Raw genomic sequence first — 72089 nt, forward strand, 5'->3', positions numbered from 1 at the left:
CTGTAGGCAGATTTTTCTGTCCCTAATGACAGTTCTCAAGTCAGGACATGGAAACTAATATAACTTAAATTAACCCATTTCTGATCCTCTATCTGTTGCCACTTGACTCATGGAATTTACCTGTTCTCCTGCATGTCTTGCTTCCTGTCCGTCTGGTTGGTGACTCCACCTTTCTTCTTCTCAGTGTCTTCTGTGTCTGACTGTGACTATACCTTCTGCCTATCTAGTGGTTGTTTAGCTTTTTATGCAGTCAATAAGAAGGTGCCTTGGAAAAGACACATTACATAGTGTACAAAAAGATTATTCCACAACACTTGCACAGAGGGGCAGAAACTGCCCAAAGTGACAGCAGCTTCCCTGACCTGGGACTGCTTTCTAGAATATTCTTCTCTAATTATCTTTTCACATCCAATAGAGGCATCTTCTTTTCACATTTTGGTTTTGTATATACAAACCAGTTTGAGGGTGTAGATGGCACAATGATTAAAGGCACTGACAACCTGAGTTTGAGTTCCCAGGCCCCACCCACATAATGGAAGGAGAGAACCAAGTCATATGCACTGTGGTTCATGGACCAACATACAAAACGACTTAAATTGTAACAAATTAGTTTTTAAAAAAATTGTATGGTTAGCCTGTACCTACCTCAGCACCCAGAAGGCAGAGGCATGTAGATGTCTGTGAGTTGGAGGCCTGCCTGGTCTAAATAAGCCAGTTCCAGGACAGCCAGAGCTGTACAATGAGACCCTGTCTCAAAAATCCAACGTAGCAAAACCCACCAATTCGACAACCAACTGTTTGCCTCTCAGGCTGTCCAGCCCTGACCCCACCAGAACACCCTCCCTGCTTCGTGGTACTTGCTTTCACTGTGCCACCTGGCGTGTCTCTAAGACAGCCAACCCTCCACACCCTGCCCCTGCCCCCAGGTGACACTCCTCATTATCCACTCAGGAGCTGCTTCCCAGGGCTCCCTCTCTGTGCCCTTACCCTGGACTGCTATGGCCATGGCTATCCCTGATACACCACAGAAGCAGCTAATGGCCAAGGATGAGTGTTGCTTTGTCTACTGCCTGGATATCAGGCTGAGCAGAGAAGATGCCCTGAAGTGGTTGGGGAAGTCTTCATGGAATTCATGGCAGGGAACTTTTAGTGACCCGCAGCTGCTGACACCAAAACCTCACAGCACAGCCACATCCTGCCAGAGCCTATGGTTCTCTCCATGCTGTAAGGACTATCATGACTCATCACTCTCTACTGTGGTGGGAATTCATGAAACAGTGGCAGCAGACTACCCCTGGTAAACAGGGGGGTCTCCCTGGTCCACATTTATCATGCAGGGTGGAGGTTCTATGGGGCCCTCAGAATCATCTTATGCTGTAAGACCTGGCATGCTCCTGTCCTCACCCATGGAGTTTGGGACAATAGGGTGGGTGTTCAACCTTGCAGAAGAAATTGGGGGGGGTCTCACATGGCCTCATGAGTGTCAACTCTGTATCATGCAATGTTTGCATTACCACACACTCATGTGGTCCCTGAGAATGAGTCAGAAGGTGGAGGTGCCCTCAAGATGTGATGATAGCCGGAGCAGGAAGTTGATGTTAGGCTGTGCTACACAGCAAGACCTGTTCCCCCCAATTCAATTGTGATAAATACACATTTAACTATCACCTACTTGTTAAAGGAACCCTTCAGTGTCATCAAAACATTCATATTCACCTGGGTGGTGGTGGTGAAAGCCTTTAATCCTAGTACTCAGGAGACAGAGTCAGGCGGATCTCTGAGTTCTAGGCCAACCTGGTCAATATCATGAGTTACAGTTCAGCCAATGCTACAGAGAGGGAAGAAAAACATTCATATTGGGCTGGAGAGATGGAGCCGTGATTAAGAGCACTGACTGATCTTCCAGAGGACCCAGTTTCAACACTCAGCGTGCACATGGCAGCTAACAACTGTCAATAACTACAAGACCCACTCACAGTCATACACGCAGGCAAAATACAAAAACACATAAATTAAATGTAAATAAATTATTTTTTAAAATTATTCATATTGAGGGGATAGAGAGAAAGCTCAGTGGTTAAGAGCAATGGCTGCTCTTGCAGAGGAGCCAGGTTTCCAGAACCTACATGGAGTCTCATATACATTTAATGCCATTTCCAGGGGATCCAACTTTCTCTTCTGCTTTCTATGGATACTAAGGAAACATGATGTCCACATTCAGGCTCTCTCTCTCCCCCGCTTCCTCTCTCTCTCTCTCTCTCTCTCTCTCTCTCTCTCTCTCTCTGTTCATAGTGGGCCAGAAATGTGGTTTGTCAGGTAAAGGTGTTTGCCAAAGAAGCTAGTACTTAAGTTCAATGTCCAGTATCCACGTAGTGGAATCAGAACCAACTGACTCCCACAAGTCCTCTGACCTCCACACTCATATTTGTTCGCACACACTCCACACACAAAACAATGTAACATTAACTTAAAAGCTCAAGCTATCTTGGACTGCATGCTGAGTTCTAGTCCAGTCTAATATATGTATGGACATATATGTCTAACCATCACTATGATCTCTCTTCAGAGTTCTTCCAACTTGTACAAACACCCCCAACTCCTCGTCAGCTATTACCCACAGTCTGTTGCAGAATATTTATTTATACTGTGTGAAAATGTGTCACCGTGGCTGGTTTAATATAGAGCTGAATGGCCAATAGCTAGCCTGGAAGAGGTTAGGTGAGACTTCTGGGGACAGAGAGGGAAGAGGAAAGATGAGGTTGCTAGCCATAGGTGGATAAAATAGCATAAGCAGTTTAGAAAGATGTGGCAACTAGAAACATGACTGTTGTGATCTAGCTGCCCTCACTCCCCCTGACTGACAGCAGAACTTCCTTGTGGTCTGTAATTGACAAGGATGTTTGTGTTCTTTCTGGCTGGTGATTTGCCACAGAAGCAGTAGAGGTATAAAAGGCTTTAGCTGGGGCAAAATAAATGTTGCTGTTCTTCCACCTGAAAAGAAGCCTCCTTGTCTCAATCCTGGCACCCCCTGCCAGGCTTGGCATCCAGGCTGCACTGGCTGCAGCAAAGCGGAGGCTCCACGGAGATCTGGAAAGTGGGGATTTGTGAACGGGATTGCTCCATCCACCAGCTAAATCAATGAGTGCATTGGGGAAGGTAAGGTGGTTTTTTTTTTTCTTCATCCCCAGAGATACTCAGAGGGACATCTTCCAAAAGACTAGCAAGTATAAAGAAGAGGCGGGAGGGTGAACTGAAGGCCTCAAAAAGCAACTGAAACTCTTAAAGCAACAAGGCATGGAAGTAACAATGAAGACAGCCATAGATTTTCTACAAACAATAGCTCAAGTTAGCCCCTGGTTTATTATGGGAGGGGGTTTAAATGTTCCAGACTAGAACAAGCCAAGTCAGACTAAAAGGAGTATGTGTTTTTTCATCCCCAGAGATGCCCAAATTCCCTAAAAGATTGTTAAAGTGGGGCCCCTTCAGTGGTTCTGGAGCAGGTGCAGTAAGCCTGCTTCCCTGAGTTTTGCTCCCCTCCATGCAGCAGTTTGGATCCAGAGAGCGCACGTCTGGGACCAGAAGGCAGCTGGAGCAGAGCTCTCATAGGTGGCTGTGGTGAAAGTCATGATGCCATGACCCAGTCAGTGCCCGGCCTGGGGATGCTGCAGCAGTGTCAGGAGTATCAACAAATATGACAACAAGTGCTGGATTATAGAAGATTGGCAGAAGCAATATACCTTGGAATATTGCTACCTCTGCCACTGCAGATACTGCTGCTATTATTGCTCTTTAGATTGTGAACCAGCTGGCTGAAAGAGTCAGCAATGCTTTGGACATTCAAAATGACAAGTGGCTCTGGTTCAGGAGTAAGTGGACTATCTTTAGACTTTCAACAGTTAGTCATATTGTGTGCATTACTCCTGGCACTGTATTGCAGGCTTCTGCTACTGTTATGGAACACAAACTCAAACATCATATGAGAGGGGTCTGTTAATTTTATCACCCAGTTAGTGCATGCTAGATGATTGCAGCACTGGTCTGGCTCATTGGTGCTGTCAGTCCTGGGGATACTTGGTGTAGGGCTGTGTCTGGGTAGCCACGGATGGGCAATACTTTAGGGGCAGGATGCCACCTAAGACAGGGACTACTAGAGGGCTATTCCCCAGGTATTATAAAATAAAATGGGGGGAGTTATTGTGATCCAGCTGCCCTCACTCCCCCTGACTGACAGCAGAACTTCCTTGTAGTCTGTAATTGACAAGGATCTTTGTGTTCTTTCTGGCCACTGGGTTAGCGTAGAGGTATAAAAGGTTGCTGGGCAAAATAAAGGTTGCTGTTCTTCCACCTGAAAAAAAGCCTCCATGTCTCAATCCCGGCACCCCCTGCCAGTCTTGGCATCCAGGCTGCACTGGCTGCACCACATGACAGAGTGTAGATTAAAGTAAATGGGTTAAGTTATAAGAGCTAGAGGGATAAGCCTAAGATAAGGCTAAGCTTTCATAATAATAAGTCTCAGGGTCATTGTTTGGGAGCTGGTGTATGTAAAAAGACTTGCTACAACTGTCCTACTGTTTGTCTTCACCAATGACCTTGGTGTCTCCAGTATCTCATACATAAGAAATCCCACAGTCTCTGTGATGGGCTTATCTCACTCAATATGAAGGCATTAATGTGTTCATCTATGCGGTAGATGTGCCTGAATGTCCTTTCTTGATTAGGGCTGGAACCTGGGACCATCCTGTACCTGAGTTGGCATGGTGATACTCATAGGCATCCCTGCTCCTTCCCTTCCATGTCACAAAGCTATTCCCATAGACACTGTTGATGGGCACCTCTCCTCTCCATCCACTCCTCCTCAACTCCCACCCCAGTCACAAGCATTGAGGTCCAGACATCTTAGTGTGTATGTGGCTCTGGCCTCAACTCCAGACACGGAAGCCTTGATTGAGTGTAAATGGCTCACAGTTTTGACACATAATTACCAAACCTCCAGGCCCTGGCTGTCCCCATGAAGTCTGTTTCTCTCACATACTGTGGGCTGCTCATTCCAGGCCTTGGTTTCTTTTCCCCATGAAGGGACTAAGCCTGAGGACCTGCTGACACACATCCTGCTAGATTAGGGCTTGCGAAGCAGGAAATAGCCATGTAAGTCTCATCATCCATCTCAAATTGGAATTATGTTTCCAAATTTTGGCTACCAGTTCTGGATTCTACTGTTCCCAGAATCCAGTACACACTCTGAGGCTAGCCCTGCCACACAAGGACAGAGTGATGAAGGGTCCTTGAAGGCAGAATTTTTTTTTACATTGTAACCTGACTATGTAACCTAGGGTGTTTAGCATGTGATGTGGCCCTGAGCTATATCCCCTCAGATGTGTATGTATACTTGCCGTTCTGAACCTCTGTTTCTTTCTCTTTTTTTTGGTCTTCTCCACACCTCTTTCCAGAAAGCTTTCTGTGTGTGCATGTATAGGAGAGGTCTATGTTATGTCTTCCTCTAGCACTCTCTACCTTATTTTTGAGACAGAATCCCTCTCTGAATCTGGAGCTCATTGATGGGCTATACACACTGAACAGGGAGCCCCAAGGACCGTCCTGTCTCCACTTGCCAGCTGGGGTTTCCAGATGTGCCCTGTCATGCTCAGCTTTTATACTTACGTGCTGGGGACTTGAACTCAGATTTCTATGCTTGCACAGTTTCTTCTCCATAGGAACCCTCTCTCCACCATTTTTTTTCTTTTTTTTTTTTTGAGGGGGTTCAAGACAGGCTTCTCTGTTTAACAGCCCTGGTTGTTCTGTAACTAGTTCTTTTAGACCAGACTTGCCTTGAATTTACAAAGATCTACCTGTCTCTGCCTTCCAAGTGCTGGGATTAAAGGCATGTGCCTCCACTGCTTGGTTCTCCCTACCATTTTTTTGTGGGTTGTATATCACTACATAGCCCTGACTGTTCTAGGAATTGTAGTCCTCCTTCCTCAGTCTCCAAGTGCTTTGGTGACAGGCACTACCTCTTCTGAACAGTGGGTCTTCACTGAGCAGTGCCTGTGAAAACTCCCTAGTGTCTAGGATTCCAAGGCAGCTCACAGGCCTTCTGCCTCCTGGCCACCTCACTCAGAAGTCACATTTGGAGTTTTGAGGGCCAGTGACCAGTGCTCCAAGGATCCCCTGTTGTGGGATATTTTACTTCTTTGGCTTTTTTGGGGGGGCAGCTTCTAAATAAATCACACCCAGAAGAGGATTATTTTTAGTTATGAATGCCCAGGTTTAGTTTGGCTTGTGTCTAGTCATTTTTTAAAAATCTTATGTTACCCCATAACCTTTTGCCACTGGGCTTTTCTTTTTATCTATTTCTGTATACCTTTCATTCCTTCTTTCCCCATGGCTTGTTGTGTAGCTGGATGGCTGGCTTGTTCTCCTTTCACCTTTTATACTTTCCGCCTGAAAGCCCTGCCTTATCTTGCTTCTGTCTTGGTATTGGCCATTCAGCTCTTTATTAGACCATCAGGTGTTTCATGTAAAACAACAACAATAACAAAAATCTACCAGTCACAGAGAAGTAGTGGGTGGCTTCAGAAAGGGCTAAGAGCCCATGGCAGGGTGATGTGGAGGGCTGGACCCTGCCCAAACAGGGTTTTTTTCTTTTTACTAGGCAGCAGGAGATGGCCTCTTGGTTCACAAATGTTTCCTGGGCTGGGAGGTGCTAGGGGTAGGAGTAGAGCTGAAGCCAGGATACTCTTCTCCATTGTTGTCCCCAATGTTGTGAGGCATCTTGGGGAGACAGAAAGACCTGGGTAGGATACTCAGACCTCCCAAGCACACACAGGAACCTCCCATACACTCCAGGGTGAGCAAGCTGACCCTAGTGGATCTGTGGGTGTGGGATCTCTGCTGTAGGGTTATCTCTTCAAGGTATAGCCTTCTCTTTGTCAAAGTTCCAGAAGCCGGGGTAGCATTGACAGGACAGGAAGTCCCAGGCTGCAGCTCAGAATGAGGTCTAATGAAGGCAGCATGTTCTGGCTACTATTGTGTCCACTGATGCAGGGATAGAAGGCACCCAGACCACCAGTGTCTAGGATAATGGGAAGAGTACCAGGCAAGGCCATGGTGAGTGACTGTTCCTTGAAGGGGTGAATCTGAAATGAAGCTATATCTGGGCAGGCTTACAACCTTAGGTCCCTAAACCCTGAGCCTTTGGGGGCCTGGGAATATCTTTCCATTTACCAGTCCAGGATTCTTGAATGCTGGAGTGGGCATACTGAGTCCCCCACAGTGTCTGAAACTCAAAAAGTCACCCTCCCAGAATCATGTGTCCCCAAAGGCAGGGTATGTGGAGGCCCATGAAGTGGCTCTGCTCCATCCTGACAAAAGGTCAGAGAGTTCAAGCATATTTTTGCTCCTTCAAGGTCAAACAACAGGATGTTTGGCCTCAGGTAAAGTTGTTCTATATGTTGCCCAAATAACAGGATGTTTTGTCTAAGGTGTTGCTAATGGATGTTTTGCTCCAAATAGCAAGATGTTTGACCTAGGGCATTGCTGTTAGATGTTTTGAATATTAATAAAGTAATCAGTCTTATTTGTTCTTTATATAATGATTAAAAAACAAACAAACAGTCTTTTGCCTACCCCTTTGGCTTGGGGTATAAAAGGGCTATGAAAAAATAAGAGGCAGATTCAGTATTCATTGGAATGATCTCCTGACTCTGTCTTCAGTCTTTTGTCCGTTTCTTTCCTCAATCCACATTGGACTTTTCAGGAACATATGGACGAGTCGGCTGGCCCAAGACAAATGGCGCTGGATGTTGCTGGGGTTTGAGAACAGGAGTAAAGTGATGGACACCACAAATTAAAAGTGAGTGCTCAGATAAAAATAAAGGACGGTGTGGTGAGTGGCTCAAGAGTAAAGCTGTAAATATAGAGCAAAGGCTTTTATATTCTTGTTGCATTTTTATGTATGGGTTGTATGTTTTGTTCATATAACCAGAGATGTCATTGTAAATATATCTGCATTTATAAATAATATTTCTGTCATTGACCTTGTGTGTTGGCTACAGTGTAAATGTTTTTGATATGCCCAAATTATATATGTCTATGGTTATTGTATGGGCAGCAACTTCTCAAGGTCACAGATGTTTTATAACTTGCTATGGTGAGGTCTACAAACTCTGTTTAAAGCTCTAAGACTGTTTGTTGCATAGCTTATGTAGAGAAGGACAGGGACAAAGAGACTGATCTGCTTTTGGGGATGACTGTTAGAGCGCGCATGAGCCCTGCCCCCTGGGATACCAGTTGTGCTGATGGACAAACAAACCTCACCCATAGTTCCAGCTCCCACCTCCGTGCTGGCAGTCTGCCTAAGGTGGACACGGTGGTGAGACCAGAGCAGGAGCCAAAGCCCAGGACTGAAGCAGAGTGACCCTAGTGGGGCACAGCCAGTATCCAGGATCCAGGTCTGGTGGGGGATTTTGCATGTAGAGTGGGCCAGTTCTACCTGCCCTGCACATGTGTTTACTCCTCAGTGGGTCTTTGCTTAGCCCCTCAACACACATGTGACAGTGTCCCAAGGAGCCTGAGCAAGCAGCAGGTCTATGTGGAGCAGGAGCCAAGGGGAACATGGCATCTCAGAGAGGGTTTCACCCCAACATCACTGGTGTGGAGGCTGAGAATCTCCTTCTAACCAGAGGAGTTGATGGCAGCTTTTTGACAAGGCCTAGTGAGAGTAACCCTGGAGATTTTACTGTGTCTGTTAGAAGAAATGGAGCGGTCTATCACATCAAGGTTCAGAACACTGGGGACTACTATGACCTCTATGGTGGGAAGAAGTTTGCCACCTTGGCAGAACTACTCCAGTACTACATGGAACATCACGAGCAGCTAAAAGAAAAGAATGGAGATGTTGTTGAGCTCAAGTACCCACTGAATTGTGCAGACCCAACCTCTGAAAGGTGGTTCCATGGTCCCTTGTCTGGTAAAGAAGCAGAGAAACTGCTAATGGAGAAGGGTAAGCATGGCAGCTTTCTTGTTCGAGGGAGCCAGAGATACCCTGGAGACTTTGTTCTCTCTGTCGTCACAGGTGATGACAAATGGAAGAGCAATGATGGCAAGTCCAAAGTGAGCCACGTTATGATCCGATGTCAGGAACGGAAATATGATGTTGGTGGAGGAGAGTATTTTGACTCTTTGAGAGACCTGGTGGAGCACTACAAGAAGAACCCCATTGTGGCGACACTTGGCATAGTCCTGCAGCTCAAGCAGCCTCTCAACACAACTCGTATTAATGCTGCTGAAATTGAAAGCAGGGTTCGAGAGCTAAGCAAGGTAGCTGAGACCACAGGAATGGTCAAACAGGGCTTTTGGGAAGAATTTGAGACACTACAGAAACAGGAATACAAATTTCTCTATAGCCAAAAAGAAGGTCGGAGACAAGAAAATAAAAACAAAAATAGATACAAAAACATCTTGCCATTCGATCACACTAGGGTTGTCCTGCACGATGGCGATCCCAATGAGCCCATTTCTGATTACATCAATGCAAACATCATCATGCCTGAATTTGAAGCCAAGTGCCACAATTCAAAACCCAAAAAGAGCTACATTGCCACTCAAGGCTGCCTGCAGAACACGGTGAATGATTTCTGGAGGATGGTGTTCCAGGAGAACTCTCGAGTCATCAGCATGACCACAAAGGAGGTGGAGAGAGGGAAGAGCAAATGTGTGAAGTACTGGCCTGATGAGTATGCACTCAAAGACTATGGGGTCATACGTGTTAGGAACATCAAAGAAAGTGCTGCTCCTAACTACACCTTAAGAGAACTCAAGCTCTCCAAGGTTGGACAAGGAAATACGGAGAGAACTGTCTGGCATTACCACTTTCAGACATGGCCCGACCATGGTGTGCCCAGTGACCCTGGAGGTGTGCTGGACTTCCTGCAGGAGGTCCACCACAAGCAGGAGAGCATCATGGATGCAGGCCCTGTTGTAGTTCACTGCAATACTGGAATTGGCAGGACGGGAACATTCATTGTGATTGATATCCTTATTGACATCATTAGAGAGAAAGGTGTTGATCATGACATCGATGTTTCTAAAACCATTCAGATGGTGCGGTCCCAGAGGCCAGGAATGGTCCAGAAAGAGGCACAGTACCGGTTCATCTACATGGCTGTCCAGCATTACATCCAGAGGCTGCAGCACAGGATCAAGGAGGAACATAAAAGCAAAAGGAAAGGACACAAATATATCAACAGTAAGAATTTCCTGGTGAACCAGATAACCAGTGACCAGAACCTCATGCCACATTGCACTCAAACACCATTCAGTGCAGAAGTAAGGGAGGTTCTGGGCTTGGAACATAGATCATTACCATGTCCCACGAGCATCAGAAGTTTCCCAAGAACCCTGGATGACTCTAAGAAGGATGATAATGACGACAGTGGGCATAGCTCCCAGAGGAGGGACAGTATCTCCAACAGGGTTTTCTATAAAGAGTTCCAGGCACTGGAAAGACGTGTTGACTGTGTGGAGCACTCCATAGGCAGCATCATGTCCAAGATTGATGCTGTGGTTGTCAAGCTTAAGACCATGGAAAATGTATATAAACAGTCGAGGTAGATGTTAGGTACTATTCTGTTTTGGCAGTTATATTCTCCATTTGCAGGAGAAATCATCCATCTACAAATTGAGTTAGCCCTAAGATAATCCCCTGGCCACTCATGACCAGCATAATTGAGGTGAGCTGAGTTAACTTTTAAATGATGGGATGTACGTGGCTTTTGACATACGGGTTTTACATTGTCCCATAGCCTTCCCTGCTATGTGAAAGTGGCAATATCGGGAATGCAGAGCTTTGGTAAACACTATCCACAAGTACCAGAGAGAGACAGTGGACTGAATACAAACACTAGTTTAACTCAAGAAACCCTGTTAATGGACATTGTAAAGAAAAGCAATTATCTAAGTTTCATCTCAAAATTTTAAAAATTCCTTTGTTATTGCCTAATTCTTGTTGCTTCTTACTATAAGGAGGAGTTCAGATACCAGGTTTTGCCACAGTCTTACAAGTCCATCTCTGGCTGTGCTCTCAAGGAGATTTATTTACTTATTTTTTTCATTTTTATTTTTTCCTGGAATAAAGTTTGCTTCTGGTTTACTAGACTTCAGTGGTTTTTTTGTACAACCCCCTGTGGACCTAACATTTTGGTGACCCATACAGGGAAGCACAAACTTGGTTCTGGGGGGAGGCACCCCAGTCTCTGGTCTCTGGTAAACTTTATTATTACTGTTTTTACCAATTGATAGGTTTCTGGTTTTATCTTGTATCTGGTGTCTGGACAATCCAGGGATTCAAGAAGATCTAGTAGACATGCTTCTAATCTCAGAGCCTAAGGGAAATGGGGGATGCTCCAATTCCTCCTCTGGCCATTGGGTCCTTTGTTTATGACTCTTTAGGACTGATAAGGGCTCATTGTGACCCAACATGCAGCAATGTCTTGTCAATTCTGTTTAATTGTCATATCATGTTAACAATTGTCTACTGTCAGGCTCATGTGGTGACTGTTAGTAAATTCTTTTTTTTTTGGGGGGGGGGAGATTTTTGAGACAGGGTTTCTCCGTAGCTTTTAGTTCCTGTCCTGGAACTAGCTCTTGTAGACCAGGCTGGCCTCGAACTCACAGAGATCCGCCTGCCTCTGCCTCCCGAGTGCTGGGATTAAAGGCTTGCACCACCACCGCCCGGCGACTGTTAGTAAATTCATGTCTACCCTGGGCTAAGGTACTGTAGTCCCAGGCTGGCTTGTCAAGGATAAGTCAGGAGGACAGAGGCAAGTAGAGGCACCTGCAAGGCCAGGTACCAATATGGCCACTATCAGCCACTTGTCCCAGAAAATAACTGGTTTTGGTTTCACAAAATGACACGTGTTCCAAAGCTGCACAGCGGGAAGCACGAGAGTGGAGCGGCAGTGGGACCAGAGCCATCAGGAAAGCAGGAGCTGGTGCAGAGGCCATAGAGGGGTGCTGCATACTGGCTTGCTTTCTCTGTGATGATTCTGGTTTCTGTCAAGTTCACATAAAACTAGTCAGTATACCCCTAGTAAAGTTTGTCTGGTTGACTGCTGAGATCTTGCTTTCCCCACCTTTTTATTCTTTAAATCAGCAGAAGAAAAAATATTCATTCCTGTAACTGTCTAGCCTGTCCCAGCATAGACCAGCAAGACCCAACTACATCACAGCCTCACCCATGGCCCCTCTTTTCCCACCACTCTACAGACCCTCCCTTGTCCCCTTTTCCTCACCTCCTAGGCCCAGCACTTCAGTCTCTGATGGAGACTGTCCTGGGAAGAACAGAACCCCCTCCTCTGGGAGACCATCTGGCCCCATTATGCTTAACCCCAGGATGGTCCCCGGGCTCTGGACTGCCCCAGCTCTACAGACATGGCCTGCTGCTCCCCTTCACCTGTACCTCACTTCCCAGCTCTGCTTCATATAAGCACTAAAAGATCTCTGCCACCTTTGTCTGTTCTCCTTTGCTCCTTGTCTGCCCTTCAGATGCTCTGCTGCACCCTCTGATCACAGCAGGACCCCAACATGTCCCTTCTCCTGAACCCAGAAACCCACAGCAGCCCAGGTCATGGGGCCACAAGCAGCTTGGGCTAAAAACTCGGGGCTCCTTCCTCCTTAAATGGTCAATTCAGGCTGAGACAGACTGGCCTGCTCCTGGGTCTTTCTGCCCCTAGGCCTCAGTGTCTCTGAGCATTCCTGGGCCCTGTTCCTCACTGCAAACCAGCAGCAGCTGCTGCCTTCCTAGCCTTTCCTCTTCAGTCACAGCTGCCCCATTGGAGCAGCTTGGGTATCACTGGGTTTCTGGTGTACCATGTGGCTTTCCTCCCAGGACTAGGGATGTCTGTATGCTTGGCTTGTGGCTGTAGCTGGACACGGAGGTAGCACCTGACTGTGTTGCACAGGCTGACTTCACACTGTTCAGGAGAAGCTTCTGCCCCTCAATTGCTGGGATGACATGTGTGCTGCCATGCTGGCTAGAAAATAGGTTCAGTCAAAGATGGGGATGTGAGGTCCTGGGACTTCAACAGCAGGGATGACAAAGTTGAGTGCCAAGACATCTTGGACAATGTCTCCACGAAGACTCTGTCACCCTCAGGACATGGCTATGTTAATAAAACTAGGCAGTAAACAAACCTGTCAGAGGTTACAAACAAGAGCTGGGACCACTCAGTGGCAAGGTGCTCACTTGGCATTGTGAGGGCCCAAGATCTATCCCTGCCATCAGAAAACAAACATCTGCTTGTGATGGCTTAGCATATGTGAGGGCCTGGGCTCCATCCTCAGGACTAAACCCCAACACCACAAAATGATCACTGTCAACATTGTGTTACTGAGTACAATTTTCATGACCCTTATCGTGTAAGGAAAGAAGCAACTCTCCCAAGTTGTCTTTGACCCCTACATGCTCCTACCCCCTCCACACACACAGAAAGTGTAGTTAAGAAAAACAAGAAGCAGGGCAGTTGCTGGTGCACCCCTTTTAAAGCACATGGGAGGCAGAGGCAGGTGAATCTCTGAGTTTGAGGCCAGCCCAGTCTACAGAGCGAGTTCTGGGACACCCAGTGCTGCACAGAAATCCTATTTCACAAACAAAACAAAACAAATTGGGTCTGAGGAGCACTTGCTGCTCTTCCAGGATATCTGAGTTTGTTTCCCAGGATCCACACTGGGAGGCTCACCAGGTTTCCTGGTGGAAATTCTATATGTGTCCCTGTGCCGCTGGCACCTGTCCACCATAGGGACTGCAGCTTTCTATGCAGATCTGACCTCCAGAGCAGCACCTTCAAGGGGCTTGTCCTGCATCTACTCAAAGGTGAGTTTTTAAGGGCCCTACCTGCCAGGAGGGAGTACCACTTAGAATAGAGACTGGAGGAGGGTGTTCTTTGCATAGAGAGTGCAAGGTAAGGCCAGAGGTCCTACTTAGTATCTCTGGCCGAGGGGTGATTTGAGTGTACATGGCTTCAAAACGTCCCTCTAATGCCCAGCGGGTCCGAGTGTACCCAAGCCTGGAGTACTACACAGCAGAAAAACATAATGACATTTTGAATTTTGGAGAAAAATGGATGGAGCTAGAAAACATTATTTTGAGTGAGGTAACAGACCCAGAAAGACAATTATCGCATGTACTCTCTCATAGGTGGTTTTTAAACATAAAGCAAAGAAAACCAGCCTGCAAACCACAACCCCAGAGAACTTAGACAACAATGAAGACTCTAAGAGAGACTTGCATAGATATAATCTACATGGGAAGTATAAAGTATAAAAAGACAAGATCTCCTGAGTAAATTGGGAGCATGGGGACCTTGGAGGAGGGCTGAAGGGAGGAGAAGTGAGGCAGGGAAGGGAGCAGAGAAAATGTAGAGCTCAATAAAAAATCAGTAAAATAAATAAAAAATAACTGGGGCAGAATTGGGGAAACAGAGGTCAAGGCTTGGAATGAGGGGAGTCTATTATGTTTCCTGTGAAGAGGGGGCTGACTCCAGCCAAACACAGAAAGCAATGACAAGGATTAACCCATGATGACAAGAGCAGAGACCCCATAGCTCTGCTCTTTGGGACACTTGCTGTGGCTCCTGCTTTTGTTTGTCTCAACTGACTTTTCCAGTCAACTACCAGGAGACAGTCCTTATTTATTCCTATCTTCTTAAACTTAACGCAGCTCATATCTGTTGTTATCGTTAATCAAGAATGGTGTGTGGTGGGGTGGATGTGTTGGTCTCTCAGTTTGCAGAGAGATGCTTCAGTTTTGTAAGTAGAGCTATGGGTTATAAAGCGGAGTAACCCGCATTAATAGTTAATCCTTAAGTTGCTGAGAAAGCTGCTGACAGTCCGCTCTCATTCTCCTAGGCTTACAACTTTATATTTCTTTACTTCTATGTTCTTATTTTTGGAATCTACATTTTTATATTTTTATTCTTGGATTATATGTTATATATGTTCAAGCTACACTCAATTTCTCAGACCAATTCCTGTTGCCTATGAGTCAAGACATGAGAATGCTCAGCTCCTTCTCTAGCACCATATATGCCTGCATGCTTCCTAGGTTCCCCCCATGATGATAAGGAACTAAATCTCTGTGAGCTATCACAATTAAAGACTTGCCATGGTCTTTGTGTTTGTTCACAGCAATGGAAACCCAGAACTAAGACAACAAGCAAGAGGACAAAAAATGGAAATTTGGAAAATGTTTGTCATTTAAAAGGTATTTTCATGGGGTGCCAATTGGCGTGTCTGCTGAAAAATAATATAAAGGAACCTTGTAGTAATAGGAATATCTTTTTCATAATCTTATCAAGATTCACACCTGGTTCTCTGGTTGGATGTAATTTGGCCTTAAAAGGAGGATACCACGATAGAACATCCCCATTGTCTCAGTGTGTGTGTGCACCCCTCGCAGACCTGAGTTCCTTGCTCGTGCTCTCTCTCCTTCTGCTCCTGATTTGGACCTTGAGATTTCAGTTCGGTGCTCCAATGTGGGTCTCTGTCTCAGTCTCCTTTTATCGCCTGATGAAGGTTAATATTCAGGAGGATGCCTGTATGTTTTTCTTTGGGTTCACCTCCTTATTTAGCTTCTCTATGATCACAAATTATAGGCTCAATGTCCTTTATTTATGGCTAGAAACCAAATATGAGTGAGTACATCCCATGTTCCTCTTTTTGGGTCTGGCTTACCTCACTCAGGATAGTGTTTTCTATTTCCATCCATTTGTATGCAAAATTCAAGAGATCCTTGTTTTTTACTGCTGAGTAGTACTCTAATATGTATATATTCCATACTTTCTTCATCCATTCTTTCATTGAAGGGCATCTAGGTTGTTTCCAGGTTCTGGCTATTACAAACAATGTTGCTATGAACATAGTTGAGCATATACTTTTGTTGTATGATAGGGCCTCTCTGGGATATATTCCCAAGAGTGGTATTGCTGGGTCCAGGGGAAGGTTGATCCCGAATTTCCTGAGAAACCGCCAAGCTGGCCTGGGTCCTAAAAAGCATGGGATAAAACCGGACTTGTTGAACATAGCGGACAATGAGGACTACTGAGAACTCAAGAACAATGGCAATGGGTTTTTGATCCTACTGTACGTACTGGCTTTGGGGGAGCCTAGGCAGTTTGGATGCTCACCTTACTAGACCTGGATGGAGGTGGGTGGTCCTTGGACTTCCTACAGGGCAGGGAACCCTGATTGCTCTTAGGGCTGATGAGGGAGGGGGACTTGATCGAGGGAGGGGGAAAGAAATGGGAGGCGGTGGCGGGGAGGAGGCAGAAATCTTTAATAAATAAATTTAAAAAAAGGAGGATACCATATCATAAATTGTATCAAGGCCAGGCCAAACCTGATAACACCCAGGACTTCATCCCATATCAGGGGAGATGCCCAGAAGCGTGGGTCCCAAGCCACTCTCAGAAGTTCCAAACCAAAGTAGCAGATGTCCCAACACCAGAATCAACAAAACCAACCAAGCAGCTGTTCATGGTACCACAAAGGCTGATGGTTATCAGTGCAGCCTCATGGTCAGTGATGCAATAGAGTTACCAAGGACATGGAGAGTGTTACCTATCAATTGTGCCAAACATGCACAAGACCCTCAGAAGACCTGTCCTGTCAACATCTTATCATGTAAGGCGGGGCTTCATGATGGGGGCATGGTCAGGCATTGTCTTCAATGGTGTAAACACTAGTAAGGTACTCATTTTCCTGTACACAACCCTTCCACACCCATGTTCTTGACAGCAGCCCTGATGTCATTCACTGAAATGCTATGGAAAAACATTTTGAAATGTTACTGGAAAAATAAAAGACACGAAAACAGAAGGACTAGTTGGGAAGAGAGAGGGGATGAATAGGAGTGAGTGAAGGTTGATGCGGGAATGTCATATATCAATCTGTTGATTTCATTGGTTAAGCAATAAACTGCTAGGCCCATTTGATAGGCCCACCCTTAGGTGGGTGGAGTAAACAGAACAGAAGGCTGGGAGAAAGAAGCTGAGTCAGGGAGTCGCCATGATTCTCCCATTCCAGGCAAATGCAGGTTAAGATCATTCCTGGTAAGCCAGCTCATGGGCTACATAGATTATAAGAAATGGGCTAGTCCAGGTGCGAGAGTTAGCCGAAAAAAGGCTAGATATAATGGGCCAAGAGGTATTTAAAAGAATACAGTTTCTGTGTAATTATTTCGGGTAAAGCCAGCCGTGCGGAGCTGGGCAGGAACGCAGCCCACCGCAGCTCCTACAACAGAAGGTAAAGAAAGATCACTACTACAAAAGCGTGTCACATACATACATAAAAGATGAGAATGAAATTTATGTTATTCATAATTAATATATGCTAATAAAGATATTATAAAAAGGCCAATGGTTCATGAGGAACAACACCCAAGACTGACTAACATCTGGCCTCTACATACATGGAGGGGTATCCACATGAATATGCACCTACATGTACACAGCAACAGCAAAAACAGAAAACCTGCATGTCAGGTACAGTGAAGTGGTATATGCATTAAAAAATCAGACTAGAATACACTTGAAAACACCCAGTCCTCGGGGCTCCTACTGTCACACATGGTATAATGTTTTGATGCTGGGAGTGATATTTACCAAGAATCAGACACCCTTAATTTAGATTCCCCTAAACTTCCAATAGAGAGCAAGGTAGTGTGTGTGTGTGTGTGTGTGTGTGTGTGTTTGTGTGTTGATAAAGATCAAACCCCATCTATGCTAGGCAGGCAGTCTACCACTGACCTACACCCTCAGCCATACTCTCTGGAAATGGCTATGAAAGCAGCACCGGAAATGGGTTAAGGGACTAAGACCCTAGGTCACCATAGGTATCTTGATTTTTGGTGATGGTAAGTTTTCCTATGGGATAAGATTTAGGATATGGGCAAAAGCCATGTTTCAACTGGCTGTGTTACAGTTGTCACACTGGGAACTTACTAGAACGTCTGACCCTGTCACTTCAATTTGGCTTTTGGTGGTGACACCTTACATTCTGTCCAGGTCAATTCTCACAGTGGTACAGTTTATATGCCATAGACACTCCCAGGTATGTGGACAGTGAACTTCAAGATTCGGCATCTTGGAACCTCCCCTTCATTGCACTTTGTAGGTCATAAGGTTGCAGAGCGGCATCACATGCCTACTATTAATGCTCATGCCGTTCTGGATTTCACTGATGATAGCTGCCTGTTTAGCCTGATGTGCAGATGCAGGACTTCACTGTTTCAGCATTCACCTGCAAGATGCCAGGGAACTTTAGCAATGCACATCTGGAGACTCCCATGACAATGGCTTTCATCCTTGGTTTCCTAGGGCTTTTTAATAAGTATTTGTTATAATTTTTATACCATCTTCTCAACCACAAAATTTATTTTCATTTGTGTGTGTGTCTGAGAGCATGTTACCTGAGGGAGTATACATGAAATACATGAAGACAAGAAGTGGGGATTGGATTCTCGAGGTGCTCTGATTAAGACAAGCAGTGATGTAAAAAACAGAGATGGACTACATCAAGAAGGAGAAGACCCAAGATGCTGTGGTCTTTTGTTTTGGTTTTGGTGGGTGGAAGGGCTGTGTGTGCACATGAATGTAGGTACTCTTGGAGGCCAGAGAGAGCATTTAATCTCACAGAACTGAAGTTACAAATTATTATATTCCGCCATATAGATGCTGGGAACTGAAATTCAGCCTTCTGCAAGAGCAGCAAGAGCTCAAACACTTTTGAGAATTACACTTATTTATTTCAGGTGGGTGAATACCAGGTCATAATAATTCCTAAACATGATATAACTATTCCAAGGAAGGCAAATACATTATGTATTAGATCTGATCAAAATTATGCCTAATTTTATTTAACTATTTCTATACAACTGCAAGCACATTATAAAAAAAATTACAATAAGTGCCAATGTCCCTAGAGGGCCATTCTTTTAATACCTCAAGTTTAAGTATGATAACCATCGATATTCTCCTTTTTGGGCATGAGTTTATTTTTATTATTTTTTATTTTTACATCCCAACCAAAATTTCCCCTCCCTCCTCTCTTCTCAGTAACTCCCTCCTACCTCCACTGCTCTCACTCCCCATCCATTCCTCCTCCTCTTTTTACTCCTCAGAAAAAGGTGGACTTCATATGGATACCTGCCAGACATATTCTATCAAGTAGTGGCGAGATTAGGCATGTCCTCTTCTATTAAGGATGGATGCAGCAATCCTGTAGAAAGAATGGGTCCCAAAAGCAAGCAACAGAGACGGGCCCTGCACCCACTGTTAGGAGTCCCACAAGAACACAAGTTACACAACTGTAACATGTGTACAGAGGGTCTAGGTCAGTCCCATGCATGCTCTCTTGATGGTGGTTCAGTCTCTGTGAGCCACTGTGATCCCAGGTTAGTTAGTTCTGTGGGATTTCTTGTGGTGCTCCTGTCCCCACTGGCTCCTACAAAAATTCAATTATTTTTCTATTATTTTATATGTATTGGTGTTTTGCCTTCATGTATGCCTCTGTGAGACTGTCAGATCCTCTGGAATTGGAGTTACAGACAGTTTTGAGCTGTCTATAATTTTTTCATTATTATAAACATTTATTTCTCTATTTTGACATTTAAAAATATTTATTTATTTGTTTATTTATTTATTATGTATACAATATTCTATTTGTGTGTCTGCCTGCCAGCCAGAAGAGAACACCAAACCCCATTACAGATGGTTGTGAGCCACCATGTGATTGCTGAGAATTGAACTCAGGACCTTTGGAAGAGCAGGCAATTCTCTTAACCTCTGAGCCATCTCTCCAGTCCTCTATTCTGACACTTTAAAATAAACTTTCATATAATGAATGTGTGAAGATCTACTCTACTGATAGGTATTTGAAATAATAATAATATTTGTTTAATTATTTAGGGAGAGTAGAAATATATATATAATACATATTCAGTAATATATTGATATTATATAATATATATTCATAAATATAAATGTATGTTCGTATATACTTCAAATGGGGATCAACATCCATCAGTTAAATAAACAACCCACTAGACTGAGACTAGAAGTGTCAACACACGACTAATTCACTAACAGGGAGAAGTCATAAAGAGTGAGGAACAAGGCAGTAACGCATGCTGGAGGCTGTATAGTGGGCAGTCCAAACACTTAGCATGTGGGGCTTAGAGCCAAGAAGACCTGAATTTGAATCCTGCCCTCCTACAGTTCATAGCACTGTTGTCTATGAGTTATTTCATTTCCCCTGAGCCTCTGTTCCCCATTCTGTATAATGGGCATAATAATGGTAACCATATTACAGGTCTGTTAGAGGTTGAACTGAGATGACACCAGTAAGTCTGTTGATACTGGGCCTGCCATATCACCAGCATTCCATGCCTTGTTGGAATCTCCACCTGATAACATGAGGTAGCTTGGAAACTGTGATCACTTTGTAAAAATGAAGAAGAATTGACTTTCTGTCTGTAAGTATGCGTGTCTCTTGTCTGTAAGTCCCCATACCTTGAGACACATATATGGCAAGGAGATGCTTTTGATTTGTATTGTTTGATTTAGAGTTTTGCTTTTATTTTTCAGTTAGTATCTTGTATAATCATAGTGTCCTCAAACTCACTATATAGCTGAGCATGGTCTTGATCTCTTAATCTTTCTGCTATCACCTACCAAATGCTGAGTTTTAGGTCTGTATCATAAAGTCCATCTGGTTCTAACTTCCTTTCTTTGTTTCAGAGTCTTATTATGTAGCCCTAGTGGGCTTTGGACTTGCTATGTAGAGCAGGCTGGCCTCAAGCTCAAAGAGATGCACCTGCCTCTGTCTCCCAAGTACTGCAATTCAGAGGTATTCACCATCACACCCTGGTTGTAACTTCTAGGAATATCATTCCTTTAACCTGGAATTCTCTGTAGTCTTGAGGAACCATAGTCCTGTCACAAGGTTGGTGAATTCTGGGATCTTATCTCCTGCCAAAGATACTTGGGGTAAGCTGACCACCCAGATGAAGACCATCTAAGAGGCATCCTTGGCCTCCTTCACTAGTCAGACAGGTTCATCCTCGTAGTGTTGTGGACTATTCTAGGTCATATTTTTCTTTTTTCTTTTTCTTTTGCCTTTCTGAGATGGGGTTTCTCTATGGAGCCCTGGCTGTCCTGGAGATCACCCTGTAGATCAGGCTGGCCTCAAACTCACAGAGTATCACCTGCCTTTGCCTCCTGTGAACTGGGATTAAATTCATGGGCCACATCCCACTATGGCATGTGTGTGTGTGAGTGCATGTGTGTGGAGGTCAGGAGACAACTGGAGTAGTTTTTCCTTCTGCCGTGAGGGTTCTGAGGACTGAACTCAGGTCATCAGACTTAGTGGCAAGCACCTTTATTTACTGACCCATCTATCTGCTCAGTCCCGTGTTCATGTACAGACATTCACATTGATTTTTATCTTCTTTGTCTATTTTAGAAGATTTGGGGATCCCTTCTGTATGACTAAGAAGTTAAGCTGGTTATGCCTTAACCTGTCTTCTCTTTCCTGGGTCTTGAACTTGTATGCTAGCGACTTTTATTTACTTGAAAAAAATTCTCTATATTGGGTCAAGCCTAGAATCCCAGCATTTGGCAGGCTGAGAGAGGAGGATCATTCTGGAGCCAGCCTGGGCCAGAGTGAGATCCTGTCTCAAACAATAAAAAAGGCCTGGAGACTTAGCTCAGCAGATAAGAACACTGGCTTCTCTTCCAGAGGACCCAGGTTCAATTCCCAGCACACATATGGCTGCTCAAAACTGTCTGTAATTCCAGTTTCAGGGAATCCAACACCTTCACCAAAACATTTGTGCAGGCAAAATACAAATGCACATTAAATATAAGTAAATAAATTATTAAAAACATCGATAACAACAAAAATCTCTGGAAGTACCCAGAAAGAAATGACAATAGATTTGCAGGGATTTCTGGGCAGTTTAAGGTGGTATGGGAGAGAAATTTGATCATCTGATCCACAATTTTCAATGGTTTATTTATTTATTTGTTTTTGTCATTGTTAGAATTTTACTGATTTGGGCAGTTTGGTAATTTTTATTTATTTATTGGAGGGGTCTGTCCTGGAGGACAAAGAACAACTTGCTGGAGTTTGTTCTTTCCTTTCATCATGAATGTTCTGAGGACCAAACTCAGGTTGTCAGGCTACAAGCGCCTTTACTTGCAGAGCCTTATTGCCATCCCAGTCCTGTTTTTTTTTTTTTTTTTGTTTCAACTATTTTGGAAAGATTTGTTGTTTTACTTCGCATGTATGGGTGTGTCACTGTATGTATGTATATATGTTCACTGCATGTGAATAGAGCAGATGGTTTGACATCCTTAACCACCACGGGAACAAAAACTGTAACTACCTGGAGGTTTCATCTTATTCCATCCATAATGGCCCAGATGAAAGAAAGAAATGATAGCGCATGCCTCTGAGGATGTGGGGAAAGAGGAACACTTATTCATTGCTGGTGGGAGTGTAAACTGGTACAGCCACTACTGAATCAGTGAGGAGGCTTCTCAGGGTTGAAAATAGATATACCTCTGAATCCAGCTCTACAACTCTTGGACATACACACAAAGAGCCTCACCTGCATCAGCACACCAATGTTCACTGCTTTTCTCCAGAAAGTGGAAACAGTTTAGATGTCTATCAAGAGAGGAAGGGATAATGGAAACAAAATCCATTTATACAATGGGATATTATTCAGCTGTGAAAACAAAATGTAATTATAAAATTTGCAGGTAAATAATGGATTGAAAAAAATCCTACTAAGTGAGGTGACCAAGACCAAAATAGACAAATAATGTGTTTTTTCCCACTTTATACATGGATGCTATCTTTAAATGTGTTTCATTTAGGATATAAACAGAGGTCAGTTATCTACGAAGGGGTTGGTAGGGTATGGGCTCTTAAAAAAACAGAAAATTGAATAAAGTGTTACAACAGGATAAGGGAAGATTCAATGGAGGAGGTAGGTGGGTGGGCAAAGTAAAGGAAGGTATATGGGAAGTATGGTCATTTGAATAAGAATGGCCTCCATAGGCTAATATAATTTTATATTTGACATCAGGAAGTGGCATTTTTGAAAGGATTAGGAGGTATAGTCTTATTGGAGTAGGTGCAGCTTTGTTAGAGGAAGTGTGTCACTGGGGGTCCAGACCCAGTGACTCTCTATTCCTGCTCCATGCTGGTGTAGATGTAGAACTTTCAGCTCCTCCAGCACCATGTCTGCCTGCATGCCACCATGCTTCCCACCATACCGATAATGGACTAAGCCTCTGAAAGTGTAAGCAAGCTGCAATTAAATGCTTTCTTTTATAAGAGTTGTTATGGTTATGGTGTCTTTATACAGCAATAGAATATTGGCTAAAACAGCAAGGTTGAAAAGCTCTATTGATACCTGGAACTCTAGAAGTTTCCTGAAATATGCACATATATAAAATGTTTAAAGATGGTTACTATGTGATGGGGAAGACAGTACTCCAGTTAGATATCATATGCTATAAAATCAAATTTCCAGGACTAGGAATATGCTACATCTTATTGAGTTGTTCCTAAAGAAGTCACATAGTACACCACCCAAATATCATATGTTATTACTTATGCTGTTGTTAAACCTTTACAACCTGACAGTGAGGCCTAATTTCTAAAGATACTGTTCACTTAAGTCTCCATTTGCTTATGTCATCAAACGTGAATAAATTGAGAATTTGAACTAAATTGAATAAATTTGAACTAATTTATAATAAATTTGAACTAAATTTGAACTAATTTGAATAAATTGAGACATCAGTACTACTGACTAGTGAGGATTCTGTTAGGAGCTATCACAACTGCCGACTTCATATTCTCCTGGCCACATAGGACCTAGTTTTAACAGCCTTTTGCATGAGGGGTAAGAAATCAGCAGCCTGTGTTGAAGGCTGTCTACAGCCTTCTGTGTGCAAATGCTGAGCCCACCTGCCTGACCCCCACGCTGGCTACTCTAAAATCAGAAACTGGGTCTGTTTACTCATGTAGTGGTTAAAAACTAGCTCCATTTCAAACTGAGTGTCAAACTAAGTTGTGTGAAAAAAGAAAAACATTGGAGTCTCAGCCTAAGGATTATTAACCACAGGATGTCTGGACTACAACCCTAGGTCATGACCCTCAGCATTTGAGTCTCGATAGCAATCTAAAGGGAAGACTGATCCCAGAGCCACCTGGATCATTTCTCAAAATTGTTCCATACTGTATAATTGTTATTTTAAAATATTAGCCAGATGCTCATTCTGCTTCTGTAATCTCACTTATCCTTGCTTGCTCTAAAAAACAAGAACAGGATAATTTCTCACATAGCAAAAATACCCCAGGAGTACAGACAGTTGAGATTTGTGCCTTTAAAAACTCCATCAAGCCTTCCCCTTTTGTAGCAGCTTTCAGATAGTCAAAGAAGATGCTTGTGGCAATGTTACTATAAATAAACTTGCATTGTTTTTCAGTCTTTTAACTTAAAGGAAGTTTTGTCTGCTGGTCTCCCTCTGCAGCACGTGTCTGCTGGTCTCACTGAGGGTCACACATGGATGATGGGTGCAAGGGCCAACTGTCCGAGGGTGACAGAGCAAGACTGCCATAAGTGATACCTGGAGGGCCAGGGGACTGCAGAGGAATAGAGAGACCCTAGAGGGCATGACTCTGCTGTGGCAAGGGATAATGGTCCCTGGGGCCTTGATTGCTTGTTTTGCATGTGTCTGAAGAGTAACAACTTGTTTACTTCTCAGGAAGGCCAGTCCCTGTGGGTCTGGAGGGGGAAAACCTTTTCAAAAAGAATACAATGAAACATTTAGGTAGAAGTCTCCCAAAGCCTGCTTAACAAACATCCTAGAAAACTGCTGAGAGGGTTTAAGAGTAAATGGATCCAAAACATCATAATTAAATTTACCTTAATTTTACCAGTTGTAGTCAAAAGAAAAAATAAAACTTTGAGAAAATATAGTGGAGAGCTCTGTCTCTGTGGAGGGAATGAAAAGAGAGGGACCACAGAAGGTAGAATGGTCTGGTTTCCTTTTTCAGGTACTTGAGGCCCTCCTGTCTTCCTCATCCCCTGCCCCCACCCCCTAGACCCCTCCCACCACACCTGCTCAGATAAACTTGCTGGTCTCCTCCCACAGACTCTCCAGAGTGGATCTACCCACACTGGACCAGAAGTTAGGCGTTGGGGATGTAACACCCTCATATGAGCCTTGTGCGTGAGGGTGCCACTGCCATCTCCAGCCATGGGAGTCCTGGCTTGCTTGCTAGTGCTATGCATAGTGGTTGGGACCAGAGCTGCCTCCCAACCTCCTAGCACAGAGCAGAGACTTGTGAGGAAACTACCAGGTATGGACTGACTCAATGTGCCTGGCTGAAGGGTGGGATACATGTGGGATGATGATGGTGGCCGTCAGAAGCTTTGGGAATGGCAGATAGCCCCTGAGTGAGTAGGGGATGTCAGGGTGAGTAGCACCATGGGGAGCAGTGAGTTCGGTTCTTCTCCCGAATCTATAGATTGCTATGTGTCAGTGTATGAGGTATCTTTTTTTTTTTTTTTGTGGTTTTTCGAGACAGGGTTTCTCTGTGGTTTTGGAGCCTGTCCTGTAACTAGCTCTTGTAGACCAGGCTGGTCTCAAACTCACAGAGATCCGCCTGCCTCTGCCTCCCGAGTGCTGGGATTAAAGGCGTGCGCCACCACCGCCCAGCTTGTATGAGGTATCTTGAGTCTCAGGATCACTACCCAAGTGTAAGGCACCCAATAGAATGGATCACTGTGACAGGGAGCCTCAGACTTCTCAGCTTAAGCAGTCAGAGTGCCACTTGCTGGGTTTCCATGATTCCCATTGTTGACAAAAACTGCCTGTTGTTGGTTTCTAGCTCCATTTTGAACTGAGGACAGTTCTTGCTCATCTTAAGCCAAAATGAAGGCTAGAGTTTGGGGGTAGGCAGGAGGACTCCAGCCAAAGCTCAGCTTTTGTCACCCAGTGTCTCACATGATATGTTGAGAGCTTCCACTCCTCTCTTTGCCGGTAGGTGTCTTGCGGGGTGCTCTTTCAGAGGCATACCTCTGTAGACCACACTCTGGGAGGTGAGAGGCACTTGTCCCAGGATCGCAGCTCAGCTAAACAGACTGGCTGGCCAGCAAAGTCTGATGGGACACTGAATTCCATCAAACAAAGCCAGAGTCTGAGGCTTTACCTCCCCGAGGTAAATATGTGTACTGGCTCTTCCTAACCTCTGCCCCCTGCCCACTGTGCCTGGGTATGGTGTGGCAATGCAGGCCAATGGCCTGATGGTGCCGCACAGTACACGGTGAGCTGTTTCCCCACTGGAGCAGATGTCCCAACAGTCACTCCTTTAAACCTTGGCTTTTGTACCCTGGTGGCACAGCTCGGCCTCCTCTCCTCCACCCAGTTGACGGCAGCTCAGCTCAGCCTCCCAGGAAGGTGCAGGTGGGGGCAAGTACCTCAAGTACCTTTCTAACTCAGCAGCTGGGCTCTCCTGGAACTTTTTCCTTTTTTTTTCCTGAGACAGCTGTGGAGCCTATCTTGAAGCTAGCTCTTTTAGATCAAGTTTGGCTTGAACTCACAAAAATTTACCTGCCTCTGCCTCCCAAGTTCTGGGATTAAAGGCATGAGCCACCACTGCCTGGCCTGGAACTTTTTTTTGGTGAATGGAAGTGGACTGGAAGGTTGAGTGTGCATGCCATTCAGCTGGTATGACAGCAGTTGTCAGGAAATCAGCACTCTCTTTGAGCCTCGGCTTGCATATTAGTGCTTCCTTCCCCAGGAGCCAAATGGCCAGTGACAGAAACCATATTAATTTTAGGATAAGATATTATTCCCTGTGTCTGATGTCAGTGATCTTAGGTCCAGAGGAAAGCATGAACCCTCTCTGTGCTCCAGGCAATGAAGGTGGATTGGTGAAAATGCAGCAGCCCTGCCCCACCCAGGGAGTTTACAAGCCAATAAACTTCATCCTATTCCTTAACTAGATGGGCCTGGCAATGAAAACACAAAGACATGGCTGACTCTCTCTGGGAACGTAAATCACCAAGCAGGAGCTGGCTGGACCTAAGGGTTCTGGAGCAGGGCTAGGCCGCAACCACACTGGCCACCCCTGGTAGGCAGGGCAATCTGGGTTCTGGGTTCTCAATAGGGGTAGAGAGTAGCCTGCAGTGGTTTTCAAGTATCCTAATTAATTTTCCATTAATACAGTTCCTCATGTTATGGTAACCTCTGACCATCAAATTATTTTTATTGCTACTTCTTAACTGTAATTTTGCTAGTGTTATGAATTGTAATCTAAAATATCTGTGTTTTCGAAGGTCTCAAGGCTGATGGGGGTGTGAGGGCTCCATTAGACCATGATCTGATACTCTCTCCTCAGCATATACCATATACTGTGTTGTCTCAAGCCACATCCCACACTGTGTTTCCCTTATTACCTGCGGAACTCACAACACAAGCTCCTATAGGCCCTGTGACACTGGAATGGGATCACAGTGTTGGATTTGCTGTTGCCTGAGCCCAAATGTATCTGGGCTGTGCTGGCTCCTAGTGGACAGGATAGGTAGATAGATCAAATGTCAGCTCAGCTGATTCAGGGCCATTTCCCTTCCCCACCTCATACATCCAGGCATTTGTCTCTCCATCCTGTGGAATGCTGTGTCTTTCCCCAGTCACTCTCCTGATGAGAGTACTTGTGTGAATAGCTTGACCTTTTGTCTTGCCCAGACTAAATCACAACTGTTTTGGGTAATGGTTGCCCTGAGGCCACTGACTAGACAGTTCTTGGTCTTCTTTGGTGCCTCAGGAAGCTTCCAGCGTTGGATTGCCTCCATAGGACATGGCAGCAGGAGAATTAGAGGTCAGGATAGAAGATTCCTTACTGTGAGGCCCACTCAGGGACAAACAAAATCTGTCTGGCTCCATGGGACACAAGCTTCGTGGATACTTTTGAGGACAGTCTCTCCGGCTGTTGGAATCTTGGTGGGATGACTCTGGGATGGGCAGAACTGGTACTGGTTTAGTTTGAATGGACATTTGGGCATTGAATGTAGGCTATGCATCTGCAGAATGGCAAGTGACATGTTAATCAGTCCATCTGAATCTAAGGAAGGAGGTCTGACCAGCAGGACTACCTGCCCCTGTCCTGGAGCCTGAGCCCATCTGTGCCTGTGATGGTCATTGTTAGGTCCTAGCAGGGAAATCTGGGTGTGATAACCAGCTGGTGGTGTGTCCCTAGGTGTGAGGCCTTTGGGTCTCCTCATGAGCTGGGCACCATCTGGGTAGGGGAGAAGTGTATGGCTACCTGTGTCTAACCACCCAAGAACTCCAGTTTCTTAACTCTCAGGATGGGTGGCTGTCTCCACTTGACTGTGATTCTAGCTCCAGTTGGCTCACATCCCCTAGCCAAACCATGGTCCTCATTTGTGAAATGGGAACCCCAGGTGTAGGAGTTTAAAGCTTCAGACATTCCAGGCAGGTGCTGTACCATAGAGCTTCCCCCAACCTTCTTGACATTTTCAGATCTTTCAGCTACTAGGAGTGCTGCTGTGTGTCAGGGCACACAGATGTGAGTCCATTCCACCTTGATTAGAGGTCAGAGAGTTTGGGCTTGTTTTGCTTTTTCAAAGTTGTTGACAACAAGTGACTACAAAACAAGTGGTCCTGACCTAGAGTGGTTAATTGGTATTTTAATTACAGAGGTGTATCAGCTTCATCTTGACCAAAGATCAGAGGTGCTCTGTTTGTTTTACCTTGTTGATGAAGTCTGTTGTCTCCTCCTTTACCTCTTTGGAGTGGGGTATGAAAAGATATATGGAAAATAAAGGGGTGGCTCAGTATTCACTAAATTTCCCTCCTGATGCAGTTCTGTGTTTTATCTTTTATTTCTCTCTCATCTCTGTTTCTCTTTGCTTAATAATTCTAATCATCACGCTCCTACCCTCTAATGTGTGAATCCAATCTAGGCTGGTCCTAAGCAGCTGTGTCTCTTCCATATCATCCCTGGAAGACAGCTTCCTCCTCCAGGACAGAGACAGAAACCTTAACACACACCACTAACAGAGTTGAGGTACTGACACCCCTGGGCTCTTACTAAAATAGTCTGCCTACTCCTGGTTTGAACATTGTCTGGCAGAACCCCAAGCCCCAGGAGCACGCCTCTCACTTGCCTGCCATAGCTTTGCTAGTTTGCAAAGCAAAGTATGGGCCTTCAGCATGCTACTTTGAAGAATCTGTTTCACAGCTTTCCATTTCATCCACAGAGGCCCCAGGCCCTGGGCCTAACCAGCAAGAGCAAGTGGTCTTTGGCTGCGGGGACACCATGGAGCTGTTCTGCTCTGTGCCTAGAGGTGCCGGCACAGGCTGCACTGTCTGGTCTAAGGATGACACAGAGCTGATAGCTTCCCACCGCATCCTGGTGGGGCCCCAGAGGTTACAAGTGCTGAACATCTCCCATGACGATGCCGGGGTCTACATGTGCCAGCAGCAGCTCACTCAGGATGTCCTGTGCCGCTTCACTGTGCATGTGACAGGTAAGTTCTTGGTGGCTGGGGCTGACAACTGTGTTGAGCAGCTGCATAGCTAGGGAGGTCAGGGCAGTCCTAGGCAGCATGGTTCCAGGATCCCTGGCTCAAGAGTGTTGCTGGCTTAGTTCCCCACATCACAGGGGGGTGCCCCCAATTCTGTGCTATTTGAATGAATGGCCTTGCAAAGGCAGGGAGCAGTGATCCCTAAAGATGGAGAGCAGTGTACTCTCAAAATAGGGAGCAGCAGGTCTCTGGATGTAGGAGTGTCACAGGACCACTGCTTGCTTATAACTATTGCAGATGCTCCATCCTCAGGAGATGAAGAAGATGGTGAGAACGTGGCTGAAGACACAGGTAAGATCAGAGCCTAGGCACACTGACCTGGTCAGTATCAGGCTGCTTCCTTCCTGTAGTCTTGTTGTTTAGGGGCACTGCTACAGGTAGACAGTGCCCCCAGGGGCAGTGAGGAGGCAGGGCTACTCTGCAGGGGTTTTGGTAAGTTCTGGTGGGAAGGAATATGAGTAAACCAGGCAAGGAGCTCAGGTTGCCACTGACGAGGACATAGATCCAGGGATTCATGTTGTCTGGGTTTCTTTCCTGCCTGGTTCCCACAATCATTAAGTCCCAAAGAAATCAAACAGAGGTCTACATTAGTTATAAATTGATTGGCCCATTAGCCCAGGCTTCTTATTAACTCATAACTTATATTAGTCCATTATTCTTATCTGTGTTAGCTACATGGCTCAGTACCATTTACAGAGAGGCATTCACATCTTGCTTCTTCTGTGGCAGGGCCAGGATGGCAGAAAGAGCTTTCCACTTCCCAGAATTCTGTTCTCATTGACCCACCTCTACTTCCTGTCCAGTTGTCCTGCCTATACTTCCTTCCTGGCTACTGGCCAATCAGCATTTTATTAAAATACAAGTGACAGGGTAGAAACCATTGTCTGACAGCAGATTCACAGGCCTAGTGGCTGTTGCTGCAGACCAGCAGGAGGGGAGCAGTGCCATGCTGAGGCATACATTGTAAAGGGGGCATCATAGATTGGGTGTGAGTATATGAGGGCACATGGCAGTGCCCATGGTATGGCCTAGAACCATTGCGGGAGAGAGAGAGGAAGATAGATAGATAGATAGATAGATAGATAGATAGATAGATAGAGAGGTACCATCTGTAGTACAACGTGTACTATTATACTGCACCTGTATTGTGGAGCCTGCACTAAAGGACCATCCATGAGCCAGGCAAGAACCTGAAGATTTAACACACAAAGACACACAGAGACATGGGTCATCCTTGAAACAAGAATGTCCCTTTATTGTGTACCAGAACCACTTATATATGGCTCATTAACTGATAGCCATGCCCCAGGCAAACCCACCAGAAACCACTCTCCTTCCATCAGGAACTCCTGAGGGTCTCATGCTCAGAGCAGCTACAAACACAGTAAAAACAAGTTGTTTTGCTCAGACAGAGCAGCTGCAAGCATAACAAGTTGTTTACAGGAAATTCAGGGTCTGGGCAGAGAGAGAGAGAGAGAGAGAGAGAGAGAGAGAGAGAGAGAGAGAGAGAGAGAGGGAGAGAGGGAGAGGGAGGGAGAACATCATGGGTCCAGACATGTTATGCGGAGTGGTTATGACTCTGAGACTAGGTTGGTGTTAACTGAGTCCTCAGACCACCTAGAACCTTCTGGGGTAGAGTGCACAAGGGTCTGAGAGGAATCAGAGAGACAAACTTAATGAGAAAACAGGGTAATGAGTCTTATGAGTGTGTGCGGGTGAAGAGAGCAGGTATAGGGACTTGTTTGAGGTTTCACAACCCTCATAAAAATGGACTTAGATTCTAGGACGGAAGCCAAAAAAAGGTAGTAGTCCTGAGAAGTGGGTCAGTTTCTCATTCTCCCTTTCAACTTTGGCTATCAGGTTGTTCAAAGCAGAATTTCTAACCCAGTTGGTCTCTAGCTTCTGCCCCAACAATTACCAATGTGTTTGTAATTTCCTGTTTTCTTCTGTCATCCTGGACTTCCCAGGTTGTATTTAGTGTTTTTGCACCATAAACACTTAGGTAAGGTGCCTGAAGGGTCACTTTCTTGACCTTACCTGGCATTGGGCACCATAAAGTTGCTGTAGTGTCCCATTGTGGCACTCTTCTCTCAAGCCTACTGGCCAAATTTGGAGCCTGGGTGGGCAATTCAGAGCTAGGAGGGACACCTCTCCAGTGTCTGCACACTTTTCTCCTATTTCACATGTCAGTTCCTCCTCCCAGAGATGCATAGGGCCCTCTGATTGAGTCACTGTGGAAGACCCTGCCCCGGCCTTTGTTCTCTGTTTTGGAAATTTGTTGCCTCCCTCAGCTTCCTCATGAGTCCAAACATATGGCATCCTGTTGCTGGTTGTTTTTGTTCTACTCTTTGGGAGCCCACCGCCCAGCTCCCAAATAAACACACGGACACATATTACTTATGATTGTATGACCTTGACGTGGCTTATTTCTAGCCAACTTTTCTTAACTTACATTATCCCATCTACACTTTGCTTCTGGGGTTTTATCTTTCTCTATTCTATAAAACTTTCTTCTTACTTTGTGGCTGACTGTGTAGCTGGGTGACTGGGTCTTTGCATCCTCCTCTTTCTTTTCTTGTTCCTTCTTAAACTTTCTCCTTCTCTTTATCCTCTCTGCCTGCGAGCCCTGCCTATTTCCCTCTCTTGCCCTGGTCATTTAGCTCTTTATTAGACCAGACAGAGTAACACAGCTTCACCAAGTTAAGCAAATACAACATAAAAAAGTGAAACACATCTTTGCATCATGAAACAATTGTTCCACAACATATAAAGATGTAACACATCTTAAATTGATAGTCCACCACAGCATCCTCCACCCACCCAAGAGGAAGGAGGGAATTCAGTGGAGGGGAAGCATGACCTGAAGGGTACCTGCCTTCACTGGGCACTATACAGGCTGACTCAGGTTTGGTGTACTGGTGGAATGACCTGGCCTAGTTGCTTCCCAGGATCTACATCCTACTGGGTTCTACTTCCTGGGTCCCTATACCTGTGAGCCTGCCTCAGATGGAGAGAAGAGAATAGCCCAAGACTGAGAGTGGGACAGCTGTGGATGCAGTGTTCAGACAAAGCAAAGGAGTCTCAATACAGATGAGGGATGAAGCTTGAGGGTGTGCTGGCAGGGGAGCTTTGCAAAGGGTGTACTGATCATGCTGTTATGAGCATTTCTGCCATCAGGGGCCCCTTACTGGACTCGGCCAGACCGTATGGATATGAAATTGCTGGCTGTGCCAGCCACCAGCACGGTACGCTTCCACTGTGCAGCTGCTGGCAACCCCACCCCCTCCATCTCCTGGCTGAAGAATGGCAAGGAATTCCGAGGGGAGCATCGCATGGGGGGCATCAAGGTAAGTCTGGAAAAGGGGCACAGATAGGTAGGGCCTGGATTCAGAGGGTATAGCCCATATCATTTGTCATAGACCAGCCTCGACAAAAATACCTCTTGCCAGGGTAGGGGCATGAGATTTTAGAAATAGAAGTAAAGTGAAAAGTAATAAAACTGAAACCATAGAAAAGTACCAGGAGGGCATTCCAGTGAATACTGAAATTTTCCCTGTTTAGTTTTCCTTATATGTTTATATCCAAATACAAAAGGAGAAGAAGGCAACAAAAGTCTTCCTTAACTTGATACGAACTACAGGTACAACAGTTAATTACTTTAACATTTTGAGGTATCAAGTCATTAGCTTTTTGTTGTTTAAGTAGCGAAGCCACTCTAGACCAAGTATCCTGAAAGCAGTCACTTCCTAGGTAACCTTATATTACAAAAGAAAGAGCAGAAGTATGTTTGCATAGCCTAACTATCTGTCAGGATGAAAACAGGCTCACATTTTTGGGCATCCACAGTCACTCACCTACTAACTTTACCTGCAGCTTAGGCACCGGCACTGGAGCCTGGTCATGGAAAGTGTGGTGCCTTCTGATAGTGGCTACTATACCTGCGTGGTTCAGAACAAGTTTGGGAGCATCCAGCAGACTTACACACTGGATGTACTGGGTAAGAGCCAGGCTGGGTGACTAAAGCAGGTCAGCCTCAGGCCATTGGACCCACTGCACCGACTGTCTGTGTCTTACAGAGCGCTTCCCACATCGGCCCATTTTGCAGGCTGGGCTGCCAGAAAACCAGACAGCCACCCTAGGAAGTGATGTAGAGTTCCACTGCAAGGTGTACAGTGATGCCCAACCACACATCCAGTGGCTGAAGCATGTTGAGGTGAATGGCAGCAAGACAGGCCCGGATGGCAAGCCCTATGTCATCGTACTCAAGGTGGGCTCTGTTGTTCGCATCTGGTTGGGTGGATGGGTTAGCTGGAAGTGCCTTGCCCTGGTCCTTAAGTCCCTCTTCAGCTGAGGAATACCTTGGGACTGGGACCCACGTGTTGGGGTTTCTGGGAATGGGCACCTGAGTCTCAGAACTCATCACCTGTTCTGAGCTCCAGGCAGGCTCTGTGTTACTTGTGCCCTCCCGTAGGACTTGTTTCCCTGTTTGCTCTGAGGCTTGGGCCTACAGAAGGCTTCTCTGGGTGATAGCTGTGGTGGCTAGGGGGATGTCTGCTGTACTAGTACCCTCTGACATCAGAGTACTGGCTGTCCACTCTCCAGCTGCCTTCACTGTAGCACTAGCTCCACCCTGCCTTGACGGACTCTTCCTGCCTCCCTCTGCCTGTAGCTTTGCTTCATAGCCTCAGGTGGGGGCCGAGAGAGAGAGAGAGAGAGAGAGAGAGAGAGAGAGAGAGAGAGAGAGAGAGTTGGGCTTTGCAACACAGGAAAGAGAGACTTGGAGGTCTGATGGAGAGAACAGGTTTTGGCAGGAGTTGGTATCCTGGCTTTGAGAGAGACCACTAGGACCATGTCCAGTGTAGCTCCCACTGTGGGTGTGTGGTTTCGTGAGCACAGGCTGATGTGATATGACCCTTGGGATGAAGATTTGAAGAGTATGGGTTCCCTTTCTCTCTCTCTCTCTCTCTCTCTCTCTCTCTCTCTCTCTCTCTCTCTCTCTGTATGTGGTTTTCTCTCTTTGTCTGTGTTTCTCTCTGTGTGTGTGCTCTCTTTCTCTGTGTGTGTGTTTCTCTCTCTTTGTCTGTGTGTTTCTCTCTCTTTGTCTGTCTATGTGTTTCTCTCTCTCTCTCTCTCTCTCTCTCTCTCTCTCTCTCTCTCTCTCTGTGTGTGTGTGTGTGTGTGTGTGTGTGTGTGTGTGTGTGTAGGGAGAGTGGACATGAAGGAGGCCAGTCTTTGAAACCACTCCCACCACTGCCATTATGTGCCTCGCTTCAGGCAGCTTTCCAATGCTTCCTCCCCCAACCCATTCTTTGGCATCTCCGTTGCCCTGTCTTGTCCTCATTGTCTTCTAGAGATATCCTGGATCAGTGACAATCTGAAGGAAGATACACACCTTTATCTTTCAGTGTGTCAGAATGGGATGGGGCAAGTACATTTGTTGAGCCATCAATTTCATAAGCATGGCTGAGAAGGCATTTTGGTGGTATGTTCACAGTCCTCAAGTAGGTGATAACTGACCCACCTCTGACTCATCTTCTGTTTCTGATGCCTTGATAATACTGGTAGCTCCCAGCCAGCACTGACTTCCTACCTCCTTCAAAGCCCCTCAGGTCTGTGCTGTTCTCTTGCTTAGAAGTTTTCAGAACCTTCCAGGGGCTGAGCCCTGTGCTGCTTCAGAACATCGACTTTCCACCATTCTCTGGCTGACACTGATTTCCTCTGGTTTTCTCTCCATACATCTGTCTGCCCATCTTTTTTTTCTGTACTAACCCTGCATGTTGCTTCTTTGTGGTACCATGCTGCCCAAGTGCCCGATGCTTGCCTTGGGACAGGGAACTATCCACCAACAGAGGGACTGGTTTCAGGCTCCGTGCCTTGGTTCAGCATCCATTGCAGTGGTAGAGCTGTAGTTGTCAAGGTGGTAGCAGAGGCGGCATTTTCCTTGAAGCCTGTCTGATCATCTCCATGTGGACTGTGCTGTGGTACCCAAAGGGACGTGCTGGTGCTTGCATATTGATTTCTGTTCTCTCTTTGTAGACATCAGGCATTAACACAAGCAACAAGGAGCTAGAAGTTCTGTCTTTGCGCAATATCACCTTTGAGGACTCAGGGGAGTACACCTGTCTGGCAGGCAATTATTTCGGATTTTCCCATCACTCTGCATGGCTGGAGGTACTGCCAGGTATTTGCTGCAGCTGCTGCTGCTGGTGCTGGTGCTCCATCTGCCCTCTTATGGTGCGAGCTCAGAACATAACAAAGCTGCCAGGGACATGGACAGCAGGGTGCACTGTGACTTACTGCAGTCCATCCTGTGGTAACCACCCTGGCCTTGTGCTTGGTATGGGAGTGTCACCCTGCCTCGTCTTGATCTTGCAAAGGCCTCCCCCACAATCCTCTAGTTGGATTTCCATAGTCTAGCCTTGAGGCTCTGGGATCTCCTGGGAGCCTTGGTGGTGGTGTGGATGCTTCTGGCTCTGCCAGGCTTCTCTCCTGAGTCTGGTCCCTGCTGACTCATAGATGTTTTGGACTACCAATGTGAGTTGGGGATGTAGGTCACCAAACTCTGAGTATCCCAGTAGCTTTGCTCCCCAACAGGTACCTAGAGCTCAGGGCAATGGGAAGTCCCACAAGGCTGGATGAGGCATCAACATTTATGTCTTTGCAGCTGAGAGAGAGCTGGCAGAGAGTAGTGCGGCTGGCAGGTTATCTGCAGGCACCATCAGCTTCTGGGTGGGCTTCTCCATCTTAATCTTGACTGCAACTGTGACACTCTGCTACCTGCGTAGAGTCTCAAGAAAGAACCTGAGGTCTCCCAATGTTGACAATAGCTTCTGCTTCACACCTGAGCAACAGGTAACTTAAAGTAGATAACAAGTTTTGATCTCTCTGTTGTACCTTGAACCTCCTAAAGTCCCAGCAGTACCTGAGGCCTGCTTGGTACTCATTTCTCTGCAGTCAGATGAGCTGACCCTTCCCTATTCCTATTCTCCACATGGATCCCACATTACTCAAAACAACTTTGAGTCTTCAGTAACCACTGTTTGAGCATCCCTCTTCTTGGCCCTACATACTGCCTCACATGGACTTGACCTTGCTACTCCTGGAAGTTACACCACCTCAACCCTTTCCCAATGCCCAGCATCCATTGTCTGGCACCAACCTATCCCTAATGATCCAAGCAGGTGACCTCCATGAACTCTGATATACCCTTGGTCCACATCGTCCACCCAGTTTCAAGAGAACATACTGTAATGGCCAGTATTTCTGAGCTTGAGCTGCCAGCCGACCCAAAGTGGGAAATATCTAGAACTCGGTCAGTGCTGGTGGGGTTTTATGTATACTTGGAGGAGGTTCTGTGGCTGGGGGCTAGATGGCTACCAGGCAGAGGTCTGTTGGAGGTGGGGTCCGGGGTGAGACTTGGGTTACTCTGTCTTCATGAGCAAGAGCCCAATTGCCAGCTATGGATGCAGTGGCACAGGGCCATGAGGGCTGGGGGTCCTGGGCACATACTCACTGCCTCTGCTTCTTCGGACAGGCTGACACTTGGTAATTCTCTAGGAGAAGGCTGCTTTGGCCAGGTTTTTATGGCAGAGGCTGTTGGCTTTAACATGGACAACACTGACAAGCCTGTCACTGTGGCTGTGAAAATGCTGAAAGGTGAGGAGGGAGAGAAGTAGCACAGGGCAGTGGGGGCTGCAGGGCCACCACCTGACATTCCCACTTTCAACACAGATGATGCCAGTGACCAGGACTTGTTGGACCTGGTGTCTGAGATGGAGATGATGAAAGCTATTGGCAAGCACAAGAACATTATCAACCTGCTGGGGGCCTGCACACAGGGTGGTAAGTACAGCAGGTGGGTGGACAGTTAGATGGGGGCCCCTGAGTCACACAACATCTCCGAGGTATCTGTGCTTCCAGGGCCATTGTATGTGCTGATGGAGTATGCCGCCAAGGGTAACCTCCGGGAGTTCCTGCGGGCACAAAGGCCCCTAAGCATGGAATACTATGGTGCCTCCAGGCTGCCAGAAAAACAGCTTACCCGCAAAGATCTAGTGTCCTGTGCCTATCAGGTGGCCAGAGGTATGGAGTACCTGGCTTCTCAGAAGGTGAGCAGAGCTGGGGCACAGACGAGGTAGGGTCTTCCTGAGTGGAAGAGTGGATATCAAGCTTGCTTAGGCTAGGGAGGTGTCAGTTTAGCACAGGTTCCTTTCATGCCTCCTCAGTGTATTCACAGAGACTTGGCTGCCAGAAACGTGTTGGTGACTGAGGACAATGTGATGAAGATTGCAGATTTTGGCCTGGCCCGTGATGTGCACAATCTGGAATGCTACAAGAAGACCACATATGTGAGCCCCATTACAGGGTGGTTGGGGTGCTGTGCTCCACCAGGGAACACCTGACAGCCAACAACTCTCCCTCTGCCTAGGGCCGGCTACCTGTGAAGTGGACGGCACCAGAGTCCCTGTTTGACGGAGTCTACACCCACCAGAGTGATGTGTATGTGTCCTAACATAGGATGGGGATAGCAAGACCCAAGTCACACCTATCACAGCCTTTAGGCTGTAGACAACAGCATAGCCCTGCCATGTCTCTCATCCACACACTCCTCCTTGCCCATTGGTAACCTGTCCTGTTGTAAAACTGTTAGAGTAATTGACCAGGAATAACAGGCCTCTGCCCTCACTCCCATACAGGTGGTCCTTTGGAGTCCTGCTCTGGGAGATCTTTACACTGGGGGGCACACCATATCCCGGCATCCCAGTGGAAGAGCTTTTCAAACTATTGAAAGATGGCTACCGCATGCACAAGCCTGCCAACTGCACACATGACCTGTGAGCAAAGCATTCCTTGTGCACTCCTCTAACTAGTCCCTGGGAATGGCTGGTTTCCTACCAGGGCTCCTGATAGGAGGCTGGTAGCCTTGGGTGAGGTAGGGATGGACAACAGGCCAAGAAACCACAGTCATATTTGCCACAGGTATGGGATCATGCGGGAATGTTGGCATGCAGTGCCTTCACAGAGGCCCACCTTCAAGCTTCTGGTAGAGGATTTAGATGGCATCCTCACTGTGACATCAACCCACGTAAGTACCACTCAGTCCTGCCCTCTCTGCCTTCTCTGATTCCTGGGCGGGATGCTCCTCCAAGTTCCAGTAATGGGGTTGGCCTTCAAGGGCCAGCCTGAACATAGATGGCCGTGGGATCAAGGGGATGCAAACTAACATAGTCCTATGACCTTTTCTACCAACAGGTATACCTGGACCTATCAGTGCCTTTTGAGCAGAGCTTGCCAGGTGATGAGGATACCAGGAGCCCCAGTTCCTTAGAGATAACTGTTCACCCACAACCTGCTACCCCCAACCCAACCCAGGAATTGGAGGCCTCAGACATGATGGGCCAAGAATCCCATAGACCAAGCCCCAGTTAATGTTTATGTATATAAAATGTATGGAGTATTTACAAGTTGTATTTGCTGTAGGGTTAACACTTCTTATGTGACACTTCCTCGTTTTATAGTATTGACTATTATGTTTCAAACGTAGTAAGAAAAAGCAGTGAACTTACTCTTGTTATTTTTTTGTACTGTTACTGAGCCCTTGACTTTGGTGGCTGTCTCTTGCCTATAAGCTAGCAGTGCCAGGACAGTGTCTCAGGGTAACTTTTCTTGGATCCTAGCATGTGGTTTGTCAGCCCACATTGGCAGAAGTAGTTTTGTTAATGCAAACAACTTACTTTCCAAAAAATAAAGAGATAACCAGTTCTGATTCACACCTGTGCCACTTACCTTCCATTCTGGCATCTGCACAGCCACATCCTCACTCTCTGTGGGGACTGGTTATGAGATTTGTCTCTGTGGGGGTAGAGATAATAACTAGTGAGGAATCTTAGCTGTTGACTGGTCCCTAGTACAAAGTGCTGGATTCAGGCCCTAGGAGGACTAATTGTCTTACCTTTTCCTTCCCAGTGTGAGGGCAGCTGGGCTTGGACATGCTTGTCTGTGACCCAAACTACCTCTCAGAACATCAGGGTTACCAGTTTAGAAGTTCCAAAGAGAGGATTTAAGAGAGCTAGTGTCCATAGGAGGGTACCATGGGGGTGTGAAGGACGTACTCTGGGACTGCCTTACCAGAGGAGGGATCCTATGAGGACACAGGATGCTCAGATATATGTAGTAACTTCTGTGGGAAGGAAAGTAGGCAAAATCCCTGGTTTAAACAGTATACACTGATAGGGAATGCCTTTAATCCCAACACTTGGTCTATGAGACCAGTCTGGTCTACACAACAAGTTCTAGGACAACCAGATCTATGTAGGGAAGAAGCTGTAGGTCTGGATGTTTGTTGGTTCCCCCACAGCAACCAAACAAGGGGCACCAGACAGCTTCATACCAAGGACTCAGAGCCATGAAGATACCTGGTGACAGTGAACAGGCAGGAGGAAGTAGTTAAAGAGCCTGAGCCTCCTACTCCAATCTCCCCAAGTCCTATTGATGTTAGGTTCCTTCTACTGTGTCTAGTTTCCTCTGGTCGAGAGGAGTTTCTCTACCCAGATGCCTTGCCTTTTGGACATGGGTTGTGATAACGATAGTCGATTTTCTTGTTTGTTCTGAGTAGTACTGAGAATAGGCTGGTTCCCAGTCTGACACTCCTGCTTACTAACATTGGCCTGTGGCAGGCCATCATCCTGGGTTGGCTATGGAGGCTCAACTGGTTGTGTCTATCTTACCCTCAGTGGTTAAAGTACCTACTGTAGCAATTTGCCAAAAAGGCAATCTATAATCTGTGGGCATGTGGCATTTTCCTGATACCTAGGACTGTCTTGATTGTCTTCCACATATAACTTTGTACAGGGTCCCTAGTTGTTATGATCCAGCTGCCCTCACTCCCCCTCCCCCGACCCACAGGGGAACTTCCTTGTGGTCTGTAATTGACAAGGATGTTTGTGTTCTTTCTTGCCGGTGGGTCTCCACAGAAGGAATAGAGGTATAAAAAGTTGCTGGGCAAAATAAAGGTTGCTGTTCTTGCACCTGAAAAGAAGCCTCTGTGTCTCAATCCCAGCACCCCCCCCCACACCAGTCTTGGCTATCCAGGCTGCGCTGGCTGCAGCAGGTGGATTTCCACTGAGATCTAGAAAGTGGGGATTCATGATCGGGGTTCCTCAGTCTGAGGAGCGTATTGGGGAAGGTAAAGTGTTTTTATTTTTCAACCCAAGAGATAACTCTGAGGAACATCCCCCAAGAGATAAGCAAGTATAAAGAGGCAGGAGGGTGAATTGAAAGGCCTCAAAAAATGACTGAAACTCTTAAAGCAACAAGGCACAGAAGTAACAAGGAAGACAGCCAAAGATTTTGTACAGGAGGGGGTTTAAATGTTCCAGACTGGGAACAAACCAAGTCAGATTAAAAGTAGTATGTGTCTCTTCATCCCCAGAGATGCTCTGAGGGATGCCCTCTGGAAGACTGGCCAGTAGGAAAGAAATAAAGAGGAGGCAGGAGGATGAATTGAGGGCCTCAAAAGATGGAATGTGTAGAGATATATGTTATTGTGTTGATTGTGTTGTCTTTTGTGTTCTGGGCTGGAGAAAGACATTTGATTCTGGGAACTGCTAAGAAAGGTATTTTGACTTTAAAATACAGGCCTAAGGATTTGATGCTTTGGAAAAGAGGTTCTGCTTTTGTCTCCACAGAGGATGAGAACCTGTGGATTCATTGCACATTTATGTGGTTTAAATCACCGAGAACCCCTGAAATGTTGATGTAAAATACTCCCAAGAACGCAGCACCCCCGCTCAGCAGGAAGTAGCCAGATAGGTTGACGACGCCCAAATTCCCTAAAAAATTGATAAAGTGGGGCCCCTTCAAATGGTTCCGGAGCAGGAGCAGTGACCCTGATTCCCCGAGTTCTGCTCCACTCCATGCAGCAGTTTGGATCCAGAGTGAGTGTGGCTGGGGCCAGAAGGCAGCTGGAGAAGAGCTTTGCCACCACAGCTACTGCTGGACTTGCTCTCTCACAGACTGTGCAGATGGCTGAGACTGTCAACCAGCTTGCTGAAAGAGTCAGCAATGCTTTGGACATTCAAAATTCAATTGGGCATATTGACCTTGAACCAACAAGTAGCTCTGGTTCAGGAGCAAGTGGACTATCTTTGGACTTTTCAACAGTTGTGAGTTACTCATGGCACTGTATTGCATGCTTCTGCTACTGTTATGGAATTCAACCGTCATATGAGAAGGGTTTGGAATGCTGCTTTTGTTAATTTTACCACCCAGTTAGTGCATGCTAGATGGTTGCAGTGCTGGTCTGGCTCCTTGGCACTGTCAGTCCTGGGGACACTTGGTTTAGGGCTGTGTCTAGGTAGCCACGGATGGGCAATACTTTGGGAGCAGAATGCTACCTAAAACAGGGACTATTAGAGGGCTATTCCCCATGATACACAAGGTATTATAAAATAAAATGGGGGAGTTGTTATGATCCAGCTGCCCTCACTCCCCCTGACCCACAGGGGAACTTCCTTGTGGTCTGTAATTGACAAGGATGTTTGTGTTCTTTCTGGCCAGTGAGTCTCCACAGAAGGAATAGAGGTATAAAAGGTTGCTGGGCAAAATACAGGTTGCTGTGCTTCCACCTGAAAAGAAGCCTCTGTGTCTCAATCCCGGCACCCCTCGCCAGTCTAGGCTATCCAGGCTGCGCTGGCTGCAGCACCAGTGCCTGGGGTTCTGAGCATTTGGTCTATCACCACTGTCACCCAAACCCTGCTCTGAGCCTGGGGAGAGAGTACATTGGGGCAGGGCATTGTCAGCATGGTGTGTGGAGTGGGGTTCATAATGGGAGAAGGACTATGCATACATGTGCATCTACTGTCAGGGTCACAGGTATAATTTATGACATCTCTTTTTATTAATTGTTACATACATGTGTATATATTGCTATATATACACAGTTATATATTGCTAACTGTAAACCAGTCATTCTGTATAGCTAGCAAGTATGGTTTCAGGACTGGCTATTTGATAATGGATATCCAACTTGTATGCTCTTCCTTGGGCTCAGAAAGTTCTATAAAAAGATGAAGGAGGTTCCTAAGTCTCAGGCATTAAACCATGGCTTGGAAAACTGAAACTGACAAGATTAATAAGGCCCTTCCCCTCCCAAGGTTATATAGGTGCTGAGCAGGATAGCTGAAGCGGTGAGTCATGCAGAGATACTCAGGCTTCTGATTTTCATGAATCACCATTTTAATATGAGCCTTGGTGATGCTGTTGCATTTAAGTCATTCATATTATTGTAAGTAATCCCTTACCTGTACTCCTGTTAATTAACTTCAATTAATTTGAGGGACTAGGTTTTGCACTGTCTTCCCTGGGAGGCAGTCAGGTAGTGAAGAGGGGAACTGGTAAATGATACCAATGGTCAATTTCTAGATTCCTTTTGATTTTCTATCCAGATACATTGCAGGAGGGCCATGTTACCATCAGCACAGATACAAAAGCATAGTGGGCTTTTTCCTCCACCAGCAGGCTTCCTCTCCATGTTGTTTGGTTCAGTCCAGATAGATATGTTCAAGGTTAGTCCTGAAGATGTTTACCTGAACCTGCAGGTGGTCATAACTCTTGTGAGTTAACTATGGCTGTGTCATGTCCAAAAGACATTTCACAGCATGTCCCCTCATCCTCAGTCACAATATTCAGGACCTATTTCTATATAATACTCTCTGAGTCTTGTAAGTCAACTATTGCTGTGTCATGTCCAAAAGACAACATTTCACAGCAAGTCCCCCATCCACAGTCACAATATTCAGGACCTATTTCTATAATACTCTCTAAGTCTATGGCGAGTGGCTTTTCTTCATGCCCCATACAGAACTTAATATTCATGGTCACTTTAGCATTTTGAGGATTCAAGGCTGTGCATTTATGGCTACCTACTACAGAAAGAAGAACCTCTGACCAAGACTGAGAACTGAAGAGATCTATTTGTAGAAATAGAAATATCTACAAAGCAGTTACTACTAGCATAATCGTAAAGGGCTGTGACCCTTCCAGCCATGGTCTTCTGATCAGGTACTGTGTGCCGTACTAATTTTTTGTAGTGCAGATCAGAAGGAAACTAATTATACACTAACTCTCATGCCACTGTTGCACCAGCGATTTTTTTCTTGCCTTTTAATGAAAAGTTTTAATAATGAGATCTTATTTGTTAATTTTTTGTCTCATTTCCTATCAGATGAGGGTCCTATTCAGAAAACCCTTACCTGTGCTTAGAAGTGGGATTATTTTCTCTACCATGTTATCCCGACCTGTGGGATATGAACGGGGGTCCCTGATAAACCTAGTGGAGAAGAATGAAAGGAGACAAGAGACACGAAATGATGGCAAGACGGGATTTCTGAAGCTGTTCTTTTTATTCCCTCTTAGAGGCTGTTATATAGCAAATGGGCAAAGGGGGGGGGGAGAGGTGTCAGGAAACTGGTCTGCTGGAATTCAGGTCTGGAGATGTCCCTAGCTGATAAGTAAATACTGAGGGTCTGCAACTGTTGATTAACAAAAGAAAATGCTAACTGATTCCAGAGCCTGGTACCTTCAGGTCTCTGTTAGGAGATAAGAGGCCAGGTTGATTTCCTAGACCCTGCAGAGATGATAGAGGTAAATATTTTTCTTAACTTGTGAGCTCAAAATGCACATCTTGAAATACAGGTCCCCCCCCCCCCCCCCGTGTCCTTGGCATTTTCAGAGTATCAGGTCTCATTCTGACATCCATGACTCATTTGTTACAGAGTCTGTGTGGTAGAAGATAAGGGACAGAGTTTCATTTTCTGTATACTGAAAACAGGTTTTCACAACCATGATATCTGAGACAGTATCTTCAAATGCAAACATGTATATAATGAAACACAAATATATATGCAACATTACACTAGGTACTCGCGAGAGCATTTTGCTTATCAAATGTAATAAGCGGTCAAGCTCTGACCACTCAGAGGAAGGCATGGCAACCACTTGCATTAGAATAAATTTACTTCCTAATGTGAACAAAGGATCCCACTTACAAACCACATTACATGAGAAACAGCAGCACCACAACCACATGAAGATTCTTTGGGAAGCCGGGTAGAGCTGGTGGCAAATGCTTGTAATCCTTGCAAGGAGGAGGCAGAGGGGAGGCCTACCAGGTGTTCAAGGGCAACTTCTGTTATAGAGCAAAGCAGAGAGCAACTTGTGCTGTGAGAGATTCTTAAAGTGCCAACGGGCTCAGTAACTCTCACTTTCCTATGCTGAGCAGCAACTTGTGCTATGAGAGATTCTTAAAATGCCAATGGGCTCAGTAACTTTCACTTTCCTATGCTGAGCAGTAGGCTAGAAAGCTTGGTAGCTTGTAGAAACTGCTGGAACCAACACCATTGCTTGTTCTCTTGGTCAAATGCACTGACAAAAACAAAAACAAAGCACTCTCTCCAAACCTCATCTCCCACTCCATTTTGCTCTATTATTTTGAGACTGGAGCCCTAGATGGGGCTGGCCTCAAATTCTTGCATCTGTTTTGTCAGCCTCTGCAGGGCTGGGATGCAAGGGAGGAATTGCATCCAGTCACCTCTGAATCTTCACAGAGGACATCTCACCCGCATGAGAACATGGGCTGTGAGGAGTCACCAGACTCTGAGGAGATGGTGGTCTGCCAGCTGTGAGACCCACCAGTCAGAGGCCCAGAGTCAGGTCTCCATGGCCTCGGGGCTACTCTCACCATGCTGAATTTCACAGACCTCCTCCTCCACTGCCTCAGCAGTTCCTCGGCAGCTCTTTTAACAGTCTCTAGTGTGCACATGCTCAGCATTCCAGACCAAATGCACATGTTGAGGGGCGGGGATAAAACACTTCCTCCCTAGTTTCTCATTGGGCCAGAGTACCTCTGGGGTGGGCTTAAACCTCATGTTATTTATAGTGGATGTGTTTTGTGTGGCTCTATTTGGAGGCTGGCACTTTCTGGTGGGATGTAGTGTTGGTGGGAAGGATCTGGAGCATCTTAAGGGGGAGAATCATTAAGGAGTATCTGAACACTGGGGGTCTGCACATTTGCAGGCCTCTGGCTCCACACAAGAAAAGTGAGGCACTCTGGCCTTCCTGGCCTACTCCTGGCTGACAAGGGAGGGCCTTGTGGCCAGCACTGCACACCTACCATCCCACAGTTCTTGCTCTGTTTTTCTTCACCTCCTCTCACCTCATCTCATTTCTCCCAGCCTCACAATACCTGGACCACAAAACCTCTTTGGCCATGTCTGGGAGGCTACCATATAGCTCTGCTTTCTTACAAAGAGGAGAGAATTAAAATTAAAAGTAGCTAGTCACCCTCTCAACATCTTACTGCTTCTTGTATATGATAGGTACCCTAAGCAAGTCAAGTCCACACATAGGTAGAATAGACTTTGCTACTACTCTGCAGAACTGGCCAAGATGTATTGTGTCTAGTCCCAGTGAGGAACTGGTACCTGATGTTGATTTTGTACCAGGTCATCAACTTGGTGTTCCTGTGACTCAGCATGGACAGGGAGCTTGCATGACTCAGCCTACACTCATGGCATTCCCTGGCCCCCAGTGATTTGATAAACATTAGGAATGTAGAATGACGTAGTCTCTCTTGCCTGAGAAATAACAAAAGCATAAGTTCGAGTGATTTTATGATAATTAAAATAGAAACTCATTCCGAAGGAAAAAAAGGAGAAAAAGGTTGTATTCTAATAAACTGATTTTTTAAAATTTACTGTGAGGTTTCTTTTTTATTTATTTATTTATTTATTTATTTATTTATTTATTTATTTATTTATTATGTATACAATATTCTGTCAGTGTATATGCCCGCAGCCCAGAAGAGGGCACAGATCTCATTACAGATGGTTGTGAGCCACCATGTGGTTGCTGGGAATTGAACTCAGGACCTTTGGAAGAGCAGGCAATGCTCCTAACCTCTGAGCCATCTCTCCAGCCCCTACTGTGAGGTTTCTAAGTTGTACCTTGTCTATTCCATCTGGATCACTTTTAGGACTGAAGATGTTGTCAAACCAGTTGCCAAGATAGGGAAATGATTTGGGACTGGGGTTAATGTTTAAAGGAGGAGGCATGTGCCACCTTCATCAAAGTGTCTTATTCAGAACTTAGTCCTTGCAAACTTCCACTCTATATCAGCAAGACATCATGAAAGGCACAAATACAAGGTTTTGAGAGAGAGGAAACTGGAAGATGCTGTTAGGTCTGATTTAAGCTCTGTAGTTGCTTCTAGAGAGGGGAACCTAGTGGTAGTTATATAAGCTCAAATTACATGTCCATTATAAATGCAAATTATATAGATCTGACAATCCACTTTGAGAAATACATTTTGTTGGCTATGGTGGTACAGGCTGCTAAACCCAGAAATTCTGAAGTTGAGGCAGAATGATTATAAATTTGAGACAAACTGAGAGTAAGATCCTATCTCAGATAACAGAAAACATGATAGGGTGTCACATAAATGCTGTCACAACAACAGAGTAGCATTCAATCTAACTTTAAAATATAAATCACAAACACCATGAAGCCTCTCAAGTTGTCTCCTCCATCTCCCACCAAGGCCTCTTTTATGACAGAAGGTGGTGTTGAACCAGGTGACATTTATGAATGGAATATTGTAGGGGCCAGATTATACAAGCCCATATTCCTACACTGTAGGGCAGTCAGAATTCTGAGCAACCTGGCAAGGCACAATTTGCACCTGTCACACAGACGGTGGTGGTTTAGCCTTTTGATAGTGATACAACCTGATGCTCTTCTAAGCAGGTGGTCAGGATATGATAATATGTTTATCTGCTCCTTCTATTGTAATTTAGGTATCAAGCGTGGTTTTTCAGCCTATGTGACAGAACAGGCATAGATGTGGATGTGACCTAAGTCATTCTCCCTGCTACCTTGGAAACAGAATGCTAAACTTCTCTGTCAGTTTACATTTTGGTATAAAAGCTATTTGAATAATAAACGAGGATGGATTTTAGGGTGTGAATTTAGGATTTCGTGAAGGATCCCTGAACCTCCCTCCCAATAGAGTTGTGTGAATTGTGTTTTCCTTCTCACACCTCCACTCTGGTATGAGGAAGAGTTTATGTCTGGGCTGATCCCTGAATATTGGCTCCCCACAATGTGAGGCTGATAGATGAACCTCCAAACACATGGAAGAATGACCAGAAATATGGAGGAGAACGTGAGGAACTCATGAGAAAATTGCACCACAGATGGAAAGGTAAGGAATGAGTGCTCAGAAATAAGGGGTAGAATTTAAAAAAGCATGTAAGTGGGAGAATGAATCAGGAATAAAAATCATAAACAATAAGGTATATAGATGTGACAAGGAGACAGTATTCAGTTATGTATGTTGGCAGCTAAAGGAAGTTAAAGTGGAGCAGAAACAAAGGCAGAGATATTTAGAGTCTATAGGCATTATGATCACAAAGATGCAGCTTTTAATGCTGCTGAATGGGTAGAAAGAATGAAGGGAATATAGCATTTGGCCCAAAAATGACCTAGGTTACCACTGAGATTGTCCATGCACATGTGCTGTAGCTGAGTTTGATCCACATGAAGCAGTGAGCTGAGTCTAACCTGTCTGTCTGTAAGGCAAGCAGGAGACAAAGTTCAGAGAGCTAATACTACCTCCCACAGTCAGCACCCAGAGTCAGCCAATAGGACAGAGTAGAAGATTCAGGAATTCTCCTAATTTTATGATTACAAGTTAAAATAAAAAGAAAAGATAGTAAGAATCAGCACAGCTACACCCACTGGAGCTTGTGATGGCATGCCATGATCTTAGAGCAGCCACAATGACAGATACCAGAGAGCCTATAAATGTACCACTCACCTCTGACCTCTGATGGGACTTTTTAACTTAGAAAGCATGACTTGTACCCAGGCAGAATGGGGATGAGGAACGGGCACCACCTGCTCCCTAGAAAGACAAATGATGGAGGAAGGTCATTGGTTAAATTAAAAGAAACTGCTTGGCTCTCATTGGTTAGGAGATAGGTGGGAGGAGTAAACAGAACAAAACGCTGGGAGGTAGAGGAAGTGAGGTCAGAGTGGACTGCTCTCCTCTCGGGAGCAGACACCTCAGAGAGAGACGCCATGCCCCGCTCCCGGGCAGACACACGCGATGAAGCTCCGACCTAGAATCTTCCCGGTAAGACCGGTGCTATACAGATGATAAGAAATGGGCTAGTCCAGGTGCGAGAGTTAGCCTAGAAGAGGCCAGGTAGAAATGAGCCAAGCAGTGATTAAAAGAATACAGTGTCCGTGTAATTATTTCGGGGCATAAGCTAGCCGGGCAGGCGGCTGGGGTGTTGGGGACGCAGCCCTGCCGCGCGCTCCATATTACTACAGACCCAGAAAGACAAAGCCAAGTGACAGATAGAGGGAGCATGACCTGCCAATATCAAGTTGTTTTCAGTACTGTGGCTCTGTAGTGAAGTTTAAAGTCAGAGATTGTGATGATTCAGAAGTTCCATTATTGTACAGGATTGTTTAGGCTATCCTGAGGTTTTGTTTTCCTTATGAAGTTGAGGATTGTTCTTTTGAGGTCTGTGAAGAATTCTGCTATAATTTTAATGGATGTTTGCATTGAATCTGTAGATTTCTTTTGGTAAAATTGCCATTTGTTGCTATGTTGGTTCTACCATCCCAAGAGCATGGGAGATCTTTCCATTTTCTGATGTCTTAACTTTGTTTTTTCAAAGATTTAAAAGTTCTTGTCATACAGATTTTTTCACTTGTTTAGTTAGAGTTACTCCAAGATATTTTGTGGTATTTGTAGCTATTAGTAAAGGGTGATGTTTCTCTGATTTCTATCTCAACTCATTTATCATCTGTGTAGAAGAGGTAAGTTTAGGTTATTTTCAGGTTTTGGCTATGATAAAATAATTCTGTTAACATAGTTGAGCACATGCCCTTATGGTAAGGTGGAGCATCTTTTGTGTATAGGCCCAAAAGTTGTATTCCTGAATCTTAAAGTAGTTTATTGTCTAATGTTCTGAGAAATTGCTATACTAGGGGCTGTAAAGATGGCTCAGTGGTTAAGAGCATTGCCTGCTGTTCCAAAGGTCCTGAGTTCAATTCCTGGCAACAACATGGTGGCTCACAACCATCTGTAATGAGGTCTGGTACCTTCTTCTGGCCTGCAGACATACATGCATTATTGTATAATATATATAAATTGTTATACTAGAATCCAAAGTGGCTGTGCCAATTTGCATTCCCACCAGCAGCATAGGAGTTTCTTCTTTACCCCGCATTCTCTTTAGCATAAGTTGACATCAGTGTTTTAAATCTTGGCCATTCTTATAGGTATAAGATGGACTCTCAGAGTTGTTTGATTTGCATTCTTTAATGGCTAAGGATGTTGAGCATCTTTTAAATGTCTTTCGGTCATTTCAGATTCATCTGCTGAGAGTTTTCAGTTTAGGTCTGTACCCTGTACTTTTGTTGAATTATTTTTTCTTTTGATGACCAATTTCTTGAGATCTTTGTATGTTTTGGAGTTGATTAGTAAAGATCTTTTCCCATTCTATAAGCTGACATTTTATCTTGTTGACTGTATACTTTGCTTTATAGAAGCTTCTCAGTTTTAAGAGATATCGTTTATTAATTGTTTCAATGTCTGTGCCACTAGGGCTATATTTGAGATACACCAATGCATTTTAGTGTACTTTTAACCTATTCTTCTGTGAGATTCAGTGTGGTTGGTTTTATGTTGAGGACTTTGATTCATTTAGACCTGAGTTTTGCGCACATAGATAAATATGGATCTATTTTCATTCTTCTACATGTTGATGCCCAGTTATGCCAGCATCATTTTTTGAATATGCTTTCTTATTTCCACTTTCCTGTAAGCTAGGCAGACTTATAACTTATAAGGAGGATAGTTTAAAAACTTTTAACTAGATACAATGGCTAAATTCTTCATAACATTTTTATAGCAGTCCTTGAGCCACTAAATAAAATTCTTAGAGGAAGCATTGAGCCAATTTCCAATAGACAGCTTATAGAAGCTGCCAAACAGGTACTCAAGCAGGTAGAATATACTATACAATAATCAGAGAGTACATTATATTAATTTTGATTCAGCCTTAGCAAGAATGTATATTGAATACAAAACTTACTTCTACAGCAGTTTTATGAAAAAATGGTTTGCTTTTTATGACTGCACCTTCCCATTCTGCCAGTTAGATATTAAACTCTTAATTTAAAGCAGGGGATTGAACAGTACAAAAGAGCATATGAAATCTAGGGGATGTTTTAGCAGAGTTATCAATGTTTCTTATAATAAGCAATAAATTAATTGATAATTTTAAAGTAAAGATTCTTGGGCAATTGTGTTTGTTCAATTAAAAAGCCAGATTAATAATCTTTTCCCAGCCGATTGTTGCTGTTATTTGCACAGCTCTATTTTGCTAATGTTATAGCTAAAGATTCTTTAAAGGATATTCTGCTAAATCTTACAGATGGTTCATCCAATGAAAGAACTGCATATATGGTTAATAATAAAAAGGAATTGTGGAGTGTGCTTGTAACTTCTTGAAAACAGCTTAAATGGATAAACGTTGCAAACAGATTCTGGCATGGTGGCACCAAAGTGACCTTTGTTAAGGCAAGGTGAAAAAAACCCTTGTGATGAATTATAAAAAGACCCAGCCCTATATTAATTTGGGGTCCTTTTTTCACAGAAAGAAAATAAAGCTGGATGAGATGACTGCACGTACAGGAAAGGAGTGGCAGTCCCGATGACATCATAGCTGATGACATCCCCTAGAGGAATCCAAGTGAGAGGAGTTGGATGAAAAGCCCACAGTCTTCTCCACCCCCAAAGAGAAGAGTGCCTGATTCCCGGGACCTGATGCCATCACTCTGCATTGCTGGATGCCATTCTGAGCCGCTTCCAGAAACTTGGGACACACACACAGTCACAGAGGTCCTGCTGTACGATGACTACAACTTGCTTGCAGTCTGAATCCTGTTTACTTTGGAGCTAAAATGCAGACTGAAATTTTGACTGTTTTAATCTTTGGGACACAGAACTCATTTTGATTAAAATATTGGACCTGCAAACTAAGACCTAAGCTTTCTCCTCATGGAAGGAAAGACACAAAATTAGAAATGATTGAAGCCCTTCTTCACTCAAGAGGGGGGCAGGCTGAGGGTTTAACTGTGGCTCAGAGACTGGAACTGGTATTTGATAGCAGCAGTGTCGTTGGACTCTCACCTATCAGAAAAAACTTTTATTGTCTTTTGATTAATATGGATTTAAAAATGTGTCATATGTTAAATTATGGATTTATTGTTAATTCCCATTCTAGAATTATAGTATTGACCTGATAATGTTTGTAACTGCTTATAAGATGTTGAGAAAAGTTTTGACATGTCCTGTAAATGTTTGAACTTAATGCATGTGTTAAGAAGTCTAGATTTTGAAACAGTATAAAATTATCAAGAGGTGCTCTAGACCAGCAGAAGAAACATTTTCAACTCAGGCGATCTTCCTCTCCTTTAAATAGGAGACTATATCTTATAGGAGCATTATTATTCATAAAACATTATGATCTCTCCTGACAGAAAAAGTATGGCTCCGAAACACAGAGCCCAAAGGTATTTCTCTCCCTTAATCTCTTTTATTCACAGAGGTCAGAGATGGGTTTGAAGCTTCTCCCCAGATGCCTAAGACAGGAACTCCATGATTAGAATGCTAGTTTCTGATGGTAAGCGTCGGTAGATGCAGGAGTCTTTGCCTAAGGCAAACACAATCATCTGCCCTGTTGCAGAAGCAAGGCTTTATTAAAGTTAATATAAGGGAACGGATGGTAGAGGGTGGATTATACAGGCCCATTTTCTTACATTGTATGGCATTCAGAATTCTGAGTGGCCTGGCAAGGCACAATTTGCATCTACTACACAGAAAGGAGTCTCTGCCTTTTGAGAGTGAGACAACTTGACACCATCCTAAGTAAGTGGTCAGGCTATGCTAAGGCCATCCTGTTCCTTCTATTGTGATTTAAGAGATCCCCTGGGGAAGAGGTGTTTTTCAGTCTACGTGACAGAGCAGGCATAGGTGTGGATGTGACCTAAGTCATTCTCCCTGCTATCTAGGAAATGGAATGTTAATGAACATTACCCTCGGTTTACATTTTGATATAAAAATGGTTTAAATAATAAATGCAGGTGAATTTCAGAACGTGAATTTAGGATTTCATGAAGGATCTCTGAAACGTCCTCCCTATAAAGTCGTGTGAGTTGTATTTTCAAATCTACACCGAATAGTTTCCAGCATTTAATAGTTTGGGAATATTATGAGACATATGCGTCTTTATGTAAGTGTAGGGCTCACTTCTCTAGTTTCATTAGGAGTGGTGTTACTAAGTTTCGAGGTTAATTTACGTGTAACTTCAGGCTAACCTGCCCTTAGCTCTCCATATCCTCTTCAGTGCTTGTTGTTTGCAGCATAGTCTCGTTATGGTTTTCAGTGGTATTTCCCAAATGGGTAAAAATGTTGAATTATCTGCAGATATGCATATTTGTCACCTGTCAATCTTTTGTAATGGAGCATCTGTTCAGAATGTATGTCTACTTTTATTGGCTGGTATGCACATTTTTGTAGTAAATTTGTAGGCATAGGTTTGAAGTTTTCTTTTTATTAAGAATAGCTTTAGTTTTATTTGCATCAGATTCTTCTGTGTCATCTGAACAGCTTTACACATAGATATCATCTTCAAATAAATGAAACCTTTTTATTTATTTATTTTTAATTAATTAATTTATTTATTAAAGATTTCTGCCTCCTCCCCGCCACCGCCTCCCATTTCCCTCCCCCTCCCCCAATCGAGTCCCCCTCCCTCATCAGCCCAAAGAGCAGTGAGGGTTCCCTGCCCTGTGGGAAGTCCAAGGATCTCCCACCTCCTTCCAGGTCTAGTAAGGTGAGAAATTCTCATCACAAAACATTTAGGTTTGAAGTTTTCAAAGACCTTGTAGACATCTCATTCCTAAAAATCTTCCTTTATGCTTTCGTTCAGCCTCTTGGCAACTCAAATGGCTTCATTTTTCTCATCCAGTGGCTCTCCAAAAAATTATCATCCTACAGACAGCTTAGTCCCTGAATGAGCTCAGAATGAGGTCACATAAAGTAAATCTCAGTAAACAAGTGTTAGCGAGATAGCTTATTTTGTAAAGGTGCATGCTGCCAAGCCTAACAAGCTGAATTCAAGTTCTAGGACCCAGATAGTGATACAAAAGACCTGACACTAAATGTATGATTTAGAAAATGTACATGTGTGCACACCCTCATGAGCACACACACACTTAGACACAAAATTAATAAGTTAATTAAGTAATAAATTAATATAAAAAAGAGAATCTCTGTAAATAAATCTTTCCCATGTAGCTACTGGACTGATCAAGTGGTTTAACTATCTGGAGAGGGTGTGGGTAAGAATCCCAAACCTCTTCCCCCCCCCCTCCAGTGGTTTCTAGGGTGCTGTTTTTTGCATGGATTGCTTGTTTTAAATGCCAGAGTATAGTCTGTGCTATTAAAGCAAACTGGCAGCAAGACCTAGAGTTTAAAACAAACTAAAATGACACGATGATTACAAGAATGAGGAACCCTTGTTTTCTGTAAATGATGTGTATATAATATATATTATATGAATTGTGAATGATTTAATAGGCTGATAACAGTCCATTACTTCATACAGTCAACAATCGTGAGAACATTTGAGATGCCCAATCTAATCCTTAGCATCTGTAAATAGGTTAATAGCACATGAAAAGGGAGAATTAAAGTTGTGTAAGGTTTCATTAGATGGCCCTTGGAATAGATTATCTGTGTGGGTTAAGTATAATCTCTAGGTTGCTTTTAAATGCAAGAGGGAAATATAGAGGGAGTGCCAATGTGATACCATATGAGAGACTGAACCAGACTCAACACTCTTGCCTTTTAAGGGGAAAGGGGTTGTTAACCAAAGAAGGCAGAAAGTTTCTAGTGATAGGAACATAGATTTTCTGCTAGAGTTTCAGAAAGTTCAGCCAACACCTTGACTTTAGTGATGAGAAATGAAGGCTGATAGGCTTCATCTTACATTCATACACAGTTGTATGCAGAGTTCAGTATCTCAGTCTATTGGGCTGAGGACCTAGTTTCTTGCTGGCTCTTGACCAAACACTTCTCCCCGTTCCCTGTCACATGTTCCAAGACATTTCACAGCATTGTAACTGACTTTAATCAGAGGAAAGGGAGAAAAAAGCCAGTTTGTTTATAGCCTAATCTTGTGAATTCTTTTTTTCACCCAGACTTTGAAGGGACTAATTTACAATTAAATGTTGCATTTTTATAAGTATAGCATATTTGATAGGCATGTGCATTGTCCTGACACTACCTACCATAGGATTATTTCTATTGTTGGGGCCCACAGGTGTGAGTCCATTCCACCTTGCCTAGTGGTTAATGCGTCTGAGCTTGTTTTGCTTTCTCAGAGTTGTTAACTATGGGTGGCTACAACACAGAGATCCTGACCTAGGCTACAGCTATTTAGTATTTTGAGTATAAAGGTGTATCTGCTCCACACGGACCAAAGATTGTGGATGCTCTGTCTATTCCTTGTACCATGTTAGTGAAGTATGCTGCATTCCCCATCCCCTTTTGGAACGGGGTAGAAAAAGGTGTGGAACATAAACAAGAACAGATTCAGGGTTCAGTATTCACTGAATTTCTCTCCCAAGTGCTAAGATTAAAGGTGTGTGCCACCACCACCTGGCAATATTCATTTTTATAATGTTTTTATTATAGTGAAAATATTCAACAGTATGCCTTCCATAATTCACTGTTTGAACAAGATATCATAAGTGTACTCTAAACTATGGAAGAGCATTGTTTTCTTTTGTTCTCTGTATACCTTTGTGGAGAACAGAGTGTCCTTAAATTTAGTAGTGGACATAAGCTGATGAGCTTCCCAACTTCTCTGTTGAAATTTGTTAGAAATAGCTTTTGTTTCCTGCAAATAATATCATCCCTTCATTCTTCTAAACCACTCCCCATTCTTATGCATATTGTATATTGAACAACTGTACACACAGACAGTTACATTTTATATAAAATTCTGGACAGTGAATAGAAATTTTAAAATTTATTTCTGTAAGTAACAATATCATTGCAACCAAATTTTCAATCTAAAGTAATTTGATTCAATTTCAAAATGAAGTAAGCCAAACAAGAATATCTGAACAGCTGAGCAACAGTAGGAAATAGCATACCATCTTGCTCAGTCCATGGTCAATGCATATATGCATTGAAGAAAATTTTATGCCTCATTTCAAACTCTCCCAGTTCTGGATCCTAAAATAGTGAGAAATACAAAGCTGGAAGTTTCTGACTTTAAATTTTTAATTAGAATAGAATTATATAACTGACACTTATATTAAAAAACAATTAAATTTGATGAAAAATAATATTTCTAAATTGAAGAACAGTATCTAATGTTATGAAAAAGTCAGAAACCTCAGTTTGTTACTCTAAAGGATGAAGAGAAAGCATGATCAAAAGCTTTCTGTTCATTTTAGTACTGAGGCTATTCCTTTTTGGTAGACTATATTTTACTAATAAAACATTCTTTTAGGAAATTAGTTTAAAACTATTGACAGTCAAAAGAAAGGAGAGTGTTCATAAATCTATAAGATGAAAGTAATGAAAGCATTCCAAAATAAAGTTCTCTTAACAGCAACACTGTGTGTCTGTAACACCCTATTCTGTGTTACCCCCTTGGTACAGTTCGTGTGCCACTGTACACGAGTTGGGCAAGGGCCTGGAGATTGAAAGAACACACAAAGAGACCTGGGTCATTCAAAAGGAGATCAGTGGAATGCTGTTTATTTAACCTTGGGGAAATTCTTATATACCTTGCTGCTGTGCAAAGATTTCCACCTAGGCAGGTAGGAAATTACCACACCAAAGATGGAGTAAACAATGCCCTACAGCTAATCACCAGGTGGGGCAGAGGGAGAACAGGAATGAACAAAAAGCTTTAGTTAGCTGACCAGAAACTGTTCTCAAGATGAACCCCAGGAACAAGGGTAGACCAGAGCCCAACACTTGGCCAATGACTCAGGCATATTTCTAGCTAGCTCTTACACCTTGAATTAACCCATTTCTATAATCTATGTATCGCCACAAGTCTATGGCTTACTGGTAAAGGTTCTGGGTGTCTGTCTCCTTTGGCAATTACATGGCATCTCCTTGAGTCCACCTACTCTCTTTCTATATTTCTGTTCAGATTTCCTGCCTGACTTTACTCTGCTAAGCCACTGGCTGAAACAGTTTTATTCATTGACTGATAAAAGCAACACTATACAGAAGGACTTCCTACATCAATCTTGAATGGGGGAGCAATTTGGAGGTTATCATGAAACCTGGCACCAGAGAAATTCCCAGGAATCCACAAGGATGATACCAGCTAAGACCCTAAGCAATAATGGAGAGGGTGCCTGAACTGGCCTTCCCCTGTAATCAGATTGATTACCACCTTAATTGTCATCATAGAATCTTCATCCAGTTACTGATGGAAGAAGATGCAGAGATCCACAGCTAAGCACTGGGACAACTCTTTAGAGTCCAGTCAAAGAGAGGGAGGAGCAATAATATGAGCAAAGGGGTTAAGACCATAATGGGGATACCCACAGAAACAGCTGACTTGAGCTAGCAGAAGCTCACTGACTCTAGACTGATAGTGGAGGAACCTACATAGGGCCAAGTGAGGCCCTCTGAATGTGGGTGACAATTGTATGGCTTGGAACGTCTGTGTGACTCCTGGCAGTGGGACTAGGATTTATCCCTAGTGTTTGAACTGGCTTTTTGGAGCCCATTCTTTTTGGAGGAATATAGGGCCCTGGTCTACCCTTGTTCCTGGGGTTCATCTTGAGGACAGTTTCTGGTCAGCTAACTAAAGCTTTCTGTTCATTCCTGTGCTCCCTCTGTCCCACCTGGTGATTAGCTGTAGGGCATTGTTGACTCCATCTTTGGTGTGGTAATTTCCCACCTGCCTGGTCAGAAATCCTTGTGCAGCAGGGAGGTACAAAAGGATTTCCTCAAAGTTGAATAAACGGCATTCAGCTGATCTCCTTTCGAATGACCCAGGTCTCTTTGTGTGTTCTTTCAATCTTCAGGCCCTTGCTTGACTCACGTATGGTACAGTGGCGTGCGAACTGTACCAAGGGGGTAACACAGAATCGGGTGTTACAGAGGAATACTTTGCTTAGCCCAGATATACAAGGGAGAGCTGATGTGGGAGTGTCATATATCAATCTGTTGATTTCATTGGCTAAGCAATAAAGAAACTGCTAGGCCCATTGGATAGGCCCACCCTTAGGTGGGTGGAGTAAACAGAACAGAACGCTGGGAGGAAGAGGAAGTGAGGTCAGACTCGACAGCTCTCCTCTCTGGAGCAGACGCAAGAGAGACGCCATGCTACCTGCTCCAGGGAAGACGCACGCTATGAAGCTCCGACCCAGGATGGACTTAGGCTAGAATCTTCCCGGTAAGCGCACCTAGGGGCGCTACACAGATGATTAGAAATGGGCTAAATTAATATGTGAGAATTAGCCAGTAAGGGCTAGAGCTAAGGGCCAAAGCAGTGTTTAAATGAATACAGTATCTGTGTAATTATTTCGGAGCATAAGCTAGCCGGGCAGGGCAGGCGGCTGGGGTGTTTGGGGATGCAGCCCCTCCGCCGTGCCCCATATTACTACAGAGAGCCTTGGTCCTGCCTAAGAGAGATGTGTCAGACTTTGTTGACTCCCCATGGGAAATCTTACCCTCTCTAAGGAGTGGTTGGGGGTGGGGTGGGGGAAAGGTGGGGTGAGCGGGAGAAGGGAAGGGAGTGGGAATGGAGATAGATATGTAAAATGAGAAAAGATTGTTTTAGACAGATAGATAGATAGACAGACGATGGATGGATGGATGGATGGATGGATGGATGGATGGATAGCATGATGCTAACAAATCTTCAGGTTACAAAAGGGGATTTATTAGAGTAACATGCACAAGCACGAGATGCTTTACAGTCTCCTGGTTGTCTGTCAGGCTGTAAAGCCAGAGAATCTAGTAGCTGCTCTGCTTTAGATACAATTAGTGATGCAGTCCCACCCTGAAGATGAAGGTTAGAAGCCTCTGAGAGCTACTGCTGTAGGGCTGTGCTGAGGGACTGGAGAATGAGATGACATCCAAAGGCAACAGCAGCATATTGATGTGCTTTCTGCAGAACAGCAGGGTTAGCATGTGATGGCTGTTTCTCCTCTTTCACACACATGCTGTTGGATGGCACTGCTCCCATTCATCCTGGGTCCTCACCTGTCCATTTTCTGTCTTACATGTCAGTCATTTCTAGAAATGCCTTCAAAGACACAGAGAGATGCATTATTAATCTCACAGATCATTATCTAATCACATTGATGTTCAAGATGAGTCATTACACAGCCCAGGCATGGAGGTTGGAGATAACGTTTGTCTTGAACGAAAGAGTTTCAAATTCACCTTGAGCCTGAGGATAAAATTCGGGAATGTTTGTAAAGCAGAGAGAGAGAGTGTCCTGTGCATGTGTACTCAAACCTCACAGCTCTCATGGGTCACAGATTCAGAAAATGTTGGCGTTAATGTGAGGTGAGGTCCCCAGGGGACACTTTGCACAGACCATGTGAAGGGTTGATGATTTTAACAGAGACATCCTTCACTCAATTCCTTCAAATTAACCACCACAGATGCTTTAGAAATGGATAAAGCATGACCATTCTGGGGTGGCTAGGTTTCCATCTAAAACTTGGGGCTTTATTTAAAAAACTGGGAGAGTAGTCCTAACTAAATAGAAGAATAAGCTCTTTTAATTGGTACAACGACAATCTGAGGTGGGTGTTCTTATTCCCATTTTACAGATGAGTACACTGTAGCTCAGACTGGCTGAAGCAACCTGTTGCTAGCTGAAGGACAACCCTGCAGTCCTGAGAGGATTTGGCTCAGGCTCAGCTACTGCTTCCTAGAATGTCCTAAACAATGTCTTTACTCTGTGCACATGGTTCCTTTTAGCTCCAACCTTCCGCAGTCACACAAGTCTGAGGTAGCACAGCTTCAGAGATCCAGAACCTACTATTTCCCAGCCAAGGATTACTCTAGGGCTTGTAGGAGTCTAAGCCCATGTTAGTAGACACCTGGTCTCCATCACTCCCACCATATTCACCAATATTCACCAATATCCACCATATTCACCAAGGCCATATTCACCAATTCCCATATAGGAGTTTGGGGACCATCCTTAACTTTTTCTTTAACTCTTTCCTAATATCTGGTACTGACTGAGGAAACAGAATGATTAGTAGAAAAGGAACCTAGCTGCTTTTCTACTTGAGGGAGATTTGGAAGAGAAAAGGGAGCATGGGAGGGGCTAGCCCAGTGCGCAGAGGGGGTTCAGCAGTGGAGCAGTGAGGTAGGAGGGGAAGGGGAAGGTGGAAGTTGAACCTCCACATTGGGAAAGCGAGGGGAAAGAAAGTAGCTCCATAGGAGGAGGTTGGGAAGTGTGGGCTTGAGGGAGTGGGGGAGGGGCCAGTGCCTCTGGCAGCATGGTGCTGAGAGAGACTGGCTACTAAGGGAAGGGAGGGGTGAAAGCACAGAGACCAAAAACCATGGGCACACACACACACACACACACACACACACACACACATGTATATATATATATATATATATACAAAAATCTTTTTAAATTGAGCCTGTCTGATACAAATGAACAGAGCAGTCTCAATTTAAAAAGATTTTTGTAAGAGGCTTACAGGGGAAGAAGCGGACTTGGCTTTGAACTGTATAACGCAAGCTCTCCGGTGACACAAAAATTCCCAATCAAGCCAAATCAAAACAAGCCGAATTAAGAAATATCCAGGTTTAGCTGGGCCATTGATGGAGGAAGGTCATTGGCTAATAAAGGAACTCCCTTGGCCCATTTTATTGGTTAGGACATAGGTAGGTGGAGTAAACAGAACAGGATGCCGGGAGGAAGAGGAAGTGAGGTCAGACTCGACAGCTCTCCTCTCGGGAGCAGACGCCTCAGCAGAGACGCCATGCTCCCCGCTCCAGGGAAGATGCACGCTATGAAGCTCCGACCCAGGATGGACTTAGGCTAGAATCTTCCCGGTAAGACCAGTGCTATACAGATGATAAGAAATGGGCTAGTCCAGGTGGGAGAGTTAGCCTAGAAGAGGCTAGGTAGAAATGAGCCAAGCAGTGTTTAAAAGAATACAGTGTCCATGTAATTATTTTGGGGCATAAGCTAGCCGAGCAGGCGGATGGGGTGTTGGGGACGCAGCCCCGCCGCCCTTATTACTACAAATGGTGCCCATGTGGACAACTGCTTCCACATAAAGCCTGAGACAGCTTGGGAAATAATTCTAGAACAAAATGACAGCTTTGTGCATGGATTCTTGGTAGCAGCACTCTCTCGGGTCTACTCTGCTTGCCAGAGGCAAGCAAGCGCCTCACCTAAGAAAGGCTTCCTGACTCAGCTTTAGCTGCAAAACCCTGCAGCTCATTAAGAGGTCCTGCCACGAAACACTTAAACGGTGTTGACGAAAAGCTGAATGCATGCTTTTCGGTTTTCAGCCGTAGCAGGAAAAAAGCTGCGCGTTTAAAAATGCTGGCTTTCTGGGCCATCCTGCCAGGGCAAACTCTGACTGTTTGAGGCAGGAGGGCTGGCTACCAAGAGAGGATTTGAGTGTTGTCTGTTGTAGCTTGCTGGCTGGCAGGGACCTTGGAACGCCATAGAGGTGTGGCTATAAACATGGCTGCAGCCTGTATATCCGCCATGAGGCTGGAAAGCTAAGGAATGGACTGGATCTAGCTGGCAAAGCCATGCCTTTAGTCCTACTGATATTGCTTGGTAAATTAAAGGCTCTTGTGGTCAGAAAAAGAGAGATATACAGTAAAGAGAGATTCAAAGACAGAGAAAATTTCTGAATGGTTTACTGTGTATTAAAAATATAAGCAGACTAAAAGTTGAAGTTCTTAAAGCAAAAAACAAAAAAGGAAGAGAGTTGTTGTGTGTGGTAGTACACACCTTTAATCCCAACACTTGGGAGGCAGAGGGAGATAGACCTCTGTGACTTCAAGGTGTGGTAGCACACGCCTTTAATCCCAGTGCCTAAAAGGCAGAGACAAACAGATCTCTGTGAGTTCAAGGTGTAGTAGCAAACACCTTTAATCCCAATGCCTGGGAGGCAAAGACAGGCGGATCTCTGAGAGTTCAAAGACAGCCTGGTCTACAGATATACACTCAAAAAGCAAAAAGTTAACTTAGGAATGTCACAGTTTAGATTCTTAAGCGCCTAGTGATTTAAAGGCGCAAATCCAAAGTGCTCCTGGATAGTAAAAAATTGCAGATTCACAATAGGACAGATTCAGACCACTAAATGAGTCACACTGTTGGATGAATGTACGTAGGCTTGGGAGAGAGAAGAAAAAGAATATAGAGAATAAAGTTAATGGTTTAAAAAAAAAGGTAAAGTCTTTAAAGAGACAGAGTACAGATAGTTAAGAGATTAAAAGAAATAAAGAAAAATAAGCCACGTAAAAATGGAAAATTCACAGAGAGTCTGGATTATGTACATTGTGTTTTCTTTAAAATTTTTGACTGTGAAGGAGCTAAGTACAGAGAGACATTTCATTATATGGGCTGCCAAGTGGAACCAGAACGGATATCATGAGGGTATGATTTCAGAATTTGGGTCTAAGGATATGATGCTTTGGACAGGGTCTTCTTTTGTTTTCACAGAGGGTGAGAGTCTGTGGATTGCTTCCATCCCAATGTGGTATGATAGACCACATCCTCCTGAATGGTTCCTGTGCACGCCTTCAAAAAATTGCTTCACTCAACTGCCACCTGAGATGAAACTAGCACACAGGTTATACTAATTAACGATGCCCCCATTCAGCAGGAAGCAGTTTGGAGAGAAAAAACTGCGCCCATGTTCCCAAATATAGTTTATAAATGTTCTTTTACATTTAAAGGGGGATATGATATAGATATGAATAATTTGCATTAGTATAGATTTTGCTTTATTGATAGAGATTTACGGTCAATTTTGTTATATGTATAAGTGTTTCTGATTTTGATTAAGGTATTGTGATTGTGTAGTTCATTTAAATATGTACTGTATAATTAAGAAATATAGGTTGTTAATGGATAATCATCGATAACAGTAAAGCTTGTAGTCATGTTAGTTAGATTTTCTAGATATATAGAGATATATTTTAGATAGACATTCCTCATGTCTTTCAAAGATTACAGGATATGGCATTTTAAATGTTTTAATAACTGAGGACTTTTCATGACAATGAGACACTCTGCTCCTGGCAGCACCAATCTACTTCAAGAGGAAGATGGGCATCGAAGAGGATCCTTCTGGAGTTTGATAGCCATTTGGGCAAGAAACTGTTCTTGCCTGGACTGTTGCATTAACTGGACAAAGAGAACCCGCAGAGAGAGGACTGCTGAACTTGTCTAAAGGTGAGATGGTCTTTTTGTGGTTCCTGACTCATGAAAGAGTCTGCGAGACATTCTGCAGGACACATCAGAAAGTGACTGAACTGCCTTTGGAATTTCCTGCTTGATGAAAATGTCTGCTGGATACCATGGGCCTGAAGGCTGAAGATGGATGCCCCAACGGTACAAAAGAACTTTGGGTGACTGTCCAGGCAGCGAGATGTCTCTGTCATTTCTAGAGTTTTAAAAGTTGCTTTTTTCTTGTTTGCTTAGGTACCATTGTATCTTTCTGGAGTCTCTGATGGAGTTAAGAATAGTTAGTTATAGTTATAGTTTTCCTTAGTTATGATAAAGATTATTGTAACTTTTACTTGATAACTGTTTTGTTATATGTAATTTTGCTATGTTAAAGTTAAAGCCTTCCTCTTTTTTTTTTTGTTTAAACCGAAAAAGGGGAAATGATGGAGGAAGGTCATTGGCTAATAAAGGAACTGCCTTGGCCCATTTTATTGGTTAGGACATAGGTAGGTGGAGTAAACAGAACAGGATGCCGGGAGGAAGAGGAAGTGAGCTCAGACTTGACAGCTCTCCTCTCGGGAGCAGACGCCTCAGCAGAGACACCATGCTCCCCGCTCCAGGGAAGATGCACGCTATGAAGCTCTGACCCAGGATGGACTTAGGCTAGAATCTTCCCGGTAAGACCAGTGCTATACAGATGATAAGAAATGGGCTAGTCCAGGTGGGAGAGTTAGCCTAGAAGAGGCTAGGTAGAAATGAGCCAAGCAGTGTTTAAATGAATACAGTTTGTGTGTTGTTATTTCGGTGCAAAAGCTAGCTGAGCAGGCAGCTGGGGTGTTGGGGACGCAGCCCCGTCACTGCTCCTTATTACTACAGGCCATGGTGGCACACGCCTTTAATCCCAGAACTTGGGAGGCAGAGGCAGTTGGATCTTTGTGAGTTTGAGGCCAGCCTGGTCTACAAGAGCTAGTTCCAGGACAGGAACCAAAAGCTATGGAGAAACCCTGTCTCGAAAAATCCAAAGGGAAAAAAAAAAGAAATATCCAAGTTTAATCGGAGATCTGCACTCTCAGGTGACCCCAAGGGGAGCTGCAGGAATACGATCCCCAGGAGGAAGAAAGTGAGACCAAGTGTTCCTCTTTCTGGAGATCACTTAAGTACCCTGGGGACCTGGCCTGCTGAGATTTGGAGTCCAGACCAGACCTTGGGGCTGGGATAGATATGAGGGACTGGGGCCTACGCTCCCAACTTGACACTGTGTTGTGCCTATTATGCTTTAAGTATTTGAATGTGGTATTGAGCCAAACATCATCCACTCATGCATTCATGGTTTTATATTTTAAACTTGGAACCTTAAAGAATCATCCAGCAAGCTGACATTCCAGATCCATTTATGGCACCCTCTCTGAGCCACAGCCAGCAAGCTTGTTCTTCCACTGTCCTCCCAAGCTCTGTAATTGCTACCATCAGTCCAGAGTAGATCCTCCTGCTTCCAGAGCCCAGAGGTGTCTTCTGATCACTGGAAAATGACTAGATCACCAACGGTACAAGTCCCTTGCCTGTCACTCAAAAGTCACCTCCTCTTTGGTCAAGGACACCCCAATGATGGGTCCAGGTTTGAGATTCCTTCGAACTTACTCTTCACCTTTGTGGGTGCTACTGCCTCAGAATGTAGCACATGTGAGGTGTCACTGCCTCAGAGTATGACACATGAAATGATGTCACTTCCTCAGAATGTGACACATGTGAGGTATCAGCACTTCTGCCTCTGAGATCCTGGGGCAAAATCTCTGCCGTTTGCTTCAGCCGTGGATTTTGGCAGCATGCAAGACAGGCACAGAGGTACAGGGACACTTGGTCGAGAGCAGTGTACAAGGCCTGTCCTCGTGGGCAGTGACTTTGGACACTTACTTGACCAGCATCTCTGACTCCTGATGGCAGGAAGCGCTGCTGGCTATAAAATGTCTCTGTGAGAAATGCAGTTGCTGGTTGCGGGAGCAGACACCCTTTCAACCTGACTAGGGCAGAGCAGATTTCTACATAGGGCCAGGCCGAGCACCAGGAAGTGAGTTGCTGTTTCTTCTCCAGATGCCTGATCATTTAGGTGAGCAGTCTAGAGCCCAGCAGTAGCTCCCACCCCATCAGGGCCTCATAGAACTGCTCCCAGAAGGAGGTCTCAACCCAGGATGGGGGCAAGAGCCAATCTCTGAAAACTACTGTTCTCTAAGCCTGCTTGATTGGAGAATTCTTTTCTTGCAGGTTGGCAAAGGGTTAAACTGTAGGTTACACAATGGAGGCAGAAACAGGAGGCTCTTGACTTGGGACCCTGCCTGGGCTGGCTACAGGGTGAGCCCCAATCACAAACCAAACCACGATCAAAAAGCAACAACAACAAAGGAAGATTCGCATTACCTGGTTTTAAGTTGGTTAGATGCTTAGTCTAAAACTAGTAATCAGGACCACACGTTCTTGGCTAACAGATAGCTATACAGGTGGGTGGATTAGAAATGGGTTCACACTTGCCTGGTTAATTGATTTTGTACAAAAGTGCTCATACTGAACAGTGAAGGAAAGATAGTCTTTCAGAAGGTGATGTGTCCCCATGGTGATCTTTGAGTGTGACTGGCTCCTGTGGCAGAGATGCCATTCCCAAGGGTGTATTGCATCATGTCATAAACAGCAGCCACAGACCTGCTGGCTGATGAGAAAGCAGGAGCCTCTAGGAACAGAGGGTGGCCTGTGACAAGCTGGGCCCTTGCTCTTACAACTGCAGGCAAGTGAGCTCTTCCAGCAACTCAAATGAACTGGGCAGTGTGTTCCTAGTCACCAGGCCTCAGAGGAGAGAACACCACATGGCCACACCCTGGCGGTGGTCTGGGAGAGGCTCAGCCACACAAACTTCTGAGCCCCAGCAACTAAGATGACAAGTGTGTATGTATCAAGTGAGTAAGAGTGTGGTCATTTATAGTGTGGCACAGAAAACTAGTCACTCCACATGCCAAACCAAACATGAACCCCCACCTTGTGTCAGAGCAGACTGAGAATTAGTGCAAGATAAATCATAGTCCTACCTGAATAAATGTACAGAAGACAGCAAAACCCCTGACCACAGACCCACCTGGACAGGTGGAAACCAAGATGGGCACCATGGTGAGGGGGAAAGGAAAGCACCAGTATGGTACGGTGGAGCTCAGACCACATCATGATGTATCAACTGGTGGCACCCCTGACACCAGGACCTCTGATGGCTTCCCTGGCCCCTTCTGGTTCCCTGCTTCCAGCTGCTCAATTTCTACATACTCATTCTGGTCCAAAGCTCTGGTCTTCCTAGGTGGCTGACCTGCCCTGGCATGTACAGGCCCCACTTCTGTGCAGTCCTTGTCTGGTCACTTTCCAAATTTGTGCACAGTCAATCAACAGCCACTTCCTGGTAGTGTTGATCAGTGGTGGAGTGCTTGCCAATAGCCACTTCCCAGCCAAGGTCGTGGGAAAAACATTGGACTGGACAGGTTCTGTTACACACACACACACACACACACACACACACACACACACACACACACACACAAGCAAAGGTTCTTCTTAGTCTCTGTCCCAGGAGCTGCAGGCTAGTGATCCTGTGCTAAACACATGCCTCCCACCAGAAGTTTCCACACGGCTACCAAGGCTAACAGCTGAGTAGCCCATATGAGAATTTTGAAGTTAATTGTAAATGTAAGTATTAGGGTAGAAGAGGAGTGTGGAAAGCTTCTGAGGCCTGACACTGTCTAGTTAGATCCTCAGGGGAACAGGCAGACCAGCTTGGGGTCATTGCTGACAACCAGGGGGCATAGTCCTCCAGATGGACTAAATTCCCATGCATTGTATGTGTGTGTTAGGAGTGGGGGGAGAGATAAGGATGACACTGTTAAAAAATCAGATGAAACGGTGGCCTGTGTTAAGCAGCCTGCTTGGAGGAAGTTGTGAAGGGGTCTACTAAAACTGAAGAAGGGGTGAGTAGAGAGGGCTGGGCACCTGAAGAAGGGAGGGAGGTGCACAGTAGCTCTGAACCTGCAGCAGACATGATGCCCTTGTTGAACGTTTGCTGTGAGTCAGATTCATGAGACCCCTCCCTTTGCTCACCTAAAGATAGGCTTTGCCTTCCAAGTTCAGTGGAAGGATTAGCTGAGGTCAGGGACAGAGTGGCCCGAGGCCAGGCTCTCCTACAGTCCAAACATGAGACTGTTTCAGAAATAGAGGACAGCCCTGAGTCACTGGAGAGATGATCAGCAACTAAGAGCACGACTGCTCTTCCAGGGGACCTGACTGCAGTTCCCAGCACCCATATCAGGCAGCCCCAAACTGCCTGTAACTTCAGCTCTGGGGGTGGATCCAATGGCCTCTTCTGACCTTGTGGAAATCTCAATGCGTTGTGCTCTATGGCCCTGTGTGCATGCCAATATTTTCATCAAACTAGAAAATAAGAATGGAGAAAACTAGCATATGAAATGGGAGGAGAGGCAAACAAGACATCTTGACAAAGTACCCAGTCCAGTCATCCTGGATATGGGGGGCAGTCATCCCAACCCCAAAGGAAGCCTGTGGAATGACCTGAGTGTTGAAGGGGACCTCTGAGGACAGGTGGTGGCAGAGGCTTGTACCTCATCATATAAAATTCCTGACTGTTGTTAGGAAATGAATGTTGTAACAGTAACAGCGAAAGGAGTCCAGCAGGGAAAGCATTGTGAAAAGGTTTCAAAGGACAAAGTCTGGTATTAGGGAACAGTATTTCCCATGAACTCCTGCTAACTTATGTTCATTTGAAGTAACCTGAAGATGTCACCCTGCTTACTGACCTAATATTGATGGTGGGCTTGCTAGTAACAGAGAAACCAATCCTGCCTGAGTCCAGATGTGACAGATGGCAAGGACAGCCCAAGACATGAGGGGCTTCATCCTGGAAGACTGAGAGGAGGAGCATGGGGAGTAAGCATGGACTGAACACAGACCAAAGGTAAGCATGGGGGACAGGGTGTTCTGTCCTCCAGCCTGTGTCCATCTGTCTTTGGGGGGGATTATATATTTCTCAAATGAATCAGTGTGTGTGATGATAGTGGGTGAGTACAAAGAAGATCCTATGGGCACACAATTGAGACAGAAGAGGGTGACAGCTAGGGTATCCAATGCTGTGTAACAAACATTCCCCAAAGGTAGCAAACAACAAAATCCCTATACCTCTTTTTTCATTTAAGAAAAATACATACTTTTATTTTATGTATATGGAGTTTTCCTTCTGTGTACCACATGTGTACATTGCTCTCGGAGGCAGAGAGGGTGTTAAATCCCCTGTAACTGGAGTTACAGATGTTTATGAGCAGCCATGTGGGTTCTGGAGGTTGAATCCAGGTCCTCTGAAGGAGCAGACTGCTCTTGACACACAGCGAGCCCTCACCATTAACTCTTAGAGTTCTAAGGAAATGCAGGAAGAGCACAGTGGGAGCAGCCTGGTTCTGTTATGCCTGGGACTCAACAGGGATCTAAAGGCAAAGGTCCTAGCGCTGTCTAAAAGCCTATTTGCTCCCATGGGCTGGGCTGAGCTGTTGGGAGCTAGAGTGGGCCAGGTACCAAGGAAGAGCTTTCTGGGTAGGATGAACAACTGGAATGGGAAAGAAGTGGCCTATTTGTACACCCATGGGAAAATCGGTATTTTAGAATGCGGTTGCACAGGACCTGCATGCCATAGGTGAATTTCACCTTGAGTCTGAAGTGTGAGTCCAGGAAGAGACTTGATCAGGTAGGTGTTTATTTCTTTTAACTGTTATCTCTACCTCCCCCGCCCCCGTGTGTGTGTCTGTCTCTCCCTTTTTTTTCTTCCATTCGCAGTGCTAAGGATAGGACCCAGAGCCTCACGCATGCTTCACAAGCTCACACACAGTCCAGTAAGCTTCTTGATCAGAGTGAACAAATCCAAGTGCTGCCAACTAACCTTGGCAGCGCATTTAAACCCGGCTCATGAAAAAGTCAATATAGTACTACAGACCTAAATCCCTACACATGGGAGGCTGAGGCAGGAGAATCAAAAACTGAAGACCAGCTCGGTCTACATATTAAGGTCCTGTTCTTAAATAACCATAATTCAACGAAACATTATACTTTGGAATAGCTTCTCTGAAGCCACAACAGCCTATAAATATGTTTAAAACTAAAACAGAGAGGAAGTTTGACTAGCACATGAAGAAAATGTTTTAGAGATCATCACAAAGCTCACTTATAATCACCCATTGGAATTACTGTGTTGGGCAGCTTTAATACTTATTCATAGGGTGGACATAGTCTTTAGCTGACTTCCTGTTTTCTTCCTTCCAGTCAGAGTTTTATGATGTGTGGGAAGCAATACCACCAAGGCAATTGTAACCTTGATAAGATTCCAGTTCTTTGTCCCCACAAACAACAAGGTACAATGATAGCCATTTACCTTAAGTATTGATCTGTTTTCTGTCAGTTCAGGCACCTCCTATGGTGAGGTGCTCAGGAGTGCTCTGCTGTGCCCACTGGTAGTGGCACTTCCCTGTCCGTGAAGTCAGCTCTCTGCAGTGGAAAACACTTTTTGTCTCTGCCTTTAAGGGGCCTGGAAGAGTCTTACCATTGGCCATCTCTATTTCCACTGAAGCTTAAGCAGACAATCAGAGGGAAGCTGGGGAGATGTCTCATCAATTAAGAGCACTTGTTCTTCCGGAGGACAAGAGTTCAGTTCCCACAACCCATGCAGAGAAGCTCATAACCATCTGTAACTCCAGCTCCAGGGCATATTCTGGCCTTCTTGGGTACCTGCACAGGTTGGGGCACACACACAACAGAAAGAGACAGAGAGACATGTATATCAGTAAAAATAAATCTTTTTTTACAAGTAGAGAGAGGGCCATCCAGACACATGAGACCTATCACCTATCTACTTTTTCACCACACAGCAGTTCAAACTACCAAACAGATGTTCTAAGAGGCCCCATCTGGGCTGAGTGGAGAATGAATGAATTGGTCACGGGGAAGATGGGGGTCTCAGAGTCTGAGGACTGCTGCCTGGAGAACATAGCAGCCACTCATTCTCTGCTTAAGGAGGTCACAGATGTGAGTCCCTCCTGGGCTGAGAAACCAATGTGGTGATTTGAATGAGCTCTCATGAGTCTGAATTTGTGAACACTTGGCACACAGTTGGTGATTCTGCTTGGGGAAGTTATAGGGCTTTTAGGGCATGTAGAGTTGCTGGAGGAAATAAATCACTGGAGCAGGCTTTACAAGTTTGTAGCTTGGGGCTGGAGAGATGGCCCAGTGATTAAGAGCACTTGCTGCTCATGCAAAAGACACAGGTTCAATTCCCAGCATCCACAAAATGGCTCACAACCATCTGCAACTCCAGTTTCAGGGCATTTCATACCCTCCTTTGATCAGGAATGCACAGTACACATACATACATGCAGGCAAAACACTCATATAGATAAAATATATCTTAAAAAATATTTAAAAGAATTCATAACTTCACCTCACTTCTGGTTTGTCCTCTGCTTCCTGTGTGCAATTGAAATGTGAAATCTCAGATTCCTGCTCATGCTGCCACACCTCCCTGCCATGATGGACTTTCCCTCTATAACCCCAAGTCAAAACAATCTCTTCCTTCTATAAGTCACTTTTTGTCATGGCATTTTATCACAGCCACAGAAAAGCTGCTAATACGGAAATTGATGCCAGGGTTGGTTCTAAAGAAACTGAATTATAAAGATGGATATTTTTCTTTTAATTTTTATTTTTGAGACAGGGTTTTTCTGTGTGTCCTTGGCTATCCTGGAACAATGTAGACCAGGCCTCAAACTTACACTATGCAACATGATGAATTTCTCTAGGTGACTTGGTGGTAGCTGGGGCGACTCTCTAACATGATGAGACCTATGGTCACTAGAAATTCCCTTGGGAGTACACTGGTGCCCACGGTGTGAAAGAGAAGATGGGCGATGGTGGCACACACCTTTAATTCTAGCACTCAGGAGGCAGAGGCGAGTGGATCTCTATAAGTTTAAGACTAGCCTGGTCTTCAGACTGAGCCCCAGGACAGCCAGAGTGTTACACAGAGAAACTCTGTCTCAAAAAACAAAAACAAAACAAACAAAAAACTACAAATAAGTATTTGCTACTCTTGAGTCACTTCTTGTGAAGCCTTAATAAGAACCCAATAACTTAGTGACTTTATACATAAAACTGCTGATCATGCTGACTGGTTGCTTACAGCATCTCTGGATAAAGTGACAAGGGGGAAGGAAGATCATGATAAAATTAGCCAGCTCCAGGTGCACATGAACAATGTATAGGTTTCTAAGAGTGTCCTGGAAAAGAACTTCTCCAGCAACCACGGAGTTCAAGTTGCCAAAGACACCAAACTCAAGCCCTCACTGTAGGATTGGCTGACTCTGCACAGTTTTAAGTTCCAGCCTTGCAGGTGTCGGCAGTGATGTGAGCACTGACTGGAAGAGGTTGGAGCCTGGAGCTTGGCATGGAGGTGCATGGGGGTACCCTAGTGAGGCTGAGAATAGTGAACCCTCAGATTCTGAAGGGTTTACTGTTAATTTTGAGATTTGCTAAAGAAAAACTAGTTCTACCATTTTGGGCCAAATTTAAAGCAAGCTGCATTAAAATATTAAATATTGACCAAGATTAACTTTCAGGACCACTCCCTGAAAACATCCCAGTTGAGTGGCTCCGAATCATGTGTTTTCGGGGCTTTTGTGGAAAAAAACTCATAGACCATCATACTTTCCCCATGAGGCTTTGTTGTTATTGTTCAGGGACTACAACTCCCT

At 44.7% G+C, this 72089-nt stretch overlaps 1 protein-coding gene and 1 pseudogene across 1 annotated transcript; both read left to right on the forward strand.

The window, feature by feature from the left end:
* Positions 1–8610: 8610 nt before the first annotated feature.
* LOC142842284 (tyrosine-protein phosphatase non-receptor type 11 pseudogene) lies at positions 8611–10608 on the forward strand (annotated as a pseudogene).
* A 14723-nt stretch (positions 10609–25331) lies between these two features.
* Positions 25332–39080, forward strand: LOC142842286 (fibroblast growth factor receptor 3-like). Its single transcript, XM_075959110.1, is given in 18 exon segments — positions 25332–25434; positions 29360–29629; positions 29924–29977; positions 32864–33033; positions 33560–33683; positions 33763–33953; positions 35723–35867; positions 36351–36502; positions 36793–36998; positions 37221–37342; positions 37418–37528; positions 37607–37794; positions 37912–38034; positions 38115–38185; positions 38383–38520; positions 38666–38771; positions 38939–39018; positions 39020–39080. Coding segments are annotated over 18 exon segments (2415 nt in total).
* Positions 39081–72089: the final 33009 nt, after the last annotated feature.

This window comes from Microtus pennsylvanicus, unplaced genomic scaffold (genome assembly GCF_037038515.1).
Source record: "Microtus pennsylvanicus isolate mMicPen1 unplaced genomic scaffold, mMicPen1.hap1 Scaffold_48, whole genome shotgun sequence".
Taxonomy (NCBI): Eukaryota; Metazoa; Chordata; class Mammalia; order Rodentia; family Cricetidae; genus Microtus; species Microtus pennsylvanicus.